The sequence below is a fragment of the Corythoichthys intestinalis genome, chromosome 13 (assembly GCF_030265065.1).
Source record: "Corythoichthys intestinalis isolate RoL2023-P3 chromosome 13, ASM3026506v1, whole genome shotgun sequence".
NCBI classification, from domain to species: Eukaryota; Metazoa; Chordata; class Actinopteri; order Syngnathiformes; family Syngnathidae; genus Corythoichthys; species Corythoichthys intestinalis.
The window spans coordinates 16,746,242-16,818,330 of NC_080407.1; the positions used below are offsets into that span (position 1 = coordinate 16,746,242).

The 72,089-nt window shown below is 41.8% G+C and overlaps 1 protein-coding gene across 1 annotated transcript; it reads right to left on the reverse strand.

Moving 5' to 3' along the window:
* Positions 1–6,967: 6,967 nt before the first annotated feature.
* LOC130928409 (leucine-rich repeat neuronal protein 3) lies at positions 6,968–57,402 on the reverse strand. Its single transcript, XM_057854991.1, has 2 exons — positions 57,147–57,402; positions 6,968–23,936 (listed from the first exon to the last, which is right to left on the reverse strand). The coding sequence occupies exon 2, from the start codon at positions 23,580–23,582 to the stop codon at positions 21,456–21,458; it is 2,127 nt and encodes a 708-aa protein (XP_057710974.1). The 5' UTR covers positions 23,583–23,936; positions 57,147–57,402; the 3' UTR covers positions 6,968–21,455.
* Between the last annotated feature and the right edge of the window lie 14,687 nt (positions 57,403–72,089).

Sequence of the window (72,089 nt, forward strand, 5' to 3'; positions counted from 1 at the left end):
TGTTTTTAAAAGGGGGACAAGAAGCCAAAGAATTAGGGCTATAGTTGGCTGTGGACGGTGATGTCGGTAAGTGAACAACAGCCGCTAACACTGAACATTTACATTCGCGATCTCCGTGACCAAAGCCTGATTTGAGTCAGTCACCGGCCGCTTGAGCTGCGGTATGACGAGACATGCTGTTCGCATTGAGCCGAGGAGAGCGGTGATGGGAGATCAGGGATATATGCTAGTCTGTTGGGAGCTGGTGTGCGAGGCTGAACAGACTCTGGTCCGGCGGCTGGATTTCTTTTGGGTTAACAACCTAGCCGTGCCCTCCATTTAGAGTGAGCTTGCTCAAAAATTTCACTGATTATATAAATGACTTTGCTGTCAAAAAATCTTAGGCACATCACTGTTTGAGGGCTTGATAACCCCAGGGATGTGGAGGGGGCAGGCACAGGATGTTTGTTTATACTGTTTTGTTGTTTAGCAGGCAGGCATAGCACTCTTAGTTGTATTGTATTGTAGCCTACATGGGACAATAGATGAAAATTGTTTATATTGTGTCACATCACATTACGGTCTGTCAAATTTAACTGTCCCTCTCAAATTAAATAATTTTAAAGCGTTAAAGGTATGCGTATGTTGTCGTGACAAGCCGGTGGCAGGGGTAGGGTGGGGAAGCCCTATGTTGACAGCCCTGGGTAGTTATTTTGAGATGTATGGGTGTTTAAAGGGTTAATTCTGATTCACGCGATTCAATTCTGGCTTCCATTCACAGGATAAAAAAATGCAGTCTGGCTCATTTCCACTTCTCCATTTAGCATCAGATGCACACTGATGCTCCAATTCCCTAATGGGCAAAAAAGCTGTTTCGGTTGAATTTAGTTGAGTAACTTCTATAACCTTGGAGCATTTTTGTGCTTCCGTGCCACCGAGTTAAGTTGAAATTTAAAGCAATTACGACCTTCTGTGTTGAAAGAACCCCCCCCTCTGTTTTTTTTACTCAGTTCTATTTTGACAGACAGACTAATTTCTGCCCACGGTGATCAATATTTCTGACACTTCAATGGCAGCATAAATTTAGAACGCATGTCCCTTTGTTGTGCTAGGGGAGCGCGCACATCTCAGAGCATCAACAAAAATCACTCGCATCCCTTCGCTTGTTCAGTCAGTCGATGAGACCGTCGACGGTCCCTCCGGAGTCTGTCTGCCTTCAATATCACGCAGCATGAACATCACCCACTTTGGATTGTTCGACTATGAAAAAACACTGCGGCAGCTGGGTGACAAAAGAAAAAAAGAAAAAACAGCTGTTGAAGTGATGAGGAAAAGCACAACAATTGAACTGTATGATGGCGTTTAGAAAGGGAAAAAAAGTTCCTTGCAATGCGGGCGAAGGAAAATATCACGGGTAAGAAGACAGTTCAGTTGAGACATTCGGTCTTGACTACAGCGAACAGAAGGTCTCTTTGTTCGGAGAGCGATCTCGTTTCTTTGATTGACTCTCCCTCATTACCTCCCAAGATTCTTTGATACCAACTGGTCTTGGAAAACATCTCCCATTGGCTCACCTTGTTAATCCCACTACGTGGCTCTTGACAGCCGGTGTTTGAACTACTTTCCTCACTTTCCGATGAGAGCTCCGCTCGTATTTTCGGATCAAAATCTACTAATGACCCTCAGTCCTTGACATACAGATACCAAGTCCTCGTTATCACCCATGTTCTTTTCCGCGCACTTTAGAAGACGGACGACGAATGTCTCATTTGACACAAGTGGATACAAATAGTGGGGCTCTCAGACAGAATACATGAATGAAAGGTTTCCGCGTGTAATTACGGGCAGCTTTCTCAGTGAGCTTTCACCAAACTAAATGGCAGCTTTTGTTTTCCATACGTGCCTTCGAGAGGGAACCATTAGTTATTGGGACAGTAATGAACATGGCGGTATTCAACAGCTACGATTAACATGATGCAGTTTATTTCTTTTTGTTCACTTAAGCAGCGTTAAGCCAGAAAATTCATCTCAGGCAGTTACATTATGAATAGCCACCCCGCTGTCTTCATTTCCCATGTAAATATGCCCATGTCATTATTTACGGTGAATTCAATTATCATCAGTGTGAAGAGAGGACGAGACTGTACAGAGAGGGGGGAAAAAAGTAAATCAGCCATATACAGTACAGCGGTATGAAAAAGTATCTGAACCTTTTGGAATTTCTCACATTTCTGCATAAAATCAAATGTTATCTAATCTTTGTCAAAATCACACAGATGAAAAAAGTGTATGCTTTAACTAAAACCACCCAAACATTTATAGGTTTTCATATTTTAATGAGAATAGCATGCAAACTAGGGGTGTGATAAATTATCGAAATGGTGATATATCCTGATACTTTGTATCCCAAAAGGTTATCGATATGCTCCTGCCATGAATCGATATATCGTTTTTAAAAGTTGACAATGTCTTTAAAAAAACAAAAAATCAAGTTGTTACCAAAATCTTCCACCATAATAGTGTTTCAGTTAACACTAAGGCTGCATTGATGGTGCTCGGCGCCCAATCCATTTAGACTGGGAACGTTCGTTCATTCAAAACCAGAGCATTCACAGCATTCTGTCTGATTTTCAGGGCATTTACAGGTCACTTGCTGTTCATTTTAGGGCATTTATAGGTCATTTCCTTTTGAGTTTGAGTCACTGCCTATTCATTTGGGTGATTCCCAGGTCACTTCCTGTTCTGTAACTCAAAATAAACAGGAAGTGACCCATAAAATACCCCCAAATCAACAGGAAGTAACTGAAAATCAATAGGTAAATGACCTTAAATGGCCCAAAATTACCTCATTGCCTGGCGTTGGCTGCCACTGACGGCCATAGACGTCCAATCTGTTTAAACTGGGAGGGATGGCAGCGAATGAACTAATGTCTACTAGTGATACGCATTCCAATTCGCAGCAGAAGCTTGTTTTTCTGTTTGAGTTGTTTGTGGAATATCCTTGAATGATTTCCTGAGCAATGTATCGATAATCGTTGTATCGCCATATTGTCACACCGAGCTTTGTATCGCAAATCGTATCGTATCGCGACGTACCAAGAGGTTCACACTCCTAATTCAAACCATGAAAGAATGAGGGAAAATAAGTGAACTCTCTGCTTAAGGAGACTTGATAAGCAATTGAAACCAATTTTTACCAAACAATTTAAGTTAGGTGTGTTCCTAATCACTGATGCGCGGTTTAAAGCTGCCCTGCCCACTATATAACACACACCTGGTAAGAATTGTCCTGATGAGAAGCATTGTCTGACGTACATCATGACTCGGTCAAAAGAGCTGTCTGAAGACCTGCGATCAAGGATTGTTGATTTGTATAAAGCTGGGAAAGGATACAAAACCATTTCTAAAAGTCTGGGTGTTCATCAATGGACAGTCAGAGAAGTTGTCTACACATGGAGAGAGTTTGGCACCGTTGCTTCTCTCCCAAGGAGTGCCCCCCCCCCCCCCCAAAGATGACGCCAAGAGTTCAGCGCAGAATACTCAGAGAGGTGAAAAAGAACTCTAGAGTGTCTCCTAAAGACTCACAGAAATCACTGGCACAGTCCAATATCTCTGTGCACACATCAACTATATGTAAAATCTTGGCCAAGAATGGTGTTCATAGAAGGACTCCACGGAGGAAACAACTGCTGTCTAAAAAAAAAAAAAAACATTGTTGCTCGTTTAATGTTCGCAAAAGGGAACTTGGTCACTCCACAGAAGTTATGGCAAAATATTTTGTGGACTGATGAAACCAAAGTTCAATTGTTTGGGAGTAACACACAACGTCATGTGTGGAGAAAAATGGAACATATGACCAACATCAACACCTCATCCCCACTGTGAAGCATGGTGGAGGGAGCATCATGATTTGGAGCTGTTTTGCTGCCTCAGGGCCTGGACAACTTGCAATCATTAATTGAAGAATTAATTCAAAAGTTTATCAGGAAAGCTTGAGGCCGTCTGTCAGTTGAAGCTAAAAAGAGGATGGATGCTACGACAAGACAATGATCCAAAACACAGAATTAAAGCAACTTCACAATGGCTTCAGAAGAACCGAATACACGTTCTGGAGTGGCCAAGTCAAAGTCCAACCTTGAACTCCATTGAGATTCTATGGCATGACCTAAAGACAGCGATTCATGCCAGACATCCCAGGAATCTGACTGAACTACAGCACTTTTATAGAGAAGAATGGGCCAAGATTAGTCCTGATCGATGTGCCAGACTGATCTGCAGCTACAGGAAGCGTCTGGTTAAAGTTAATGCTGCCAAAGATGGGGCACAAAATATTAAATGTGATGGTTCACTTATCCCCCCCTGTCATTGTTTGCATATTATCCTCATTAAAATATGAAAACCTAAAAATGTTTGGGTGGTTTCAGTCATCAGTTTTTTCATCTGTGTGATTTTGACAAAGATCAGATCACATTTGATAGTGTTTTTATGCAGAAATGCGAGAAATTCCAGGAGGTTCAGATACTTTTTCATACCACTATAAAGGGATAGAAACAGAAGGTATCTCTCAAAACTATAATGAAGATCAAAAGCGAGATGGTAGTTATAGTTTGCAGGGAAGCGTGTAATGAACTGAAGGCGTGTTTAGTCGCGGCCCTGCGCAAGCTGCGCGCTGTGTGAACTCGTACAGCTACCTTTCAAAGCCACCGGTGGGCCGTGAGGATGATTGATGGCAGACTGCCGCCATTTGTGTTCATTTGCCGTGTTCGACCAAGTTTAAAATATCGCTGTAAACAATCTTGACAGAAAGTGGCGAGATGCCTACCGCGGATATTTCTTCCTGATTGCTGCGTGTGGAGAAAACGTAAAATGGCATTGCTAGTTTTTTCACTAAGCTAGGATGTCTAAATTTTTATTCCCAGCACAAACGCTTTCCTTGTTTCATCTACGCTACATGATTGATGTGTTTCATAGTTCTCGTAACTGTAACATTTTTTTCCCCCCTGCAATAACACAAAGATTATTGTGAACAGAACAATTATCCTGGGCATAATTAGCTTGAGGCACTGGGACTAAGACACAATAGTGATGCTTATCCGTGCTATGAATGCACATCTGACTACTTCAATCCATTGTAGCGAGCGCAGATTGTGACTGGTGGTGCTGCAGGAGTTCGACCCTGAGTGTCTTCTTCCAATATTCTCCATTCGTACTTCAACAATGGAGTGCTGCTTTTATTGTCCTCAAGAAAAAGCCCACCTGTCATGATTAAGAAAAGATTTTGTAGCAACTAGACAGATTTTTGTCGATTAGCGCCATGCTAAAATGCATTGGGGACTAATTTTGTTAGTTTTTTTATTTATTTATTTATTTTTTTATGACTGTTGTCAAGCTCGCCTCTTCCCTAAAAGCAGAGTTAACGCATAGCGCTAATGCTAATGCTAACCCCTCTCGCTCTTTGCTGACTTAATTGCTGCATGAATTCCAATTTGGGGGACTTGGCAGTTTAGACCGCAGCCACATTCTGGAAAATTGTGGCTGAAACTTGGGGAGTCGATACCATGTGCAGAACTACTAAAAGTCTCTTGCACCCATATTCCAAACCCAACAGGAAATCGGGTATTTTGGATTGAATGTGAAAAAATATGCAATTTTAGTCGATAAACAGCATACACGTTTGAAATCATGGCGCCTAGGCAGTTTATTGGATCTTCCTCAAAATTGGTGAGACCGTTCATGAGACATATGAGATCTTAAGTGACCAAAATGATGAGTTTTCATTCACGGGCCTGACATGGGCGGGATGCCAAAGTCTGCCATTTTTTGGGCAACACACCAAATTCAGTAAATGAGTAATAACTCCCTGATACAATGTTCAATCTTTTCATATGTATATAATTCATGTATTTTGGGTATCCCAGCCTGAACATGACTGCATTTAAATATTACCCATTAGGCCTTACGCCCCCTAGTGGGGATAGGAAACATCCTTTTTTACTAGACAGGCTCCTCCTCCATGGAAAAAAAAAATCAATTGACTTCAAACCTGTATCAGGGGAGCCTTAGTACATGTGTTCAGGTGCCTGATGAAAAGTATTGAGGTTTCGTTGGAGCAGAGGGCTCCAAACAGGAAAGTGAAAATGACCAACGCCGTTTTGTCTCGCCACAAATTTTGAACAGTCATAACTTCCCGTGCTTGATGAGTCGTACCCTGAAGGGTCCTGTAGGGATTATTTGCATCGACTATGCAGCGCCACCGAGTGACAACAGAAAATCACTCGTTTTACCTCTTTTTGTCTTAGGTGTGTAAATGTAAAATTACTACTATTACACTACTATTCCTACTTTTTTTTTGCCAAAAAACGGGCATTTGGCCGAAAATTACCTGATCATTTGAATGTGAAGTTACGCTACTGTGTATGAATACAACATGGCGGCCATCACAAAACAGAGCTTTTTAAGTTGAAAATTATTGTAAATAAATGCGTACATCCCGGAATTTCTATAGGTATTAACATAGAACAGTCTAGATTCTTGGTTAAAAGCAAAAAACCGGGCAGTTATCATTCATTTTACATAAATATTTCAAGGTAAAATTACGCTACTGTGTATATACTGTATAATAATTACCTTGATTCCACGACCAAATCACTCTTGAGACACTCCTGCCTGCTTGTATGCACTAAAATTTTGGTCCTGCTTCCACCTAAATCCGGTCCGAGAAAACAGCGAATATTAGAGTTCAGCGCAGTGAAAGTGGCTGGCCCGGACCCCTAAGGGAAGCTCTATCGCAATGTCTGTAGAGGCTGTCCTCTACAGACAAAAAAATAAAGGACTAACAATGACGTGTCCTTAATTTAAAAAAAAAAACATTTTTTAATTCCAGAGAGTTGGCAACCCTGTGAACAAGCCATTAGATAGTAGCATTTTCCAGCTAATATCTGTGAATGGTCATCTGTATTTTTCAGATAGTTTCTCTTTTTTTTTGGGGGGGGGGGGGGGCAGAAGAAAAAACACAAACAACAACAAAAAATACATTGAACGCCAACACTAACTCGGAATATGTTGGTGCTATCGTCAGCTAGTTGTATTTCCGGTTGACACCATGTGGGGGGCCTATTGACCAGGGAAAGAAAGTGGGTGAGTCTATAAGATAAGTGATTGAAAGGGGTGGAATGTTTACACAAATCAGCTGTGTGATCTAAAAACCAGTAATCGTGTGAATCCCTTTTGAGTGTAAGCCCGTCGGCAACCGACCCTACGCTGCTCAGATAATTTCTCAATGTTTCTATGAAAAAATCTAGGTTGCGAAATTTGAAGTGAACGTTTCTTAGGTGGGAGTTTAGCCCAAATTAAGGACAAAAATTTGCTTATACTTCTGACTCCATATCCAGTGTTGCATAAACCTCTCCGCATAAGGTATAAATAGAGGTACTTGCTGTCACTGGTTTTACTGCTGATTCACAACAAGACTTTAATATTCACTGATGATGAATATCAGCCTCCTCGGCGCTAATGAGGCCGACGCAAGCCGCCACAGCGCAACCTACAGCGAGGAGCACATCCATATATTTGACGCCAAGTTAGGAGCAACAATTTCCGCCCCTCCTCATCTTTAGACCTAATCCTCATTAATCATGATTTGAGCACGCTCATGAGCATTGCTCATTAGTCGCCACATTGATCCGACCCAGAGTCGGGCTCGGCGCGCCCACGTCACGGAGGACATCGCATGTGAAACAAAGGCAGGCGGTAATCTATTAAAAGCCAGGCACAGCCATCGTGTGTTCAAGAACGGAGCTTCCAATTAGTGGAAAAGCCCTCCGCGGAGTAATATCATCGCTACATTCAATCTTGTTTTTCCTTTTTTTCTATCTTTACCCTCTATGGTTCCATCAATATGTTCACCTACTTCGAGAAACCTCTTATTTGCATTGGCTTTGAATCACCGCCTGTCGCAGGCACGTGTCTATCTCGGGTTAAAAATGGATCTGTGGGTTAGTGTGCTAATGGCGAATATGCGCGCGGATGCTGAGTGTGTGACAGCCAAGTGGAGGTGGCTAAAAGGCGTTGTCATTTTCATCTGCATGTTGACAGGTTGCGAGTAATATTTATGCAAAGGTAGACACTTAAGAGGACCGAGCTAACAGAGACGCGCATAGCCCCCAGTGGATTTTTGATGAGCTGTGACAAATCTGCCGCGACAGCCTGTCTCTACTTTTCTGGATATACACTGCATTGTATGTTTGCAATCAAAGTGCAGTGAGCACATTTGCGGGAGGGTCGGATTTACATAAGGTTTGTGTATGCAAACTGATGTGGAAGCTGATTTAGTGACTGCAAAGCAGTTTTGCGATATATTACCGAGGAATGTATGCAAATACATACATCTTGCGCAACTTCTGTGATTTATAAAACCTGAAACCAACTTGCCTGCCCAGACTGGTTTGGAGACCACATTTTGAAGGTCTTTGTCCCGTCTCAACGCGTCAACATTTTTGAAGTGCCTTCAAAAATGACCGCGACGTAACCGAGTCAGCAAAAGCAATTTTGGGGCTTTTGAATGATCTAAGGGCTGACGTGGAGCCAATTACTGATGAGAAAACTGCCTTCTACTCTGAATTTCCTTGCATCTCGGTCATATCTGCACACTGGCGCTAGCTTTTCCAAGAGCTATTTTTAGCGTGCTGTCCCAAGTTTCCCCAAATTTATCAGCGTGATAGATTTTCTGCCACTTCATAATATTTTTCTGTTCCGTTATCACTTTCAATTCCATCACTTTGAACTTAATTGTTGTATTACGTTAGGGTGACCATGTTTTGATTTCCAAAAAAGAGGACACTCGGCCCGGCCACAAGATACTTAAATTTTACTTGAAGTTTACTCAAAGATGTGCTTCCTCTGTCTGGATAGAAAAAAATCAGTTTATAAAAAATATTAGCTATATAACTAGGGATGGGAATTGATACGATTTTTACCATTCCGATTCCATTATTGATACTGCTTAACCGATTCGCTTATCAATTCTAATTTTGGAAAAAGAACAAATATTTTGATTGGCATCTAGTTTGTTTAATCAGAAGTCACAACCTTAAAAACTCACAACGAGGTCAAAAGAAGCCCAAAGCCTCGATGTTAACTGTGGCAATATGTAACTGTGGCAAATAGACAAGAATGTGTAACATTTTACTGAAACATTTTTCTCATAGAAATAAAAAAATCCTCCTTTTTAAAAGGACATCAGGACAGCAGGGGCAGAGTATCTCTTTTGTTGTCCCAAATATTAACACTAGAAAACCCAGCAGAGGCCGACTTGGCCTTTCCCAAGACAAACACTCCTAATATTCCCTAGCAATGGCCGATTTGGCCTCTCCTTCGTGACTCGTGATAGTTTTTGTCAGTTAAGTCAAGCTACATTTATTTAATTATTTATTTAGGAAATTTGACATATTTTACACATTTTTTAATTCACTTCTCCTGTACTCCACACATAACGACAGAAAGAATGGCCCATTGTTTTGAAGAAGAAAAAAAAGTGTTTTAGAACTGCAATTTGAGTGTAAAGCAGGAATTGTGTCGATAGTTTAGAAGGACTGAATCAGAGGCATGGAGAATGGATTGTGGTCATTGTGTCTGAAGTTAATGTATGTCTAGTGGTTGCATTTCCCTATGAACGGCTGTTGTCTGTCCGACAACGATTTGTCAATTCAAAAACACTTGGGTCATTTTTGGCACCTTTGGGTTTTCCGGGGGAGAGGCCATATCGGCCATTGTTTGGGACTAGTACGAGTACCAGAATTCTCTGGGACTTCTTTAACAAATGTATAACTAGGTTGGTGTAATTACATAAGGACAGTTGGGTCTCATACAATATAAGAGGAATTTTAGCACAATCCTCCATTAACTTGGATTTTTTCCTAGACATAGTTGGGGTACTCTAAGCAAAGACCTTTTGATACTGAGTCGAATAAAAGTGGTTTGGGACCAATGGGACCATCCTGTCTTCAATTACAGGCGAAAATACGCCGATTGGCTGGAGTCGTCAGGTGCATTTAGGGAAGTAATTTGGAATATGCATTTCCGGTAGTCGTAGCAACACAAAAACACCACCGTCGGATGCAGAGGTATATACTTTTGCGGGAAATCAGTAGTCACATTGGCCCTGCGACCCAGCAAATTCAAATGATTCCGAAAAAAACATTGATTGGTGGCCTACCAACCGAAATGAGTGTTAAAATTGCTAATAAAATAATTTAGGATTATTTTAGATGCATATATGTTGTATTATAGAGTGTTCGACGAGGAATACGATAGAACCATTAATAGACTTTTGTGGAAAAATCACCATTTCTCTATGTAGTCTCATGAATAATGACCTGGCCTTTGTAAACTAATGCTAATTCAATTGGCGATAGTTTTCCAGAATGTATTTGGTGAGGGGACCCTCTTTATATGATCATGTAGTCTTAATTGCTGACTCGAGTGAGTGTAACATGCATAAATTACATATATTAATTCGTGCTGCTTAGAATCTATAAGAGAATCGTTGGATAAACTGCCTTTCGATTCCATGGCATTGAAATGCGCGGAACCGGGTTTCTATAGGAACCGGTTCTTGATTCCCATCCCTATACATAACCAAAGACACAAATTCAAATTCACAGAGGTTACCAAACAGGGTTTGTTATTCCTAAAATAATGCAAATAAAAAACACTTGCTTAAATATTGATTAAAAAATGCCTCTTTTGTATTGGCAAATCCTTGAATCCTTGAACAAAAAGTATAGCTGTCTTTTCAAGTCTTACTGTGCAAGTAATCTGAAACAATGTTCTCATAATACCTCTTCTGTAGAAAATCCAGCTTTAACAAAAAGCTAATTTCTCATTCGAGTGAAATAATGTAAATTAAACCGTAGCTTCAAGACTCAAGCAGCACTTCAAAACTGCATTATCCCACAATGCCTATCGCGGCTTACCTCACTGACAGCTAGCACCGGTGGCCAAGGTAAAAATCAAACATTGCTATGAAAGTTAACAATCGTCGGCAGCGTAACGATGCGACACCAAACGGGATTTTACACATCACAACAGTACAAAGCTCCGACAAAAGTCAACAGTTGCCGAAATGTAAGTTTAGCAAGTGTACTTACCGATAGCCTGTGAGCTCCTGTCGTCACGACTCACAAAGGTTTGTTTGTGAATGAGAATTGACAGTTGACGCCATGATAAAGCCAGTCTGTGACTGCGCACACATGCGCAAATTTGTATCTAAAGTAGAATAAAGGTATTTTTGACTTAAGTTCACTTTTAGGTACATGAGCATTTGATTATATACGCACTGAACACAAGTCTTAACAACTGGGCAGGCTCTTTGGGAACATGTCACATGCAGCACAGTACAGTAGTATTCTGTGCAAATTGTCAGTCAAAAAAAGAAAAATTTTCATAAATTTATAAAACCCCGCCAGACGCACCGGACAGGATGTAAAAAGTGGACATGTCCGGGCAAAAGAGTATGTTTGGTCACCCAATATTTCATGCTAACCAGTGTTGTTTTCGTCAACGATAATGATAACGAACATATTTCGTCAACGAACAATTTTTAATGACGCGCTGAAAACTTGTCTTGGGAGACTAAATCATAACGAGATGGATGCCAGTTGTGGTCTGACGACGTGAGAACGAGATGCAAGTTCGCCATAGTTTCCATCATAAATTAACAATGTGTGATATTTTCTTATTGTATGTGTAGTAAGAACGCACTTAGCAGTATTTGGTCGTGTCACTCATGTGACGTGAACATCACACACTAAACTAACATGAAGTGTTAGCATAGCGTTAGTATTAGCATTTAGGGCGGGGACTCTGTGTCTTCCTAAACTCTTCGAAAACATTTTACATACCGTTCGTGGCATCCAGGTGAGTTTAATTAATTGCAAATATTTTGCTGTTTTCCTGCTGAGAGTACATTATCATCATGTGATATCCTTGTAAACTCAAGTCATGTGCTCGTCTGTCATGTTCCAAATTGTTGGATACCTTTATTTATTCCTGGACTAAAACTTTTGAAGTTTATAGATGAAAACATTTATAAATTTCTCGACTACAACTAGTTTTCGTTGACTAAAGCGCGACGAAGACGAACACATTTTGAAATGACTAAAATATGACTAAGACTAATAAGCATTTTCGTCCAAAAGACTAAGACAAAAATTAATATGGCTGCCAAAAACAACACTGATGCTAACATCAACGCTATGCTAATGCTACAAGTTACATTTAGCGTGTGCACAGACATTTAAAGGCTAAAGCAACATGGCATATCTAGCTAAGACAAGAAAACACTTACCAAGCAGCACCTGACATGTGTTCGAAAAAAGGCAAGTCTAGAGCCTGGAGAGGACACCGGTGAGTAAGTGTGTGTGTGTGGATCGGGGGGTGGTTCAGTATCTCACATGAGTGACCAAACACTGCTACGATGCAACTGCTCTGACGGAAACTATGGCGCATTTTCATGTCGTTCTCGTCTCGTCAGACGAAAACAGGCATTCATCTCGTGATGTTTTAGTCTCCCAAAACATATTTTTAGCTCGTCATCGTCATGAAAAATTGTTGGTCGACAAAATCTTTTTGTTATTGTCATCGTTGACGGAAACAATACTGGCGCACACGAAGAACAGCACGTTTGTTCCAAGGAAGAAGTCGGCCAGCCGAGTGAGAGGGAGGGGAAAACCTGCAAGCCTGTGCGCACATTTCTTGCTTGCGAAGCATCCACGAAGGGAACACCTGTATATAACACCTTTTGTACTGTTTCTTGTAGGTGTTTCAATAGCGTACCGCACCAATGCTATTTTTAGACCGTGACATCGCCATAGTAATCGGAAGTGGGACATCATAGACACGCCCTTGCATACAATCCATGTTATTTCTGCTCTTTTTCTCCGGTAATCTTTCAAAAAAGAACATGCCGATCAAATACTGCTGCTATGGAACTTGTAGAAACGCCTCTAGACATTACGACATATGGAGGATGTTTTCTTCATACGTTTCCCGAAACCAAAAACTCTGAGGGGGAAAAAATGTGAAGAATGGATACCCTTGCCCGGACGTCCAAAAGACTAGTTTAACGCCAGCAAGGTGAAGCCATTCACATTTCATATGCAGTAAACATTTTGTTGGAGGCCATGGTCCTCCAGAGGACAAAGAAGTAAGCCATTTTGATATTTTTGCCTACAGTATTTTTTAGCGTGGCGTTTTGCCATGCTGCTTCTGTCCGACAATGAATGACCTGAAAAAAAAAAAAAATGGTATCTGACTGCCACTATTACCTTTTCTGTTGTAAAGAAAACATTTTTAGTAAGGGGGAAGTGTAAATAAATTATAGAATTAAGATTTGATATAAATAAAAAAAATGAAAAGTGTTCGTTGGCTGTCACTGAGTAGCATTCCGATTGCCACACAAAAATAGCAATGTAAATTGCCCCGTAGAACGATCAGAGATGTAAGACAACCAGAGGATATAATATATAAGAAAGAAAGGGTATATGGTGGTAAATGATATATCATTGAAACAGGAGAATGTCATTGTCAGTGGCGTAAGGCAATAAAAAAGGATCTTTTTTAGCCCTCGACACTCAAGCCATCTCTTTAACTGAACATTTGTATGTTCTTCCACATCTTTACCAATGAATTTGGCACCAGGGACATCATTTTCGGATATAATTGTTAGGTTTACCTCAGTAAACATCTCGTTCGTACGCTATTTACATTAATTTACTATTAGTGACAAAAGGCAGGTTGACCCACCTAGCAACAATTGCTAAAGTCATGAATATTAATCAGCAAAAGTAACGTGTTGCTTGCGGTACGCCATTTAGGTTGAGTTTATGTGATTGTTTATGACGATGTGCGAACACTAACTGATACATGCTAATCCTTTCTGTAGATTGTTATTGCTGGTGTTATTGAAGATAAAACAGATTTCATTTTTATTTTAGTTCTGCAAGTGTTGATTTCACGAGCAGCTGAATAAAGTCGGCAAACCACACGGACGTCTGTCATCGTCATATCGGAGCTTACCTCGCTGTCTTGCTAGGACTTTGCTCCAGCGTCTTGGAGAAGATGGTACAGTGACATATAATACATGTTTTTGGATAGTTATTTTCAGGTTTGGGGGTATTTAAGGGTACCTAAAGGGTTACATATTGGTGGCGCAGCACCAGAAGCAAAATGGGGTTCAGTATCTTGCTCAAGGATACTTAGACGAGGTCATCAAGGCGGAGAATCGAACCCACAACCTCTAGGTTGCCGCCCCATTTTATTTTACCCTCCTTTTTTGAGGTGGAGTTTGCCCGCAAATGCCCCCCAACCCATGGCAATAACACTCCTGATACTTGTAACAGTTTCACCTATTAATTTATGTACAGCATTTGCTTTCAACAGCAGTTGTTTTCCAAAGTGCTTTTCAATTAATTTTATGCTTCTGTTGCTCTTCCAAATGCTTCATTGTAAAAACCACGAATGCTACGTAAAGCACTTTCTACATCTGTTGCCAATTGCACGTGCAATTTGTTAGCGAACACCCAATTTAGCACACGCTATTGAGGGTCTTAGTAAATCAGCGCCATCGCGCTCCTGCCAAAGGTTTACTTTAATCAATATCAGATTGTGTTGATGTGTAAATATACTGTACATGTTTAAAAGTATATGGCTCCATGAGGCCAATCCATTTTTACTATGCCGTTAAAAGCAATCGGCGCTTTGTTATTGGGATTCATAGGTCATCTGTTTGTTCCTCTGCCCATAAAGGCCTCTTACAAGCCAGCAATGGTGAGAGCAGCAGGACTGCAAATGCGTGTTGACATTTCACTTCTCGTCGGAACGTGGGCGCCCGTAGCTACGCCAGCTGACCTACGAGGAATTTTGTTACTTGAATAATCTTATAATTCAAACGTAGAAAAGTGCCCGCAGCTGCCTCCGACGCCGTTTGCGTCTTGCGCAGCGCTATCAGATTTTAAGCAAGCGGTGCTTGAAAAGACATTAATCTAGGAAATTAGGCCGTTTGAATAAAACAATTTCATAGACGAGCTATTTGATATAGAGATAGAGCCCTCCCGCAGACATTTAAATGTATTTCTTGCGGATCACAAACCACTGAAATCAGCAAGTCGTTCGTCGATCAATTTTTGCGGTGGAGTTGTACCCGTTCGCAGGCCTTCTGACAAGCGTATGTGTAAAATTGAAATAAATCTTTTGCTGTCACATTAATATCAGCCTCAGTGCAGATTTGTTTTTAAAAATAACACTGTTTAAAATAACTAGAGATGCAGAAAGAAGCATCATTTTTCCCGTCCTGGCAGCGGATTAAATGTTGACTGCTCTCTGGTTCTTTTCATGTAGGATTTAAGTCTAATCCAGAGAGGTTTTTTTTTTAATTTTTTTTTTTTAATTATTATTATAGGTTGCAATGACTGTAAATATTGGAAGGAGATAAAACAACCGCCAGTGATTATGTGCCTGCCAATGTCGGGAGTGTGTCGAGGAATGCCCGAATGTGACGATTTGCGTGAGATTCGGAGCGACAGGAAGATAAATGAGATTCAGACGACACGCAGTTTACTTACGGAAAGACTGCCTCGATTATTTGAGGACTTGTTTGTTTGAAACGATCATCTCGCAAGTCGAGCTTGCTGTGTTTGTGCTTGACCGTAATCCAATGAAATTTTACCTGAGGAGTCGGCCGTCTCATATTTTAACTCCCTTTGTCTTTGACAGACGACTCGCCTCTAAAAGCCTTTGTCCGTGCCGCCGAAGGCTGGGGCTGACGTACGAGCGCCGAGCCCAGTTTGATAAATCCACAACGTCACTCTGAGCCTGACAGCCATTCATCATGCTTGACTTTCTCGTACGAAACGCTCCGGATAATTCAGTGGGCCCGTTCAAATGCGAGTCCTGGTGCTTTTTAGACTTCAGGAACGTTTTGTCCCTGACTAAGCACGGCGCTTTCTGCTTTTACGGTCAGCTTCGAAAGATAGACATTCGCATAACGCTTCATTGTGTACTGCAAAAGATCTTAAAGTGCCTGTGACATGTCACGGCAGCCCAATGCGCTGCAGGCTTTTGTTGCTACACCTGGGAGAGTGGTATGAGGCTTTTCAGATTTCCAAAAGATACTGAAGAATGGGCAAAACAACTCCGACAATCTACAGACCATTGGACGGATGACAAAGTGAACAAGCTACGTGTTTTATGTAATGTAAAATACTGGGACTTAATAAGGAGGTGGCTTGCATTTTGTGGGTGACAATGCTCCCTGTCCAGCCACCCTGACCGGTGGCTTGTCGCACACCATAGTCCCCGGCGGATAAAGGCGTGCCCGCCTATTTAGCGCTATCCTTGGCTTAGGCCCGGGAAGCCCCCCGCTCTTGTGTCCAGGTTCTCCATTGTGTCGAGACTTCCAACTAGGCCTGAACGATATTGGAAAAAACTATTGCTGCGATTTTTGGGGGGGTTTGCGATATATTGCGATATTATATTGCGATATTAACTCATTTGCTCCCAGAAACGTATAAATATGTTCTATTTTTCAATGCTTTGTTGTCCCAAAAACGTATACGTCTTTTGCGTTTTTTTGTTTGTTTTTTTTTATACAAGAAGAATCTATATCTTGTGATCTATCTGAGAAACAAAAAACAAGGCTCCAAACCCATTTTAAAGCAATAAAACTGGCCACTGGAGGGCAGTAGCGCATTTTGTAAAGACCCGCCACCCGATTCAACAGCAATGAAAGCCCGGGCAGCACGGTCAGAGCGCTGGCAGCAGTATGCCAGGCGGCAGACGACTGGACAAAACAACCGAGAGTACGCCTGGACGACCGAGCAAAACGACTGAGACCACCGCGCAGCGAGCTCGCCAAGCAGACCCCGCAGAGATTCAAAAATAATTAGGGGTGCACGATAATCATTTTTTGAAACCGATATCGATAACTTCCTGCTCCTCAAGGCCGATACCGATACGATAAACGATAATATATATATAATTTTTCAATGTGTATTCACCTGAGTTTTTGAAGACCTGTAGGTCAAAAATACTAGTGGTTGATTCTGCTTAGATTTGCCTTTGACCGAACCAGAATTTTCATGATGACATGAACATTATTATAATGAACAAACAAAGACAGTAACAAAACTTTGGATACTGGAAAAACAGGAGTGGAAACAAACGCACAAATCCCATTCCGACACCGTGCCAAAAATATTATTAATAGGGCTGATAATATATTATGTAACCGGATTTGTTGGGATGACGTCATAATTCCTATTATCGGACCGATAATTATCGTCCACCTCTAAAAATAATCCATCTTTGTGAGACAGACAACGATGAGGGAATAGTTTACACGGCAGACACGCCGACAACGGCATTATCTGGGTGACAACAGGCGTCATCTCTCAGTAGTCATGTGTAAACAAATTGTTACTTTGCTATCAAAAGCTCTATTTGTCTTATTATATTTTGTAAAAGGAAAACATTATTGAGATGTTTGGGATGTAACTAATGCAAAAAATAGCTGTGTTAAAATTATGTTTGAAATGTATGCGTTTACAAAAAGCTCATTTTCTCCGTTTTTTCATCAGAAATCGGAAAATTGCTCAAACTAAGCTATTTTCTAATGCTGATTTCGAAAGAATGGAAAAAGTTTTTTTTTCTGCTGAAAGAAGAGAGTCTAATCTTTCTTTTGGTGGGTTCTATGTTTATATAGCAATAGAACAGAATTTTCTGTGGGCCTTGCAAAATCAGTCAAAATCCAGAAAAACGGCCGGGAGCGAAGGTGCTCTGGTTGAAAATGGCTGGGAGTGAATGAGTTAAAAAAAAAAAAAATTATAAGAGATACATATGACATGTTTTTTCTCACTTTTTTCCCCCAAAGTATGATTTTTACAAATGTGTATATATATGTATATATATTAATAAATGCTTTTTGAGCACTTCAAATGTAATAATTATGATAAGAATAGAGAAGAATTAAGTACTGTAGCAGAAAAAGGCTTGGCTTTGTTAAATGCATCTGTTTACCAAACATGGCTGTGACTCTTGGAGTGACATGTAGAAATTACAAACTCCTCATAATCACTTATGGCGTTTATTTTATATGTCTCGAACGTCTCCACATCACCCCCCTTCCCCCCACAGACACACACATTCATTCTAGCCCGCGCTTCCTTGCAGAAACTGTTAAATGATGATTGACAGATTGCCCGTGTGAAGTCAGCTTCTTTGGCCAGATCAAAGCCATCGTTAACTTTAATAAGCAAGTGCCGCAGTGACTTAGAGCTGGGAGAGGGATGAGGGAGGCTGTGCGAGCGAATGAAGCAGAACAAAGGTTTGTGGATTGGAATTTTTTTTTTTTTTTTTTTTAAACTATCGCACGTCCTTGCAATGGGACTATCGCGCATGCGCACATCGTGATGGCGATGTTTAAACGATATATCGTTCAGGCTTACTTCCAACCCCTGCGTCCTCTTCACGTGTCCGCTTAGAGAGCGCTATACTCTGCTTGGGCTTGGGAAGCCACGCGGTCTGACCTTGTCCAGTTTGTCCACCGAGAATGCGCCATTTTCGGCCTTCATTCCCCTCTGCATCCCCAGCGATGAGCACTGCCTGCCTGCCGGGGCCACAGCAGAACAGCGAGCCGAAACTTGCTCGCTGCTAGGGACTAGGGTGAAGACCATTACTCCCGCCGCCGTGTGTGACATGAGTCGGGGTAGTATTGTATGATTTTTAGTTTTCCAAAGGCGAGAAAAAGACTTTGAAGAGCTGCTCTGCTCGAGTTAGCACACAGTTGTCAAACCGGTCCTCAAAGGGCCACAGTGGGGACTGGATTTCATTCCGACCAAACAAGATGAATTATTTTTTACCAATCTGGTGTCTTACAAGTGTAATTGGTTGATTACAGTCAGGTGCTACTTATTTTAGCAGAAAACTCATTGGTTGAACTGTCTGTGCTGGATCTGTTGGAGCAAAGTCCAGGACCCACTGCTGCCCTTTGTGGAATCAGTTTGACACCCATGGGTTAACATGTCGACTGGCTCTCACGCCACCTGCTTTGTTTACACTCCTCAGTCTCCGACGCCAGGGCAGGGAAATGACAAAAGCCGGACTAACTCCGGTGGCATAGAATACCGTATGGGAGGTTTAAGAAATCGGCTGTGTTGACCATTATGCAGTACTGTAGCCCTGTCGTACTGAATATATTAGGGCTGTCAAAATTATCGCGTTAACCGGCGTTAACTAATTTTTTAAATTAATCACGTTAAAATATTTGACGCATTTAACGCACATGCCCTGCTCAAACATTTAAAATGACAGCAAAGTGTCATTTCCACTTGTTACTTGTGTTTTTTGGTGTTTTGCCGCCCTCTGCTGGCGCTTGGGTGCGGCTGATTTTATGGGTTTCAGCACCATAATTATTATTGACATCAACAATGGCGAGCTACTAATTTATTTTTTGATTGAACATTTTACAAACTTTATTAAGACGAAAACATTAAGAGGGGTTTTAATATAAAATTTATATAACTTGTACTAACATTTATCTCTTAAGAAGTACAAGTCTTTCTATCCATGGATTGCTTTAACAGAATGTTAATAATGTTAATGCAATCTTGTTGATTTATTGTTATAATAAACAAATATAGTACTTATGTACCGTATGTTGAATGTATATATCCGTCTTGTGTCTTTCCATTCCAACTATAATTTACAGAAAAATATTGCATATTTCATAGATGGCTTGAATTGCGATTTATTACGATTAATGAATTTTTAAGCTGTAATTAAGTCGATTAAAAATTTTAATCGTTTGACAGCCCTAGAATATATATTTTTAATATCATTTAGCACAAGACTTTTTTTTTTTTTTTTTTGTCATGACCATACAATTTATTAAGCAATTGGGGAAAATACTGTATAATATCATGTAAAAAATAATGGAGTAGAGAGATAAATACGATGATGTTTTGTTGCTGTCTGTCGCATTTTCCGGGTTCTGAATCTTCCTCCTCCATTGGGCTGAATTGGAAATCAGCTGAAATCATTACTCTGCCGACATCCTCACCCTGATGGCGGCGCCAGAGCACCATAATGACGGGTAGTCTAATTGTCTTAAAATATGATTTTAATTCTCATAATAATGCTATTTAAGATTTGTTTTATGGTGTCACAGACACTTTAAATGCACCCTTCAAAAAGCAGTTGATAGGATTCTGACAGCTAGTGGCAAAAAAAGCAAACATTCGCAGTTGTCTGTAAAAGAAACAATTACATTTATTATTTTTTTTCTTAGCACTTTGCTTAATTAGTCTGTTGTGCCCGTAGATCACATATAGAACAGTTATAATATAAAAATGGCTTTTAACTTTACACCCAAAGCAACAACGAAATATTTTTAAAATATGTTTGCTAAAAATACTGACAGGGTATTCTTCACATCTGCAATGATAACATAGTCATGTGGTTTTTTTTGTCTTTTTTTTTTTTTTTTTTTTTGCTGCAATTGACAAATTCCTTTTATTTTCCCAACCGTATGTAGTTCTTTTAGGCACTTACCAGGGCATACCAAATGACTTTTTTTTTTTTCTTTTTTTTTTTAAGCCACAGGACAGCAACCACCTTAGCTTTGTACTTGTTGTATCCACGTTTCCCCCCAATCATCGTAAGAAAGGAGAACGATGCAGAATTTCCTCTCAAGATAGCCATTTTGTAGCAGGATTCCATTAAGCATAACATAATGTTGTAATCAAAGTCTGCCGCTTGCCTTCATTTAAAGCCAATTATTTAAACTGCTGTGATACAGAGGATTTGTGGTGACGTTAACATAATAGAATATATAACAATATTTCCATGAAAAATCGAGGATTCCGTTTAAATAGAAAAAAGGGGGAGGGGGATGGTTCATCAAAAGGCTTTACACCGTAGTTCACTGTTATTCGTCTACTCTACTAAATCTCCTTCCTCTGTATAGACAGGTGTTAATACTGTTTCGCTAACTCGTCTATGGATGTTTGACAAAGCACAGACGGTATTGCTTGGGACCACACAGACATTTCCACAACTCAGGACAAATTGAACAGTCAGTTACAAGAGAGCGGGCCCTCCTTGTCTTGATTTTCCTCCCCATCGAATATTAACTCTCATTCCAGCGCCTGTTTCTGCACGAACCAAACTAAAATGTATCTTCTGGCAGAAAGTGCCCCATCTGGTCGATGTACGCTTTGTTTGAAGTCGCAGTTACAAAGCCACCCCATCAGCTGGGGTTGAAACTGGGAAAGCAGCAATTGGGAGTTGGCACTGTTCTATCCCAGTCCGGTAATGGTCTTGCCAGAGTATCTGATCCGAAGCTCAACAATGGGTTTAGCTTTAAAACAGTATAGCATTGTTGTCCACCCCTGCCTGTAGTCGTGTCCAATTAGTGTAGCTTCTTAAAAAGCATTGTCCGACACGTTTATGACTGTGGCTTTCACTTCCACGCCACTCGGAAGCGGCCTCCCTGAAAAGCACAGCTTGGTAAAAGAAGGGCGATCACCGGTAGCTTCCACTGGTAACAGCAAGGCTTTGGAGTCGCATTTCCTTAAATCCCCATTAAGTTGGTGGATCCGCAGAGACGCATATATAAGCAGACAGCCCACTGAAATCCCAGCTAGGAGCACACCAAAGGATGTGATTAGTGCCGTGTCCCATTTTTCTGTGTCCTTGGCTGTGAGCTCTAATCCCTTGGTGGTGACATTGACACATTTGGTGTCGTGCTTGTAGTGGATACTGCGGACATCCACGCAAACTATATACTGAGTGGCAGGGCTTAGATGAGTAAGGTTGTAGATTTGGACGTCAGAGGGCACCCTGGTGGAAAATGAAGCGGCGGGATGGTTCGCGCTTGACAGGGTGTACCACTTAATACTGGGAGCTAGAGTGCCCGGGCTCGCCTTCCACCAAAGCAGGATGGCATTCGTCTTCACTGACTTGACCTTGACATCGAGAGAACCGTTTGTAGGTTGTGGGAAATAACCGTTGACCTCGATCGAAACTGATTTCAGATCCGCTCCAACCAGGTTGTGGGCTACACAAGTGTAAGGACCGGCTTCTTTTTCAGTGACGTCGTAGATGTCGAACGTTCCCTCTGGGTGCATGTAGAACTTGTCGGATACGGTGTTGGGCATCACTTTATTCCCAGACGGAGTGATCCAGTAGATCTCCGGCTCTGGTTCGGCAAAGGCCCGGCAATGGAGCGACACGGAGCTCCTGCTGCGTACTTTGATATGGCCGGGCATGCTTTCCGGTGATATGAGTGGCAGACAAATCTCCATCATCTCCCTGAAGTGCACCTGTCGGACATGTTGGCCCTCGTACTCCGGAGGCTCGACGCAGTACAGCGAGTCGGGCTCCATGAAGCGAATGTTGGTCTTGTTCATGTTCATCCAGCGTACCACGCAGTCACAGCGAATGGGGTTGCTGTGCATGCTAACTTCTCTGAGGTTCGGGAGCGATTCGATGGTAATTCTGTGGAGGGCACTCAGTGCGTTGCCGTTTAGCATTAGTGTTTCCAGCCGTGGCAGTTTGTAGAAAGCATTAGGGTGAATGTAGGAGAGTTTCGGGTTGTTGGTAGCTTCTATTTTAGTCAGCTCGGGCAGATTATTGAGGGCAAAGCTGTCGATAGAAACGAGCTCTGGCATGCTATTAATCCCTAGCTCTTTTAAATGGAGCATGTCCACGAAATCCCCTCGCTGTATTCTGGCAATTGGGTTTTTATTCAGATCTAAAAACTTAAGGTTTTTTGCATTTTTCAGGGCAGAGTGTGGCACCTCAGGGAACGTATTATCATAGAAGGAGATGCTTTCGAGGTTATCGAGGCCGACCAAAGCGTTGTCAGGGAGCTGAGACAGGTTCATTCTGGTGAGAACAAGACTGCGGAGACTGCTGAGAGGTTTGAAATTCATTTCGTCGATGGACAGCACGGGATTCTCACCAATCATTAGAATCTCCAGGCTTGGCATAGGGTCGAACCACTCTCTGTGAATGACTTTCAGCTTGTTTGAATTGAGATGGAGCCGAAGAAGCTTGCCGAGACCCTGGAAAGCAGCTTTGGAAATTGAAGAAATGAGGTTGTGATTTAGATAGAGCTCTTGGAGATTTGCCACCTCCGCCAGACATCGGTCGGGCAGCTCTTGTATTCGGTTCTCTTCCATATGTAGGGACAGGAGCTGAGGCAGAATCCCCAAATTGACGTCGCTCGTGGATGAGATGTTATTTTGCGATAAATCAATCTCTGTGATGTTGGCCAGGTAATCCAAAGGTCTGTCTATTTTTGCAACGTTGTTTGTTTGCAGCAACAGTACTTGTGTGCCCACGGGTAGTTTCTCTGGCAGGTTAAATAGTCCCAAATCATTACAGTCAACAGTCTGTGCCTCCATGTATACGGAACTGGGAGAGAACCAGGGTCGATTCTCGCATACGCAGAGTTTGGGGCAGTCTGGCCTTTTGTCAGCGGCCACAACAAAAGAGGCCATGGCCAAGCCGACAAAGAGACGATCCACAAATGACACGTCCTTCATATTGGTCTCCAGTTGGAAATTGGTCCTCGTAAATAATGTATTCTTAGCTGTTCACGAGTGATGAATAATTTGTTGCATCTGCTGAGGTGAATGACTCACCAGCCCTGCCACCTCCACATTCCACTGCTGCTCCAAACTCCCAAGAGTCTCGCTTTGTTGTTGTTGTTGTCTTGCTTTGCAATTGCCCTTGGAGGCGATTAGTAATCACTCAAATTCAGGGTGCAGGGCCAAGGCTCCAGTCGGGTAGACCAAAGAATTGGAATGGATGTAGTGACTTTGACTTTAGAACATTCACAGGCATCCGTAAAATCTTTCCTCCTCTTTAGAAAGACAGACGTCCTCGTCCATTCCCACCTATAAGAAACAAACAAGCCATGAATCATGGTGCCCATTATGTAGTATGTAACGGCAAAGCATTTGGTCATGTTGACATTTATTATAACCCAGTGATAAATGTTGACATTTATTCACACTTACTTTACACACAGCCGCGGTTTTTAAAATGCTTGACCTTCTGGCCACTGGCTTTCTCAGAATGGCATTTGTTCTGATGCCGGTCAATTGTTAGTTAAAACTGAGATTTTATTCGGATTCCTAACTGGCAGATATCCTGTTGCTTTATTAGCCACATAGCAAGCTGCTTCAGAACTCTGGAATATGTCAGTCACCATAGCAACAAGTCGACAGGCAGCGAATGAGGCTGCGAGCTTGACCCAGGTGCCGTTTTTAAGTGGCTGTTTGAAGACCTAAACGGAAACAATGCACATTCTGTAATGAGCATAATTTATCTTTGCAATCATCACGCTGTGCAACAAATAGGATTTTACAGTTATGAATAAATATATGCTTTTCATCTTTGTGTAGAAATGGAACCCTGTAAACTAAGGTGGCTGAACATAAATATTTACTGTGATTGTGGGCGTATTTTAAAGCAACGGTCGGTAACTTTCAACCTTGATCAAATATTTTCGTAACATTTGTGATATGTCGACTGACAAGTGGTTGAATGACACCTCCGAGAACTGGTTTGACAATACGGCTGTAGAATGTCTCCGATCTCGAGAGTCCTCCTCCGATCTCCGTTCGCCAGTCTTGAAAAGTTAAGGTGACGTTTATTATTGTGGTAACATAACCAAAAAGTTGTCAGATTTTTAATCATGTATTTTAGAACTTGTGCAACACAACACGCCTACTGTCCACTGCAGTTGACGCCAACAACAAAACATGGTAACACTTTATAATAACTACCCGTTTTACTAGTTAATAGAGCATTAGTAAACTGTTGATAAATGATTTATTGTTGATTTGTGAAGTATTTGTTAACAGTTTGTTAAGCATTTACAGGGTGTTCCAATATGGTTGACCCCATTCTAAATGCCCATGCTAGTTGATGGATCTTAATAAAACTATATACACTTTATGTTGAAGGTCATAAGTTTTATTTGTTAAATATGCAAAGAAAAGTACAAATATTTGTTGGTTCTATGGCAGATTTTCATAGATGTGCAACATAAGCGCTGCCTGCAAAATGCCTTATCAAAATGCCTTTTCTTTTGAAGTGAACGGCATTTCTTAACCTGAAAAGATAGAAATTCCTAACGTTACACACAAAAACTTCAAATGTTTCTACACAAACTGTGTTTCAGGTTAGCAACACCCTGTAAATGCTGAACAAACTGTTAACACATACTTCAAAAATCAACAATAAATCATGTATCAACAGTTTACTAATGATCTATTAACTAGTAAAACGGATAGTTATTATAAAGTGTTACCCAAAACATTAAAAGAGAAAGTAAAAGCTCTACCGCACCTGTCTCACTGTCACGTCAACCACGCAGTGCTGCACAGGAATTATTATCATCATACTGTATTATTCTGATTTTTATTTAAATCTTATTTGTTTTACTATGTGTACCGTAATTTTCGCACGATAAGACGCACCTGACTATAAGCCACCACCCACCAAATTTGACACGAAAACAGCATTTGTTCATAGAAAAGCCGCACTGAACTATAAGCCACAGCTGTATGATGGGATATATACATCAAAAGATACAGACAACTTCTGCTGCCACCTGCTTTCAACACTGTTGTTGTCCAACATGCCACCTAGCGTGCATTGCAGCGCTGCAGATGTAAATAACAATAAAAATTCATGTTCTGTTCTAATTATTTCTTCAGTTACTGTTCCAGTTGTTTCATTAGTAGCTAATTATGGTATCTGGTAACCCTTTATTTGACAGCGGCATCATAAGACTGTCATCCGTGAAGCTTTGAAACAATTGGCTGCAAAGCTTCATTGCTTCAAGAAGCTTCATTTGGCCATCACTGTTCTCATGGGGCAGACAGTCAACCTCTACTGCCACCTGCTGTCAAGACTGTTGTCGTCCAACATGCTCCTAGCTTGCATTGCAGCGCTACAGATGTAAATAACGAATCATAATTCATGTTATGTGCTAATAATTGCTTCAGTTACTGTTCTAGTTGTTTCATTAATTAATAGTTATGGGGAATTTGGTAACACTTTATTTGACAGCGGCGTCATAAGACTGTCATAATTGTGACATGACACTGCCATGAGCATTAATGAATGCTTATGACCGATGTCATTGTGTGTCATCTGGCAAATTATCTTACTTTTAAATGGGTGTAAGAGATCCAAGTTGGATATAAATGTAGTTAGTGACATAATTTGCCGGATGACACTTCATGACATCGGTCATAAGCATTCATTAAGGCCAATGTTAAGGTCCTAACATAATTATGACAGTCTTCTGACGCCGTTGTCAAATAGTGTTACCTATTAACCCAAATAAATCAACAAATAAGCCGCAGGATTCAAAATGAGGGGAAAAAACAAGCTGGCTTATAGTCTGAAAATTACGGTAATTGCCATGTTTAATAGTACCAGCAGTATTTATTATGAATTTAGGTTTTTGGGCTGTGGAACGAATTAATGGAATTATAATGTATTCTTATGGGAAAATACTGCTCGACCATTTCGAATCACAAACAAGGTCCTGGAACGAATTAACTTCGTATGTAGTGGTACCACTGTACTATAAAATGGCTGCTTTTAAAAACAATGACCAACAGTGAATGAGTTAGCCACCGTGTATAAAACCGAAATTCCATTTCGGAATACGGATTTCTGTCACGCGTCTCTGTGCCTATAACATTACGACCTCGGCTCGGTCCTGAATTTGTACCGTGACATTTGTAAATGCCTCTTAATGAAGAGATGGCTTTTGATGGTGCTTGTGATATTTCGGGCCTGCGAGAGCAGAGAAAATGAGGATGAAGTGTGACGATGGCTGGAAAGCGAGAACAAGAAAAGAGAAATGGTTTCATTTCATCACAATCGCCGTTTCCACCTCAGTGGCCACGAGGGAGACGCGGGGAATAAAATACAGCGCAATGAAAATATATTAAAAAATGCCCACGAATGATGCCGTTTGCTCTGAAAAACCACGCCTGAGGTTCATTTCTCGACCGTCGCTCTGGCATAGACTTGAGACGGGGCTAAGAAGTGGGAGAGATTGGGAATGTAGAGCCAGAAGTAGTGTTTTTCTAAAGCGGCCGGGCACTTTAATAGGCTACAACACCCAAAGCATTTTGATAAAACGGCTGAGCTTCGTTGTGGACACAAACTACTTAATGATCCTCAACCAAGACACTCCGGCCAGTGAGAGCAACGCCTCACTTGTATTTTGTGACTGTTTGAAAAAGGGAATCATTGCCCCCTTTTTTTTTTTCTTTTTTGTTTAACGTTCAGCGTTATCTCACTCGCATTGATTAAATGTAGAGTGGGATTAGGACGGCTTAACTAACAATTTACAAGCTGGTGTGGCTTGAAAACACAATTCCTCAGCAATAAATGAGAATTCGTTTCTGCTAATGATAATCGACAGCATGTTAGGATCTGGACATAACGGATAGTGCCAGGCATTCTTTCCAGACAAATCTCAAAAAGCATTACTCTTTTATTTCCCGGACCAAATTGAATACAATTTTAACTCTGAGCAAATCTTTCGACAACACAAATACAGTGGTAGCTCTACTTACGAATGTCTCGACATAGAATTTTAAGGTTAAGACACGTCTCAACTGGAAAATATCCCCTCTTGTTACGAAATTTCAGAATACAAAAGGCAAAAATACACTATGGCTAGTACTCACTGCTCCCAGAGTTTACTGAACGTCACATTGGTAAATGGTGTTATACTTATATAGCGCTTTTCCACCTTTTCAAGGCGCTCAAAGCGCTTTACACTATCTCGCCATCCACCTACTGGTGACGCAGCACCAGGAGCAACGTGGGGTTCAGTATCTTGCTCAAGGACACTTAGGCGAGTTCATCAGGGCGGAGAATTGAACCCACAACCTCTGGGTTGGGGGACAACTACTCTACCACTGAGCCACGCCACATTACGTATAGTTGCTCTGCCATTGGCTATTGCCTAGCATTTCTGGCATCCAATTGGCTAAGAGGGGTCTCTTCTGTATGTGTATTTGCAGTGTTGGGAATAACGCCGTTATAAATAACGCCGTTACATAACGGCGTTATTTTTTTCAGTAACGGGGTAATCTAACTACCGTAATTTCCCGAATGTAACGCGCATTTTTTTCCCCCAAAATCAACTTGTAAAATCATGGTGCGCATTATAAATGGGTACAGGGATGGAGACAATAATATAAAGACCGTGTTGGCCATGTTGTGTTGAAGAAACGTACGCGGCGATTCGTTGCCGACCATTACTGTACGTGACGTCACCATTTTGTTTCGGTCGTGGCGAGCTAGGGAAGGAGTCGGAGGCGGAGTATCAAACAACGGAGCTAATCTGCATTGCTTTATTGACATGTAGGCTGCAACAAAATACGGTAGCAATGTGTCTCACATGCAACCCGCAGAATATCTTTCCGGCTGTTCCCTCAACAAAACACCTCCCCCCGGGAACTATACAATGTGCCAACATAAGTTCCACCCGTGAATTCTGTTATAACTCGTTATACGGTAATACTTCACTCTGATTGGTCGAATGATTTCGTCCGTATTAAATCCTGCTTTTTTCACTCTTCATAAAGCAGAGAATTTGGTTTCTTGAACTCATTTGAGTCAACGTTTATTGCAGCTCCGCAACTCGGACCGTAACAAATGTAACACAACACACAGACTTTCTGTGTCCGTGAACTATATCTGTCCCTCGGGAAACTCAAACCCAAATAACAATAGTTCCACTTGTTAGTTGAAGGGAATAGGTACCGTTCTTACACATACCATATAATTGTTTGCATTAGTGTAACACATTCATCTAACTATAGTTTAGGCAGACTTCACTCCGTGCCCTTGAACACAGTAAAGTGAATCACCTTATCGGCGCTCATGAGGGGGAAAAGGAAAAATGGTACCGTTTCTCGTAGGCACCGTCGAACTGTTTGCATTACTTGAACACACGTAATATAATGAATCAGGGAATAGTATCATTTCTCATATTTACTGTAGGACTGCACTACTCTAACACACCTAATATAAAATAAATAGCACACCATAGTTTAAAGAAGCCGAATAGATACACAACGCCATCTTATCACAGAAGCCCAACATGTGCGTCACGAGCAAGATTGACGCACCCTCTGGCAATCAGGACAAAGACCAGCGCGCTTTGTCCCAAAACAAGTAGCGCCAGCCCGGATAACAAAGTTGATAGCGGGCGCTTGGGACGTCAAGGCCAGCGTCGGTCGCTGTGGCAACGAAGTCCAATCCGCGCACAAACCTAAACCACCCAAAACTGGCCACAGAGGGAAGGTCCCAAAAGCAACGCCTGGACACACCTTCGGCCCGGCCTACTCCACTACGGACTTAAAAAACACTGGACACTGAGATAAGACAGATTTTGCTGCTCGGAAACATTTTCTATGTAGCCTTGTTTTGGATCCAGAATTGTCCCTGCGTCGTCTGTTTTTGCCTTGTTTTTTGACCATTGTCGACGAATAAATTGTCGACCTGCTTTCGGTGAGTCTTCTTCAAACATTTGGAACATGGAGTCAGTACAACACAGGGAGTGAACGCGCGGAATTTGAAGGCTGAGCTCGAGCTGTGCAGTCGCACAAGTCAGCTCATGCTGCTTGTGCGACCTTGGTGGCAGGGGGACGGGTCCCGATAAGCTTCTGCTTTTTCCGTCTCCTTTGTCATGTCTGTTGATGATGATGATGATGACAATGACAATAAATTCAAATTCAAATTTCCGTCTTACCGGTTGGCATGCTCCCGCGTGCGGCTTGGCCGGGGGGGGCGAATTCCAACATAATCAACAGCGATGCGAGCTTTCGGTTTTCCGACTTTTAGCCCTCACTTGTATTTTACCATGGAAGAAACATTTATTCATCATGATGAAACGAGCAAGTTATACAGCAGCCTTTAAAAGAAAAGCCACATCCGTTTTGTTTTCTCCTGGATTCTGGTAAGTTGGAGAAGTTGTCAAATCATATTATTATCGTACATATTGTCAGTTTACAGTAATGTTTTGAGCTACCAATGTGCTATGCTTGTGCTGTGTTTCACCAGTCAGTAAATTGATATTTCTGTATCTGTACACGAGCTCGGTTTTCTTGTATTCTTCTATTGGTGCTAAATTAGGGTGCGCGTTATACACGGGTACAGTAATTTTCCCTAGATTTTATAAGTATATTTGCGGTGCGCGTTATACACGGGTGCGCCTTATATTGGGGAAATTACGGTAATTATTTTTTCCGCCGTTACAAGGCCGTTAACGTTACTGATGGTCAAAAGTGGTGCGTTACTTACTTTGAATAAATTGAAGAAACTACCAGCCCTAGCGAGTCTACTCTGCTCTGTTTGTCATCCAAGACTTGGGGTGCGTTCGGGTTCATGGCAATGAAAATAGTAAACGCACATAGCCTACCTTAGCAAGAATGATGGGAGTTGCCGTTTGATACGGTCATAATGTGCAGGTCCTGCACCAATCCGTAGCAAAACTGTTCGTAGCTTTGTAGCGATTTGTAATTTCGGAATCGGTGATGAGTTTAGTAACATACACCAATCAATAAATACAGCAGAATGTCCATTTCGCGTAATTGTGGAAGCCCGTCGACATCTTTACTCCATTTGTCTTCGGCTTGCTCGTAAGGGTCAACATTGTTCACATCCTTAAGCTTGATCACATATCTGTTCTTCGCCTTAGTAACGAGTTTGTCTTTTTATCGAACTGGCAAGTTCAAGTTTAATGCCCTGCGAGCCAGACCTGCTTCCAATAGAATCAGAATCAGAATAATTTATTGTCATTGTTCCAACACAGAAACAACGAAATTAAAAAAAAAAAAAAAAAAAAAAAATAGCAGCTCTCATGGACCAAAAACAAGGAAATAAATAAAATAAAATAACAGTACTTAAAAGACTATACACTCTATGAGGTGGGGGATATATACACGGGCAAGGATGATTATGAAAAAAAAATTTATATGCATTTCACTGTACATGTGCACATTGATCCAAAACCACATTCAGTGTGAGGCGTTCAGAGCAGCGACGGCTCTCGGATAAAAGCTGTTTTTTAGTCGATTAGTTCTGGCCTTTATTGCCCTGAAACACCTCCCAGAGGGTAATAGTTGGAACAGGTGGTGGCCAGGGTGTGAGGAGTCTCTGGTGATGCTGTGAGCCCTCCTGAGGCAGCGGGTCTTATAGACTGACTCCAGGGATGGAAGAGGGCAGCCAATCAGTCTCTGGGCGGTGTTGATGACCCTCTGGAGCTGGTTCCGCTCTGCTGCGGTGCAGCTGGAGAACCACAGCGAGATGCTGTAGCTCAGCACCGACTCCACTGAGCAGCGGTAGAAGACCAACAAGAGCTCAGTTTTAATGTTGTTCTTCCTGAGAACCCTCAGGAAGTAGAGTCTCTGTTGGGCCTTCTTCAGGATCTTAATATGGCTGTGTTGTTGTCAAATCTCACGTGATCGCCCATTCTGTGACGTAAACGCTAGTAGCGCACGTACTCCAGAGCCAGTGTTTTCACACACAAACCGGAACAGCGCGTGTGGCAAACACACACGCAAAACAGATGCAGAGGGATATGATGGCAGAGCATTCAGAGAAAAAATTGTCCTTTACGAGGTGGAGGTATAAACACTATTTCAAGTTGGTCGAAGTTAAAGAACGTGCATGTAAAGTGAATGTAAAGTGTAATTTATGTCCTGGGGCAAAGCTTTTGTCGACATCGGTGGTAAGCAATTCAAATCTGTTTTTTTGTTGCACTTCAAATGTAGGATAAATCGGTTGCTGGTGAGGTGCAATAAATATTACAAGGTTCTATAACACAACTACCTGTCTGTTGTTCTCTGTTCAACTGACTCGAATACTGCTCAGAAAATTTCAAATTCTTTGACATACAACAACTTCTTTTTAAAGGGTATGTAGTGCCCTGGGATAATTTTAATATTCCATCATTTATCCATAAACGCATGCCTTTTGTATTCATATCATGCCAATTCGTGTAATTACACACAACAAAATGAGAGAAATTTGGCTCGATTGTCAAGCTAAAATGACCGGCGCCTGAGATCTGGCAGATTGTGTGCGTGACGTCACGACAAGTGAAGAGAGTGCCACCGGCCAATAGGGGGGCAGCGCCTGTCTGCATCAATATAATTCCTTCTAGTGAGGGGAGAATTAGGGGTGTTTTGAGCTGTTTATGCTGATGCATTGTGTTCGTTCTGCACATATTCCAGGTTCCCTCATGAAGAAACACCCCTCGTTGTCAATAAAAGAGAATTCAGAATTGGCAGTGAGGGGTGTTTCTTCAACAAGAAAAAGGCTCAGTGCTTTAATACTGAATGGCGGCGATGATGGCAGACAATTTCGTTTCTAGTTTCAGCGACGAATCCGACTTAGAAGGACGTAACGAATGTTCATCTAATGGTGACGAGGAGAGTTACGAAGCTTTAATCGGTGTTTTAGGTTACCAATTTGAGCCCAAATGAACGCCAATGCAGCGTAATGAAACGGTCATTGAGGGGAGCAATGACACTGATGAAACATCGGCAGCAGATCGTGTGGGAAACACCTATGATTTGTTTTGCATTTCTTTTTGTGAAGCTGATACACCGTTACTGCAAAATAAAGGAATGCATAGAATAATTATCATTTATTGCGCTATCATAGCTTTTCGCTCTGCCAACAGACACAAATATGAATGGGATCAGAGGATTTGTTCTATATATTTTACGAACGATAATTTATACATGTGTCCAGTCCTGTATCCAATGCGTGACATTTTTTATTATAAAAGAGTACTCACTCTGGCCATTTCGAGCTTGGCTGCTCCCCTCCTTTGCTTAGCTTTAGCCTCCTTTACCAGTCATCGTCCTCTTTCTTGATATCTCGGGACATTTAGGTGGCTGCGCCTGTATGGTCGGCACAGCATCTCCTTTGAGCACCAATCTTTTAGCAAAACACGATTTCTCTTGTCCATAGTTCGAGAAGCTTTCAGGTGGAAAATGCGCACCACAGAAAAGCGTGCCGGAGGCTGTGTCTAGAAAATTAGCCCTCTTTGCACGGACGAACTTTACCCATTGTCTGTGTAGTCCGTTTTTTTTTTTCGCGTTCAGGAACTCATGGATACTATATTCCAATAAACAACAATTGTACACCACATAGCACAACAGTTTTGAACCATTTTTGTGATGTTTTGTTCAAAGAAACCCCAACGCTACTCTCTCGTCGTTAAAAAACAATGGCACCTGGCTCCGCCTCGACTGTCAATCACTTGTCGTGACGTCTCCGCCCCATTCGGCTGTTTCCGGAACACTTTCGGAAATATTCGTCATTTTCGATCTATTTTCGATAATTGCTCATTAATGTGATTGATTTTTATGTTAACTTTATCAATATTTGTTATCTTGGCACATAACGGTTCTATTGATGTCTCACACCCCCTTTGCCGCTACATACCCTTTAAAGGAACGGAAATAGTTACTTTCCCTGGTAACTAGTTACTTTTACTATAGAGTAATTCAACTACTTACTCAGTTACATTTTGGAAGAAGTAGTGAGTAACTATAACTAACTACTTTTTTAAAGTAAAGTGCCCAACACTGTGTATTTGTGTATTCCAGTCAAGGGCGTTGGTTTGCATAGAGACAGTAAGGACATAACACAACCAACTTTTCAGGGTGCTCAAATTGTCCCCACCAACCTTTAAGATACCTTATATGCATTATAAAATGAGTTCAGTTATGCAGGTGATTTAGATTGCCTTCCCATATGTTGTAAGGATAGAACTGACCCTACCATATGTCGACAACATAGCGCCTCCTCCACCCCCTTTGAAAAGGAGGGATAGTAGATGTTTTTTGGGGGGGCCAGCAGCAGCAACTGTAAGTAATTTAGTAAGACGCCAATGTTGCGGAGGTGGGAAAACACTACTAATTTTGCCCCAGAAAGTCCAATCTTTATCAGAGTTAGCGTAACATTAAACTGTGTGAACTTGCTAACCTGCAAAACTCGAGCAGGAAGCTGCTTAGAGAGAAATGTCTTTCTGTTTGTGTCGTTAACGTTAATGAAACTGTGAGAAATGTAGTGAACTCTGCTGGAAACTATAGAAGCAGAAAAACGTGAGCAAGAAGCTGCTTAGAGAGAGACGGGTGCCGCATAACCTCTTAGGTTGCTCACACAACGCAACATACACACGTAATCATAATTAACTATGTTTCGGATGCTGCGAGCTACCCACATTAGCATTGCGATCGACTGGTCGATCGTGATCGACCTAATGAGCACCCCTGGTTTAGCATGTCAATTAATTAGGTTCCTATACGTGATAAATGTATCCTTGACCCCTGTTCACCCAATCTAGAGGGTCTTGTTAATGTCCCATCCCGGGCAAAAAGTGTACATGCGGGTTATGCTGTTATACCGTCCCTCCCAATGTTGAGCCCAAACCTACGCCCCTGATTCCAGCGTCCTCTTCATTCGGCCCTCGTGTTCCGACAGCTTTACATGAATGTATTTTATTCTTTACTCTATTCTTGGTTTTTTACATGATGCACAACTGATTTTATGTTTATTGTGCAATAATCTAATAGTAACATATATTTGATACATGTTTTGATGCATTTTTATGCAGGACCAGGGGTTCGATGAGTAAGCCTCAGGGGTTCTTTGAAGGTAAAGAAACGCAGAGCCCTATTTTGTACAATGACTAAATCTAGGCAAAGTAGCGTTTTAGAAAAGGTTTTGGACTGCTTTGCCCACATTTTAGAGGTTTTATTCCAAATTAAATCATATTTATTTCTATAGCCCCTTACAAAAACCCGAAAGGTCCTCAAAGTGCTTAAAGTGATCCTCTACCTTAAATACATGTAGGCTCTAATAAACCACAATTGTTCTCTTGTATTAAAATATGTTGTTAGAAACACATAAAATGTTAAATCAATGGCAATATTTTATAATATTTACTCCATATTTTGACCGTTAGTTGGCGCCATAGTTTGCGGGCTCGCAGTGATGACGTCATTGTGGTCTTTCCAAATGTGTAGCGTGTTCAACAATTGCTAATTGCTGCCTAAACTCTCGAAGTAAAATGCCACGATGTGCTGCTTTTGGATGGAATTTCCAGTCTTAATGGAAACAAGGGAAGTGAAGTGAGTGGTCAAGGTGGAATTATTATTTTTAGTAAATGCATGTGTATAAGTGGAAGCTTCTCCCCATTTTTGGTCCCTGTATGCACGTATCCTACCCACCACGCGTTACAACTGGCGCCCAAACATTTTTCCTGGATTCTCAGTCAAGTAAGGGATCCGTCTATTTTCTGGATCCGACGGTCCCACCGCGTCTGCAATATTGGTTTCGGATCTTTTTTTTTTTTTTTATTCGTCGGTCCCACAGCGGCTTTTCGGATCTGTCTATTTTGTGGAATCGACGGCCTGATCGCGGCTGCAACATAGCCATGGGATCGGTCTAATTCCTGGATCTTCGAGTCAGTAAAAAACGCAGATTTGGATGACTATTGCTATCTTTTTTTTGACTATTCTTCGTGGGAGTTTTCCCCAAATCATACCAAATAATCAAAGCACTATGGCCCGCTACAGTGATGACAGTGACTCTGACATGGACCTTACAACAATGTTGGAGTTCGCCAGGGAATGCGTGTTTGCGTACTGCTGAGCTCCCGAGTGAAGAGTGGTCAAGGTGGAAATATTTTTTGTGAATAAAATTTGCATAGGTGGAAGTTTCTCCCCTTTTTGGTACTTTTATACACGTATCCTACCTACCACGTGTTACAATGTACAAGACATGGATTACACAAGGTGTGCTCTTTGGCCTGTACTGTATGTAAAGCACACGACAGCTCTGGATGCTAACAATCTACATAATTATATTGGGATAAGTTTGAAAACGCAATATGCTTACCTTGAATATCTGCTAATAAAACCGGAGTTCCCAACAGCATACACTCTCGCTCCCAACCGGAGTTCCCAACAGCATACGCTCGCTTGCTCTGTTGTCATTGAGACTTTTGCCCAACTTTTGTCTTATCAGGTATTTGCTGCACGCATTTTTCCCTGAAGCACATCTTATGAACGACCGGCAGTGCTGTCCTGCTCCTTACTTTTCAGATCTGGTTCAAATAGGAAGGGTAGAACTGACGACATGTTGGGAAAGCTAACGAGTGACACGCTGGAATTTCGGCAACGGGCCCGGTGACGTCACGCACTGCGACGTAACAAGAATGGCGACCTATCACTTAAAATAATTTTACAAACTTTATTAAAACAAAAACATTAAGAGGGGTTTTAATATCAAATTATTATAACTCATACTAACATTTATCTTTTAAGAATTACTTGTCTTAATTATAGAGGATCCCTTTAACAACGACGAACATAGTTCATGATAAATATAAGGTAGAAAAGTGCTATACAATGACAGTAGGGAAAACAAAACAACGCATCACGACAAAAGTCAAAACAGTAAATAAAACAAAACAGATAAAATCCAATAACATTAAAACCCTCAAGAAATTAAAAAAAAGAACAGGCTACCTTAGTAAAATCTCTGATAAATAAGAAGGAGCTTGGCGATTAATAGAATTAAAAACAAACAGTGAAAGTTTGAAATCAATTCAAAAATGAACTGGAAGCCAGTGGAGCGATGATAGCACGGGGGGTAACATGGTCACATCTGGGTGTAACGGTTAAAAATGGAGCAGCAGCATTTTGAACAAGTTGCAGACTGGGAATAGAGGTCTTGGGAAGACCGACATAATGCATTGCAGTAGTCCAGCCTTGTTCATAAAAGCGTGAATTGCTTTTTCAAGGTCGTGGCGACTAAGAAAACGCTTCATTTTGACCAAGAGACGGAGCTGGAAAAAAAGCATCGTCAGGATTTTTGGGCTACGGCATAAGGTCCAATCAGGGTACGCCGTCAACGGCATCGCCTTGATGCAGAAGCATAACAGCCCCTTAAAGGAATCCACGGATAGAAAGGCTGGTAGTTCTTGAAATATAGACGTTATTATGAGTTGAAATAATTTGATATTAAAACCACTCTTGATGTTTTCGTTTTTATCCAATTTGTAAAATTAGTTCAATTAATAGGTCGCCATTGTTGTTGGCGTTTCAAGGCAGTGACGTCACTGGGTTACGATGCCGGGCTTCCAGAGTATGACATAAACAAGTCAACTGTTCAATCTTCTCAATATGAACATGAAAGGAATGTTAATGAGAATGACAGCACAGTCAATAATATTTAATAAAACCAGCAGCAAAAGCAAATTGAACAGGAAAGACAGGATGAGACGAGATGACAGTTGGTCAAAATTCTGTTAAATTGAGCTACACCAGCAAAATGTTTGTTTTTGCATTATGTGTTTCTAATACCATTTTGGTAAAAGAGATCAATTTTAGCTTATTGGAACCTACAAGTACTGAAATCCTAGTTCCTTTAAATACTTATATGAAAAATACTTCGTTTTTTCCTTGTTTTTTTTTTTTTTTTTAATAAAAAATTGAAAAAGGTAAATGAATAAAATGATGAGAATGACTAAATTGATCAATTCAATTAAAAACGGAATGTTTAAAAACACAATGACATATGATAGAATCTAAAACTCCTTGTGATTGTGCAGAGTACAAGATTTATTTTTCTCTATAACATCCAAATTAGTGCCGCAACAATTCATCGATTAACTAGAGTAATTCGATGAGGAAAAAAAGCTTTGAATCAAATTTTGCTGCTTCGAGTATTCGTTTAGAGTTGCGTTGTCATGGTTTGTTTTGAACGTGTTTGCATTTAGTTTGATTGATTTAGGTGGATACACTGCGCTCTAGTGGCAAGAGTAAATATGACAAAACTCATTTAACATGGCTGAATTCAGCTGCTCCCTGTTAAGACCAACGTAAGAAGTTTTTGTTTGAGCTAATGTTTTTTGATGCATTCATAATTGACAACGAGACGAGAGTATGACAAAACCTGTGTTCTAGGTCGCCGTTGTTGACGTCACTGGGTACGCTACCAGGCTTCCAGAGTATGACTGTTCAACCCTTTCAATTTGAACCCAAGAACATTAAGTATGACAGCACTGTCGATATTTCACAAAACAAGCAGCAAAAGCAAAATGAACAGGAAAGACGGGATGAGGCGAAAGTATAACAAAATGACAAAACCGGTGTTCTGCCAAATGTGCTACACTGGCAAAACTTCCTACAAGAGGCGAATTTGACACCCAAAGTACTACCGTGCGCTTTTAGCTTGTTTTATTTTGATGCATCCAGGCAGAATATACTAAAATTAGGGTTGGGAATCTCTGGCATGAAGCCGATTCGATATGTATCTAGATACACAGGTTACGATTCGATTAAAAAACGATACATTCTTAAGGCCGAGCGATTCGATACAGTTTAAGAACGATACGGTTCGATACAGAGTGAAAACGATATGATAATAAACATTTGTTGTGTGTGTTCATACAGTATTTTAAACATATAAAAAAAAGACCACATTTCTAATAGCAAAATTAAACAACAAAATGTCATACCAATGTTATGTTTTATTTTTTTATGGAGAAAAAGAAAAAAAAGAAAAAAAGGCTTACTATATGACCGTCATTTTGTTGGATGGGATTGATAATAAAATAAAACTCCAGTGACAGAACAATAAAGTGCAGTAATTTAATTAATGTATTTCCTGGTGTTTTCCTGGTAGACTGCGTTTCGTGGAAACAATATGCCGCCCTTTCCACCATTATAGTGGATTATTTTTCAGGGTTAAAAACTCACGATCTCTGTACCGCTTCACACTTCACAGTAGCTCTGTCCCATACAAACAGATCTGGCTGCCTTCGTCACATCAAAGTCCGACTTTTGTTTTCCTGGGTGCGTTGAAAATCAGTCGCTGCACGTTGCTGGCGTGGTGCGCAAACTGTCCATTGTTTTAGCATTTTGCTGCATTGCCACTACTAGTTACGTTTTGGGCTGTGAAGAAAACGCTACGGAGCGTGCGTTACAGTGGTTTTGTTAGCTCTCGCGTTGTTATGACACGCCCGTGACGATCGGGTAATGACAGCAACTACTAGCGGTTCTGCCGAAATGAATGGGAAGTTAAGGCAACCACGACGGCGGTCACAATCTAAGTGCGCTGTGTGGTGAATGATTCAAGCGCAGCATGTGAGGTAAAAGCTAAATTATTATCATATTAAGCAATGCATTGAACTAGGCATTAGAAGCCGATTCTTGTGCTCGTGATAGCCGAATTTTATCTCTACTATCGGTTCATTGAATATTTAATGGCTAATTACTATCGAATGGTAACTTTACTATCGATACAGCTGTATCTCTCACCTGTAAAACCGGATATCCGGTCGTATCGGTTTATCGTTCTCAAGCTTAATAAAGATGCCTTAAGAAAATACTTAAATGTAGTAATATCAAATAAGGGTGGTTTAAATACGCTACCTGACTAATGTGATCAACAGATCAACAATCAATAACACTATGCTTAAAAGTATGAGAGGGAAACACATGCAAGAAGTATTTAGAGGCAATGAAAAGGTAATAAAAGACTCGATAAAAACACAAAAAGTAAGTACTTGCTGCTTTTAACCGAAGTGCGCATGTGATGGACGTATCGCTGTTTAGGAAGGGATTGCAGAACACCGGTAGTGTTCGTCTAGTTAGTGACAAACTACGTCATCATCCCGAGCGTCCACAGCGTCTCCGTAGGTCAAATCATGTACTAAATATTAGATTTTTAAATCAGTGGCAATATTTTATGTCTGTCTAATAACATGTTTTAGGAAAAGAGAACAATTGTGGCTTATTAGATCCTACAAGTCTTTAAGTCCGAGGCTTCCCTCTCGAGGTTAAAGCACTAAACTTAAATTACGCAGTTGCATCATGTGATAGAGGCCTCACAGCTATTAGTAAGAGTTCCAGTTAAGCGACCCTGCGGCAGCCAGCCCTCCCTCAACGCTAATTTCCCGCAAAGCTCTGCTCGCTGGCAGTTTTAATTGGCAGAGAACGAGGGGAGAGAGTCAAGATCTGGAGAGAGGCCAAAAAGAGCAGTTTGACATGACGTCGGTGATGTTTTGTTGACCGCTGTGAACTCGAGACAATGCAGTTAGTGGGGGAAAACGTGGATTTTAATGCAAGGGAAGTGGTTGTTGTTTGAATGGAGCTCAAGGGGGAAAAGCCAGCTTCGGCTGGTGTTAGACTTGCGAAGAAGTGTTAATAATAGAGGGGCGAATACACGATCGATATGTGTAAACTGTTTCAGGCAAGTCCCTGCAAACTGGAGCAGAGATTTACATTAGCAGCTGGTAGCTATTGACGAAAAGGCTTGACGCTACTCGAAACGCGTTAGGCTTTGACGTTTGTACTGGAGCCAATAGAGGTCCTTTATAGGTCAGTCTGAGGTGTTCAGTCATGGAGCTAACACGAGCTCCCTAGTGTCAAAAGATGAAGAGGAAAGGAATCATTCGCGCGGCATGTTTCAGAGTCCCTGCGGTGGTGGGGGCTATGTGTTCTGTTTTTTTAAGCATTGCTCAGGCAGATGTTTTATTTGGGGATTGGCTTTCTTGACATATGTGCCCCGGCGCACGCAATTTGTCGATTATTTGCACTCCCATTTGCAGTTCTGTCAGGCTAATCGTGATCTACCTGAATTTGGATGAGTTTTCCCTCACAGTTCAAGGTGAAAAGCTTTTTTCATTCAGAGCTTGGCAGCGTCTCGCTCTTCCTCGCCCATTGGGGCACCTCCATTATGCGCTGAGGCTGTTCTGGACAGTAATGGCACAAATACAGTTTGATTGGAGACCAGTGAGATATGACCACTTTAAATTAATGAGTGTTCACACCAGGGGCACAAAGCGTCGGTCCGGGTGGCTCGGCGGCACTAATTCAGACCCGCCGCCTGACTCGAGTCGGCCATGTCGCCCAACGACCGGGCAGAACTGTTTGTTTTATGCTGTTTGTTGAAAAGGGGTATAAATCTTCCCTCTGGCTTTCATGGGGCTTGGATGGGATTTAGTGGAGCAAGGACATAAAGATGATTGCTTTGCCGCAGGTTGGGTATTCATCTGTGCCCCATGTGGTTACAGGGTGACCTACAGTTCCTAGAAAAAATAAATGACTTACTATACAAAATAGGTATGGGCTGTAGAGGGAAATTTGACTTCAGATTTGGAAGCGCTCCATGTGTCTTCTTTCGTAGTGGGTTTACAGGCCCAAATCAAGGAGATTACCGTAATTTCTGGACTATAAAGTCACCTGATTAGAAGCTGGACCGGCCAAATTTCACAAAATTTGAGAAATAAATCCAGATATATGCCGTACTTTACTATAAGCCACAGGTGACCATATCCATGGACTTCATAAAGTATTGACGGGGCGCGAGGCCGATAAATAGGGGGCCGGAGTTGTTGGCGAGGCCGTCAAAGCTGACCGAGTGGAATCACAGACAAAGAGCTTCTTTTGTTGAAAATTCTTGTGAATAAATGCCTCAATCTCTAAATTCTTAATATATATATATATGGATGTAAAACGGTCTTGATTCTTAGTTTAAAGCAAAAAAAAAAAAAAAAAAAACGTGCAGTTAGCATTTATTTTACGTCAATATGTCGAAGTACAATGCTAGTCTGTTAGTAAATGTAGCTAGCGGCCGCCTGATGTAAATGGAGCTTTTCCGGTGAAAATTCTTGTGAATAAATGCTTAAATCCCCGAATTCTTTATGGATATGGACGTAAAACGGTCTCAATTCTTGGTTAAAATAAAAAAAAAAGTGCAATTATAATTTATTTTGCATAAATATATCAAAGTACAATGCTAGTCTGTTAGTAAATGTACCTGGCTGTGGAATAAGTTGGATGAGCGGCTCAAGCAATGTCCAAGCATGACCCAGTTTAGGAAGTGGTACAAACACATGGTTTTCACAGGGTATAGGGAAGAGGAAGGGTTTTAATATAGGGGGTTTTCACATATCTGTTATTGGCTGGTACTTTTTATTTCATTTTATTTTTATTTTGTCTTGCATCTTATGTATATGGTTGCATTATTTCTTTGTTGATATGAGGCCTAATTAAATAAGGCGGACTGATATTATTGAGGAATAGAAAAGGGGGGTAGGTTTAAATAGGCAAATGCTTCATCCTACTCCTTTTTGGACACAATAAATTCTAATATTTATTCATTCATTCATTTTCCATGCCGCTTATTCCTCACGAGGGTCGCGGAGGTGCTGGAGCCTATCCCAGCTAACTTCGGGCAGTAGGCAGGGGACACCCTGAATTGGTTGCCAGCCAATCGCAGGGCACAAGGAGACACACAACCATTCACGCACACACTCACACCTATGGACAATTTAGAGTGTTCAATCAGCCTACCATGCATGTTTTTGGGATGTGGGAGGAAACCGGAGTTCCCGGAGGAAACCCACGCAGGCACGGGGAGAACATGCAAACTCCACACAGGAAGGCCGAAGCCCGGGAGTGAATAAATGCCTAAATCCCAGAGTTCTTTATCGGTAGGGAAGGGACAGAGAACAGTCTTGATTATTGGTTAAAATTAAAAAAAATAAAAAATAATAAAAAAAGAACTTGCAGTTAGCAGTTATTTTACTTCAGTATGTCGAAGTACAATGCTAGTCTGTTAGTAAATGTAGCTAGCAGTCGCCCTATGTAAACAAGAGCTTTTCCAGTGAAAATTCTTGTGAATAAATTCTTAAATCCCCAAGTTCTTTATAGATATGGACATAAAACAGGGTCAATTCTTGGTTAACAGCAAAAAAAACGGTGCCTTTAGCATTTATTTTACGTAACTATGTCAAAGTACAATGCTAGTGTGTGTGTGGGCGGCCCCCTACTTGAATGCGAGGCGCAGTGCATGACCGATCTGACCTGTCAATACATTATGAAGTCTATGCCATATCTTAACATCACCACATCATCTTAACACCAAATCGTGTTGTCTGAATGCTTCAAAAAAACTTTTTAAAAATGGTCATATATTATCCACTTTACCTAAACTTGAAGTGGATGAAATTCTGTTAAAAACGGTGAACAGCTAGCGCTAGCCCTTAGATAGAAACTTTGTTCTAGCATACTGTGGCAATAAAGTGCTCCGAGTGCCAGTTGAAAACGGCTAATCAATGCATTCTCTTGTCATAGCAAATAGTGGATGTGCAACCATTTAAAACTGTTCTTTTGTAGTGAAGGAGATAGTACCTTTTCTCGTAGGCACTATCTAACTGTTTGCATTATTCTAACACACTATTCCCGTATTGATTATCTTTTCCCATATTTACCGATCGACTGTTTGTACTACTCTAGCACACCCAATATAAAATGAATAGCACTTATACCATAGTTTAAGGAAAACAAGACGAATATAGGGCATAAGAGATACAGTACATGACGGCTTATCACGGAAGCCCAACGTGTGCGTCATGCAACTGACTGAGCAAGATTGACGCTGACAAGCCCACGTCTGCACCACCAAGTCTCACAATTAGTTCTCCTGGACGGTCCAGAACAAATGACTGGACGCTCTGTCCCAACACAAGGAACACCGGAGAACCCCCGATATCCAACTGATAACACGATTGCTAAGACTCCAAGAGCCCCTTTTACGCTGAAGTGGCAAAATCCACAACTCTCGTTGCCCTGACAACAGTAACTCCCCTATACTCCTGTCCAATCCGCAAACAGACAATAATCCCAAACACACCCTTCTTCCTGCCCACGGCCCACCCCGCGAGAGCCTTTAAAAGAATGAATGTTTAACTAAGCGTTGTCATTTTTCTTGGGAACCTTTTGTTGACGTGTGATATGGTGGCCTTGGAGCGGGTCTTGCCTCCCCGCCTGAGTCTGTTTCTGTTTCGCCTTGCTGTTTGATCGCTGTCAACCTGAATAAATTGTTTTCGGTGAGCCTTCTTTAAACCTTCAAAATGGAGTCAGTACAAAGGGTCAAGACTAAGGTGAACGCGCTGAGTTTGGCCTTTTGGGCGGGATGTTGGCTTCCCGCCGGCTCGGGTCGTTGGAGCTGCGCCAGCGGGGGTCTGGCGTTTTGGCTCACGCGATTCCTGCAGTCTGGCTAAAAGGTCAGATTCCTTCAGTGGCAGCATACAGTATTTATTGAGCCATATTCAACTATAAAATCCTGAGAGTTTGAGTAACTCTGACGAGCTTCTGACAAGATTTATCGGTGCTAGTGTAGCGACTTTGAGCTATGTCATGGCAAAATTTGGAAAGCCATTCTTATAAAATATATGGAGAAGAAATTATTAAATTTAAGCAATCTGGTGTACACCAGAAACTATCTGGTAAACATTAGCGTTATATAGCATTTAAGCTAGTGGAAATTTTCTATGCAAGTCAGCCAATTTCTGTAAACAATAGCATTAAAAAGTATTTAAGCTAGCGGAATTTTTCCCATGCAAGTTAGCCAATTGCTGTCAACATTAGCATCATATAGCATTTAAGCTAGCGGACTTTTGCTATGCAAGTCAGCTAATAGCGTACCGCATGCAGGCTATTTTAAGACCGTGACGTTGCATCGTAAAGCAGAAGTAGGACATTATATACACGCCTTCACATGCAAACCATTATATTTTGGCCTTCTTTCTCCGGTAATCTTTTAAAAACTGACATGCCGATTATTCACTGATACTATGGAACTTGTAGAAACGACTCTAGACATTACGACATATAAAGGATGTTTTCTTCATACTCTCCCGGAAACAAAAAATGTGAAGAATGGAGCGAACATCTATAAGACCAGTTTAATGCCAGCAAAGTCAAGCCGTTCAGATTTCATATGCAGTAAACATTTTGTTTGGGCCAAGAGGTAAGCCATTTTGATATTTTATTTTTTTAGCGTGGCGTTTTTTGTACTGCTTCTGTCTGACAATGAATGACCTGGAAAAAAATTTTTAAGTGGTATCTCACTGCCATCGTTAAGAAACAACTTTAGTAAGGGGGAAGTGTAAATAAATACAATTAAGATTTGTTAATCGTGAAAAAAAATGAAGTGTTCGTTGGCTGTCAATGACTAGCATTTGCGATCGCTTCACAAAACAGCAATGTCCCCCAAAAGAACGGTCAGAGACGTAAGAAAACCAGGGGATATCATATATATAAGAAAGATGGGGTTCATGGTGGTTAAGGATAGATTGTTGAAACAGGAGAATGTCATTGTCAGTGGCGTAGGAAAAAGGTGTCGATAAAAAAAGCTAAGGGAAGCTTAGGTCGGCTCTTTTTTTCAGTCTTTTTCAGCCGTCGACACTCAAGTCATCTCTTTAACTGAATATTTGTATGCTCATCCACATCTTCACCAGCGAATTTGGCACCAGGGGACATCATTTTCGGACAGAATTGGTAGGTTTAGGTCTGTAAACATCTCTGTCGTACACTATTCCCATTCATTTCCTATCAGGGACAAACAAGAGATTGTCCACCCTTAGCTAACAGCAGAGCCACAGAAGCTAACGTCATAAATATTAATGAGCGGAAGTGACATGTAGCGTGCGGTACCCCATTGCTGTAAACATTAGCATTATACAGCATTTAAGCTAGCGGACTTTTGCTATGCAAGTTAGCTCGCTACAACAATGCAACAATTGGCAACAATTTGACCAGATAGTTTTTATTTCTGCTGATGTCTCTATATGGGCTCCGTAAAAATGTTGAATTATCCTTTTTTTCTTTTAAAATTATTTTTAACAAGAAAATATGAAGCTCATTTGTAAAAAAAAAAATAAATACAAATCCTTATAAAAGGGTAAAAACGGCAAAAAATTAAGGTACAAAGCTAGTATGGTCTAAGTGAATCTAAGTGTTAGGTTAAAAAAAAAAAACAGACGACATAAAGGTCAGATGTATGCGGAAAGTAGGGCACAGTCATCTACTTCGACTTTAGTTCAATCTGTTTTCATACTGGAACAATAATAGAACTAGCTGTTTTGTTGATTTTCCTTCCCAAGTAAGCATCAGTTCTACTTTGCTAATTTATATCTGCAAAGTTTCATGTCGTAATTGTTGGAGTGGTGTTGCTTTCTGCTTGCTTGTGCACATTTCTAAGTGCAAAGACTCGAACACTACACAGGTCAGGCTCTTTTCGCTCCCTCTGGATTTGTTTTAAGGCTGACCTCCTCTCAAGTGCACTGACTGTAAATAGAAAAGACGGCGAGTACAGGGAGGCATGGATCAAGAGGTAGAAGGGGCCATCTCGTAATTGGTAGTTTGATGTCCCCAAGACGCGATGGAGATGTGTCCTTGAGGGAAAACAATTATCCTTAAAAAGCTCCTGCTTGAGCAGCGCTATAGCGGCTACTTCGCGTGACAGCCTGTGTGGGTGAATGCATGAATATGAACTTGCTGTAAAGTGCTTCCTGTCGTTGGTAGCCTGGAAGTGCACTTTATTATTTGCAATGCATTTTCATTTAAGAAGTAAGAAAATGCGTAATGACGTGGGCAGCAGTAGAGTGCGGACTCGTGTCGGTACTGCTTTCAGCAAGGGATATCGGAATCCCTGTGTGCAGGGGCTAGCCTAGCCACGCTAACCCAAACGGTTGCAAACAGTCATATGCTATTGTTTAGCCACAACTGGATTCATGACCTCATTACTTTTCATCCTTCACAAAGCCGCTAGAAACAGAAATGTTTAATCCATCTGCAGGCGACCATCATGATTTTACGACACGATGCAGTTGTGCTCTGGTCCTCATGGGAAACGCATTCTTCCATAAGGCAAAACACTACTGTTTTTGTCCACCGGTGTCGTGAAAATAGACTAAAACTGAAAAGTTAGAAAGTGTAGCTTTAAGCGCAATTGAATTTTTTTTTATCAAAATGCAAAATGATTTAGATGACGGTAAATTAGAACGCATTGTGTTAAACGTCTTCGTTTTTGTATTAAATCGACCGAAGGCCTTTGAATCGAATCTTTGCAGACTATAGTACCATTGTTGAAAGAATACCATCAAGAAATATTTGCTACCCTCAAAAAGTTCCTGCCAACCTCTCGCCACCGCATAAAAACTTTAAATTTCGGATTATAAGGTACCTGACTATAAGCTGCCAACCATCAAATTTGACACGAAAATGACGTTTGTTCATAGATAAGCCGCACTGGACTATAAGCCTCAGCTGTCCTCATTGAATTCTGGGATATTTACACCAAAAGATATGAACCGATGAAGGAATCTGACCATCTAGCCCAGGGGTCCTTTTTTGCACTACGGACCGGTGTTATTTGGGTCTTTTCTTCACAGACCGGTGTTCTGACAAATTTTGCAACCCATCAAAAATTGCAACGATGCGGTTCTGCGCATGCGCGTAACGTTAAACATAGCCGCAAAATGCGCAAATGCAGCGATTCCAAAGTAAACACTACAAACTTTCTTGAAAGAAAGGAATATTACGTTTGATCATGGAAGGACTTGTAGAAAAGTTCTCCTCAGATACATCTTGCCATGCTAGCTGCACACAACAACTGCACACCGCTCTCACCATGAACGACTTCGCCTTGTCGTTAAGCATTAAGAAGCCCGCTTCACAAAGATACGATGTTGGAAATTGCAGCAAGGTTTTCAATGCTCTCGTAGCGATGTAAGGATATTCCGGAATGCCTTTAATCCAGAACCTCGGTAGAGTTGTTGTCTCAAATATACGTTTAATAAGGTCGCCGTCATTTGCGATCTCTACATGTTGATCCTCCTGTTGCACAGACATGCTCGAATCACTCGGTTTATTCACAAACGGGTCACGAATCCACTCCTTTGCAGTTCGTGGGTCTTCGAGGTTGTAGGCTCGTCAGGTGCCCTTTTTGCCGTAAAAATATCTCCAAAGACGTTTGTTTTCCAGTCATCTTTGCTCGTGTGGGGGCTAATTATTTCCGGGAACAAACGTGCTGCGCCCGCGGCCTAGTAATACGTTATTATCGAGGATAAGCGCACATAGATATATTATATACACAAGATGTACTGCTAGCAGTCCAATCAATGGATTTCTATGACGACATTCTAAGCTATCCTGTAGTATTATATCTAGAGTAGACAGGGATATTGGTGTGTGAAGCAGGGGCACAGGGTTAATTCGGCCAGAATGCGGTCATTATTAAATTTATATTTCTGTGCGGCCCGGTAGCAAATGCGCCACGGACCGTTACCTGTCCGCGGCCCGGCAGATGGGGACCCCTGATCTAGCCAGACCGCCAGAATTGCGCCAGCCGAAACGCCAGACCCGCGCTGAAGCAGCTCCAACGACCGACCCGGGCCGGTCGGGCGGGATCTCGGCAATCCGGCCAGAAGGCCAAACTCGGTGCGTTCACCTTGGTCTTAACCCTTTGTACTGACTCAATTTTGAAAGGTTTAAAGACGGCTGACTGAAAACAAGTTGGTGATCAAGACGGCAGGGCGAAACAGAAACCCTCAGGCTGGGAGGCAAGCTCGTTGCAAGGTCATCATTTCAGAAGTCAGCAAAAGGTTCCCAAGAAAAATGACTACGCTTAGTTAAGCATTCAGTCTTTTGAAGGCTCTCGCGGGGCGGGCCGTGAGCAGGAGGAAGGGTGTGTTTGAAATTTTTGTGTGTTTGTGGATTGGACAGGAGGACTTGATAGTTACTGTTGTCCGGGCAACTGGGCTTGTGGATTTTGCCACCTCATTATCAAAGGGGCTCTTGGAGTCTTGTCAGTCGTGTTATCAGTTGGATATCGGGCATTCTCAGGTGCTCCTTGTGTTGGGACAGAGTGTCCTGCCATTTGTTCTGCACGGAGAACTGATTGCGAGACTTGGTGCATCAATCTTGCTCACGACGCACACGTTGGGCTTCCATGATAAGAGGGTGTCGTGTATCTTTTATGCACTATATTCATAAGACCAAATAAATCCCCATGAAGCTTTGAGCCGATTGGCTGCAAAGCTCCATTGCTTCAAGAAGCTTCATTTGGCCATCACAAAATCTAAATTCATGTTCTGTGCGACTTATTTCTTCAGTTACTGCTCCAGTTTTATCATTAATTGTGAGTTATGGTATTTTGGTAACACTTTATTTGACAGTGGCGCCATTAGAATGTCATAAGACCAAATGAACCACCATGAAGCTTTGAACCAATTGGCTGCATAGCTTCATTGCTTCAAAAAGCTTCATTTGGCCATCACTTCTCCCTTGTGGGAGACAGTCAACCTCTGCTGCCACCTGCTGTCAACACTGTTGTTGTCCAACATGCCTCCAGCATGTGTTGCAGTGCTACGTATTAGGATTGTTCCGATCATGTTTTTTTGCTACCGATCCGATCCCGATCGTTTTAGTTTGAGTATCTGCCGATCCCGATATTTCCCGATCCGATTGCTTTTTTTTTTTTGCTCCCGATTCAATTCCAATCATTCCCGATAATTTTTCCCGATCATATACAGTTTGGCAATGCATTAAGAAAAAAATAAAACGCGGACAAATATACATTCAACATACAGTACATAAGTACTGTATTTGTTTATTATGACAATAAATCCTCAAGATGGCATTTACATTATTAACATTCTTTCTGTGAGAGGGCTCCACGGATAGAAAGACTTGTAATTCATAAAGGATAAATGTGACTTTGTATATCGTGACTAAATATTGACATCTAGTGTATTTGTTGAGCTTTCAGTAAATGATACTGTAGCCATTTAACTGTTCTGCCCAAATGCATGATGAGAAGTGCAACCATGACTGTGCGGAGTGGCACCAATTGATATATCTTCTCTGCGTTGAGACATAACACAGGGTGTAAAGAAAAAATCAACTACTACCTTTCTTCCCCTCATTGCTTTCCCACGATATTTCTAATTGCCGAGAGAGGGATTTAAAGGCTTTAGCCAATCAAAGAAAGGCTCCAAAGACTGCCAAAGTTCACTTTACTCATTTTACACTGCCTTTTAGCTCTATATATAGGTAAATTGGCGCCATTATAGATTGAACGCGACAATGCATGAGTGGGTCGTGCAGCGCATGCGTTAATTGCGTTAAATATTTTAATGTGATTAATTAAAAACAAAATAATTACCGCCGTTAACGCGATAAATTTGATAGCCCTACTTTAAGCCAAAGCTAAAGACTCTAGGATGAGTGTAAGACATTTTGTCTGTAACGTTGAATACAATTAGAAAACGATTTAATTAAAATATATATATTTAAAAAAGGCATGTCCGATATTTTTTTGCCGATTCCGATACTTTGAAAATGACGTGATCGGACATCTTTACTACATATGTAAATAACAATCAAAATTCATGCTCTGTGCTAATGATTTTTTCAGTTACTGTTTTAGTTGTTTCATTTGCTTGTTATGGTATTCGGTAACACTTTATTCAACAGTGGCACCATAAGACCGTTATAAGACCGTCATAATTATGACATGACACTATCTTTTGCATTACTGAATGCTTGTAACAGATGTCATTAAGTGTCATCCGGCATATTATCTCACTTTTGAATGGATGTATAATTTTGACATAATTTGCCGGATGACGCCTCATGACATCTGTCATAAGCATTCAGTAATGCAAAGGAGAGAGTCTTATAATAGTCTTATGATGTTGCTGTCAAATAAATTGTTACTAATGAAGCCAAATAAAGCCACACCGGACTGTATGCCGCAGGATTCAAAATGAGGAGGAAAAAAGTAGCGGCTTGTAGTCTGAAAATTAGTTTTTTTATCGATCCGCCCCTGCCTGTGTTGATCTCAGGACAGTTCCACATTTTCGATGCTTGCTTTACTCTCCTGCAAGTACCAATGTTGGTCGAAAGAACATGATAGTGACAACCTGTAACGGATGCCGGAAATAGAAACATAAGGGTAAGCATCGCGAGCTTGACACGACCGAGCCACTTCCAATACTCCGGTTAAGCCCCCTCAATGGGGTGGGTACTGCCACAAGGCTTTACCGTCACTCCCTTTGCCCTTCACCTCATTGATTTACTATGATACTTTCACCTATGTAAGAAGACAGTCCATTAAAGAAAACCTCCTTTGCAGCATGTATGCATAATGAAGCAACTTGTACGCCACGTGTGTAGCTGGTGGACGCTTGTAACGCCATTGCTGAGTTGGTCGTTAATGTAAAAATCAATAATCCAAATTAACCAAAGGACCCCGTCTGTTTTGTTTAGCCGTTCCCTGGGCACAACTTGCCCTTGGGCTCCGAGTAGGTGAGCACACATGCAACACTATCGAGCGCTAGTACACCATGCTGCATTAATGACCGTGCACAGACCGGGAAAATAGCTGACGGTGTCTCCATGGCGTAAAACAAACGCACACACAAAGCGTATGCGTGGTTTCCTTTTAATTCACACGGAGCCGCATCTATTAAACTTAACCAAGGTATCCACGGATGAGGTCAAAGGCATCGCGAACAGTCCAACAATCATTTGTACGGCGGCATAATCGCGCTCACTCTTGACAGAAATCTGCATAATGTCCCGTGTATTGCTGCCGGCCAGAACGAAGGGAGGGAAGAAGAGGGCGGGAGGGAAATGGCGCCACTGGCATATCCCTCAAAGTCAGAGCCAAATTGAATCTGCAGGTGCAAATGTGGCATGTGTGCCGCCTCAGAAATGCGCAGCTATCTATATCCCTATAAATAAAACATGACCGGTCAAGAGGCCACGAGCCTATGGAGGGAAATTCCCGGAATCGTACGCCATGGAAATACAATTACGGCGAGCTTCGTGTGTCGACTTTTTTCGAAAAACTACAGCTATATCTCTCGATACAAGATGCAAAAGTAAATTGCAAATGCCACGCGGTACAAAATGTCATTGTGACCTTTCGATACGTTCTCACAAAAGCCACGCTGACAAATCCTTTTATATTTCCTTTGTTTGCGGGCTTTTTGATGCAGCCTGTCGACGATATCCACAACAGACAAGCGCGGAGGAAACCTCTCCACCCGCAAACCCTCTCCGTGTTCCCAATGCCCTCTGTTTGTTTTTATTCCATTTTAATGTGCATCTCTGACTGTTTGGGAACAGGATGCTATCAGTCGGCTGATCCCCCACGGCCGTATTGCGAATATGTTTACATGCATTTCGCCCGGCGACCCCCAGATCTTGCGGCATCCATCTCGTTACCACCGTCGCGCATTTGGTTTTCAGATAGACCCCTTCGCCTACACATTCATCCCCTTCCAGGGACCTGCTGCCCTCTACCTAAACAAAAATGTTGAACACCCACACTGTGAACAATGCTTTTTATGCTTTCAATGCCTCCACAAGGCCAATGCGGGCACAATATCACCCCCCAACACACCACCACTACCACCTTATTGCGTGGAAATCAATAGGCAATTCCCTAAACCACTCACGTTAAGCATATGACTTGTTGTGGACATGTAATATTGATTTGTTTTGGAGCAAATGTGCCCAAAATAATGAAGCCAGCCATTAGTGCTGCGCTTCCTTGTTTTGTTTTGTACTGCTGCCAAGGAGAAACAATGCATTTAATAATCATAAACTCCTTGTTTGACTTTACTGGTTGCCCAAAAGCACCGGTGCCCAACGCAAGACCCGGGGACAAGTCTGGCCCGCCGCATCGTTTCGCGTGGACTGCAATAGTTAATGTTCAACGACTACATGTTTTTAGCTAAAATCTATATTTTTGTAGTACTCAATGAAATATGGAGTACTGCAGAAATACTTTTTTTTTTCTCTTTAAATACTCAAATAAAATATACTTTAAATGGATCCACAGATAGAAAAAGTTCTTCTTAAAAGATAAACGTTATTACGAGTTAAAATAATTAGGGACCGAGCACCAACTGGCTCGAGAGTCCTATTGTAATGCAGAGGCTTATTATTATTCTTTTTTTCAGGGCAAATGAAAATGGCCAATTTGGAGGCATGAACATGCTCAAAACTCAACAAAATTTGCACATACATGCGGCTTTGTGTAAATGTTGATAATTTTGCATCGTTGCGAAAAAAACATAACAAATAGGCTCAGGAGCGCCCCATTGAATTTTTAAAAAAGGCCTCTCCATTTCGTTTTTTTCAACGTAGAGTGATGAAATTTGGGGAGTCGATACCTTGTGCAAAACTGCTCCAGAAAGTCTTTGCACCCATATTCCGAATCCAACAGATAGTTTGGATTGAATGTGAAATTTCTGTCGATTTACAGGGTGCACATTTGAGACCTTGGCGCCTAGGGAATTAGTTGGGTCCTTCTCAAAATTAGCGAGACTGTTCAGGAGACATATGAAATCTTAAGTTATAAAATGGTGTGTTTTCATTCACGGGCCTGACCTGGGCGGGGTGCCAAAGTTGTCCATTTTTTGGGCGAAATACCAAATTCAGAAAATGACTAAATGAAAATGACTCCCTCCTACCACGTTCAATCTATTTCTATTTCTCATGTATGTGAGGTACCGCAGCCTGAACATGATTAAAATTAATTAAAATATTACCCATTAGGCCTGGCGCCCCCTAGTAGGAACAGAAATTGCCCTTTTTTACGAGACGGGCTCCTCCTCTAAGGGAAAAAAAATTACTGACCTCAGACCTGCATCAGGGGAGCCTTAAGAAATGTGTTCAGGTGCCTGATGAAAAATATTGAAGGTTTCGTTGAAGCGGAGGGTTTTGAACAGTCATAACTTGGCAGATATACAAGATATCTGCGCCAAACTTCCCATGCTTGGTCAGAGTCTTACTCTGAAGAGTCCTGTAGTGGTCATTTACATCAACTCTGTAGCGCCAACCAGTGGCAGCAGAATTTGAGGCCTTTACATGCTCGAACACTCACCAAAATTTGCACATACATGCGGCTTCGTGAAAATTTAGATAATTTTGCAACGTTGCGAAAAACATAAAATGGCTTAGTGGCACCACCTTGAATTTTCCAAAAAGGCCTCTCCAATTAGGTTTGTTCAATGTAGAGTGTATACATTTTGGTTTTGAATAAGGGCATGGCTGCATAGCTCATTAGTGCCTCCCTTTTTTCTAGGACCCTCTTCAATAGGGTATTTTTTCTCCTAGGTGTGTGAATGAATTTTTAATCCCCCCCCAAAAAAGGTGTTTTGAGCAAGTTAGGTTCTCATGAGATGATGAGAGGGGGACGATATGCCACAACCCTGACCTGCGTGCCGTCAGTTTGCGTGATGTCTGAGTTCCGCCAAACTGCGAGGGCCAGTTCAGTCCTGCTTGCAGGCCTAGTTTGATTTTTGAAATCCGTTTTGATGTTTTCGTTTTTATACAATTTGTAAAATTAGTTAAACTAGTAGGTCGCCATTGTTGACGTCGCAGAGCAGTGACATGAAATGGTTACGCTGCCAGGCTTTCAGAGTATGACTCTAGCGACATAAACATGTGATCTGTTCAACACTTTCAATTTGAACCCCAGAGGAACATTAATGAGCATGACAGCACTGTCGATATTTTAACAAAAGGAGCAGCAAAAGCAAAATGAACAGGAAAGACGGGATGAGACGAGAGTAGGTCAAAATTGGTTCTGTTCAATTGTGCTACATCGGCGAAATGTTTGTGGTTGTATTATGTGTTTCTAATAACATATTTTAGTAAAAGAGATCAGTTGTTGCTTATTGGAGCCCACAACTCTTTAAGGCCGAGGTTCCCTTTAAATACTTAAATGAAAAATACTGTGTTTCCTTGTTTTTTTTTTTTTTTTGTTTTTTTTTTAAATAAAATAAATAAAATAAAATGATGAGTGACGAAATTGATCAATTTGATTAAAAATGCAATGTTCAGAAACACAATGACATATAGAATCAAGTAGAACTTGTCAATGTGCAGAGTTCATAACATTCAAATTAGTGCTGTAACAATTAATCGATTAACTCGATTAGAAAAGAAAACTCCAAATCAAATTTTGCTGCTTTGAGTTTTCCTTTAATTACTTATTAGTTGTAATGGTTTGTTTTGAAAGTGTTTGCATTTAGTTTTATTGAATTAGGTGGATACACTGCCCTCTATTCGCAACAGTGAATATGACAAAGCTCATTTAACATGACTGAATCCAGCTGCTACCGGTTAAGACCAACATAAGATAAGTTTAGTTTTTATTTAAGTGGATACACAGCCTTCTAGGGGCAACAGTGAATATGACAAAGCTCATTTAACAGGGCTGCTCCCTAGCTGCTCCCTGTTAAGACCAACATAAGTTTTTGTTTGAGCTAATTTTTTTCAGGGGCAGGAGCAGGGGTCGGCAGTGTCCACCTATGGACACGCTCTGCCCAACCAAAGAAAACTGGATTTAGCAGGTGCAGTAGCCCTACGCTGGATTTCGACCCGCTTGAGCGTTGTAGCTTTTGCTTTTTTTTTTTGTTTTTTTTTGTTTTTTTTTTGCCCCCCACCCAAAAGGGAAGACTAAAGGTAATAAACCTCACCTGACATCCTGGTAAAACCACTGGGCAATAGCAACTAAATTCAGTGTATTTATTGGTTTAAAGACACGAACGCGTCATGTCCTTCAGCAGCATGCTCAGGTCTGAAGGGGTTAAAGCAAGGGTCCCCAAACTACGGCCCACCTCCACATTTGGACATGAAGAACCCAGGGAGGGTTATTTGGTTATTATGTATTTAATTAATAGTGTTATTCTATTCTATTCTATTCTATTCTATTCTATTCTATTCTATTCTATTCTATTCTATTCTATTATTATTTCATTCACTTTTGTTCCGTGAAGAATCCAGAAAGGGTTATTTGATTGTGGCTTTCTGAAAAACAATAAATGTTTACGTTTAGGCACTCCTGCTATCGTCACACCTTTTCTGTTACAAACTGACCCCGGCCCCTCATCAGAGAAGGGAAAAGTTATATGGCCCTCACAGGAAAAACTTTGGGGACCCCTGGGTTAAAGGGATATTTACGGGGGGTTATTATACAAATATGCATAGAGTTGATTAATAAAACAAAATGACTAAAAATGATCAATTAAAAACTTTAAATGAGAACGTAAATTGACTCTGTACAGTAACAGTTTTCCCTTTTTTTTTTACTTTAATTTAATGAAAATGTAAATAAAAAGAAAGAAAGAAAAAAACAAGTATTTACAATTAAGAGGCCCAAAAAAATGGTCCGTTTCTGGGTTGCAAGAAAACAAACTATCAAAATATTTGTTCATTCAGTAAATAACTATTTAATTGTCGATTAATCATGGCCCTCCAAAGGAAACCATAACAACGAGGCCCTTGACAAAGATGACCCCTTCAAGCGTCATTCCGATCAAGAACTTATATCCTTCCAAAACCATGTGAAGATTTCTCCATCATTTGAGTTAGGCACGTGATAACCTGTCCTTTCCCCTGGCTTTGTTTCCAACACCTGCTCTTGAAATGTGCACCAGCACATCTGCCGGATGCCTTACATTTTGGACCAAGAAGGGCTAGATAAACGCCCTATTGCTTTGGAGATGAGCTCTAGCTCTCTCTCCTGCCTGGTGTGTGGGTGTGCACGAACGCGCACATGCAGCGATGATGCCGAGGGAGCTCAAAGATGCCTCACAGTGGCTGCTTTAATTACGCGTCGGATGCACGGTGCCGATGCAGCCGGGATACAAAGGCAGACGAATCAGTTCAGCCTGTATAGGAGGCGTACGTGTATTTCCCAAGGAAGGGGGTGTACAAAAAAAAAACAAAAAAAGCTGACAATATGTAATGCACTTCCATAGCACGGCTCCACTTGTGTATTGGCAGCCGAGAAGCAAAGAGGAGGGGGTGGCCACCATTCTGTGGATTTCTTCGAGACGTGTCTGGAGTGCGCTCAGTACTAAGCACGACCCGGGGACATGCAAGTGCAAATGCGCGCCCCTCACTTCCACTCTTTGCGCCATCCGGCAACCCTCCCGAATGTTAACGCGTCAGGATCGCGCATGACGCACGTTCTGCATAGTTGCGCAAAATCATCCGCACATTTTTTGGGGAGAAGCCGCTTTTTTTTTTTTTTTTAACTAATCCTGAGCTTAAGAGATGAGGGAAAGCGCATGAATCATTGAATGAAGTCCTTTTTAATTAACTTGGTATAAACATCCGATACTAAAATACTGGGTTATATCTTAAACTTACCATTTTTACCATTATAGCCATTGAAGCAGCGACTATATTCCGGTCAAGTGCGCCACTCCGGTGACGAGGCGCCAGTTAATGTCTTCTCTGCTCCTCACACGCATGGGGGGGTGATGTGGAAAAGTCCAAGTGGGAGAAAACACAAAGAAGGCTCACGCGTGTCCTTCCATCGGCGTCCTCAGAGAGGCTGACGGAGGCAGCATCCTCTCTCCCCGTCGACTGAGTGTCAGGCGGACCAGGTCGACGCGCAGCCGCCTCCTCACCAGTCATTAGTGTATGAGTCTTAGTCCCCGCCTTCCCGGGAGTCGGCCAATAGCGGTAAAGGACCTCACTGCATCCATTCTCTAACTGGATGAGGTGAGCTGTCAGTCATGCCCGACAGACGCTGGTTCTCATCTGTTGGAGGGTAAGAACACTGCAAAAAGTGGTCGGCAAACTTCCGGACTGGAAAATGATTCCCACAAAAAAACACTAGAAAGAACTAGTCTCACATTGCAAAATTAATAAATGCTTAACAGATAAATGATACAGTGAAAAAAATATCTAGTGTTGAAACAACCATTCAAAATATTTGGTTTCCATGGAACACAACTGCAATGCTGTTGAAATCCATGCTCTTTAAAGTGCGTACGACAGGAGAAAAAAAGTCTTAAATAGGATTAATATGTGAATTTGAAACATATTTTGAGACGATTCGACTATATACAACAATTTAGCAAAGCGCAGATGATGAGAAATTAGTCTTTTAATCTACCGGTTAGCCACGCCTACCATTAAAGGGCTCTAGCGTCCCCAACAGGTGGATGACGTCAGCGGAGTCACGATTTCATCTCATTTAGTATACAGCCCATTGAGGGGGAATTATTCAAAACGAGCAAAAACGCGATGAAGACAGCCGCAAAATGTCATTGTTTCAGTCTCTCTCCTCCAATATTTTTACAGGATATTCTTTTTATCCAAGTATTTTCCCCAATAGCTAAATAAATAGCTTGAGAAGAACCACTCAGCCCGTTAAGGGGGAATTATTCACAACAAGCAAAACGCGACGAAGACAGCCGCAAAATGTCATTGTTTCAGTCTCTCCAATATTTTTACAGGATATTTTTTTAATCCAAATATTTTTCCCCAATAGCTAAATAAATGGCATTATCATGACAAACAACAGTCTTGTGCTAACTGGAATATGAAGTTATAAAAATGCATATATTCAAGACGACATGGCAAAATTACTCCATAATGGTCAAAACTGTCGACTTCACCTTTACTGTCGCATCTCCCGAACGATGTTTTATGCCACCTTAATCAAGCTTTTGTCATTTCGCCTCCCCAGCTTCGGAGAATGTAAAAAAATCAAGAGGCGTGACAGCAAGCCGGCATGCTAACCTGAACTGAGTGATGTTTCAAAGTCTTCGAAGCGGAAAATCACCCATAACTAGCCCGGATCATTTCGCATGGCTGGGTTGTCGATTGTCTTCGTCGACGGGCAAACCGCCCGGCGGAGAGCAATTTACGGCTCGTTCCTCTGCTACTATGGACAGGAGAGCTTGTCGGGGAAGCAGCTGGACAACCGCCGAACAAACCGGCCTACATCGGAGGAGCATGTAGTTGCCAATTGGTCAACACGAATATGGCAAAATAATGATTTACTACATGACAAAGTCATAAACAGCCAGAGAGAGTCATAGGCTGCCGTTGTTGTGCAGCTAACATGTATGAGGAGAGCTTTTTATACGCCCATTCATGATCAAACGTTAGTAGTCCTTTATTTTAAAAAAAAGTTTGTCGTGTTTACTTTGTAATCGCTGTATTCGCGGCTATTTTTAAGTCAAAGTTGCAATTTCTGATCGATCGGAAAATTTGACAGAACATTGGGCACAGGAAGAGGGGAATAAGCCGAGTATACTGCTCTCCCGACGGGGGGATGTGCGACAAGCCGCCAGTCGTCGGCTGAGGGGGCAAGGAGCATGTCAGCAACAAAACGCAAGCCACCTACATATTAAAATGATCCCAGTGTTTGACATAATACAAAACACGATGTTTACTCACTTCCTGGTAAGTCCCATGGTCCCACAGTATTAGGTCTTGTTTTGGCCAATATCCACCAGTGAATGGGATCCTTTTGAAACCCCAAAAGGCGCACACGCCTCTCCCTCGTACAGCAAGATTTTTCTGCAGCCATTTGGCTGGCGTGATGCGAAAAAAAACGTATTAATCCGCAAAATCAGCTGAATCCTTAGTCCTTCTCATACAACAGTACGGCTGTATAGTGAAGAGGACTCCTTCCTCCGTACATGTCACAGCGCCCTCTTTCTCAACTCGAGACTGTTGCCGGAAGTCACCCATTTTCATGGCGCGGGATTCAAAAAGGCCCAGCCACGTCTCATCTTAAATGCCCTTGCTGATAGGAGATTTTCACTCAAAATCTCTCGATACATGGCCCCATTCATTCTTTCCTTTAAACAGATCAGTCGTCCTGGTCCCTTTGCAGAAAAAAAGCCCCAAAGCATGACGTTTCCACCCCCATGCTTCACAGTGGGTATGGCGTTCTTTGGATGCAATTCAGTATTCCTTCTCCTCCAAACATGAGAACCTGTGCTTCTACCAAAAAGTTCTATTTTGGTTTCATCTGACCATTACACATTCTCCCAGTCCTCTTCTGGAACATCCAAATGCTCTCTAGCAAACCGCAGATGGGCCTGGACGTGTACTTTCTTCAGCAGGGGGACACGTCTAGCAGTGCAGGATTTGAGTCCTTGGCGGCGCATTGTGTTACTGTGGTCCCAGCTCTCTGTCGGTCATTCACTAGGTCCCCCCGTGTGGTTCTGGGATTTTTGCTCACCGTTCTTGTTATCATTTTGACGCCACAGGGTGAGATCTTGCATGGAGCCCCAGATCGAGAGAGATTATCAGTGGTCTTGTATGTCTTCCATTTTTAATAATTGCTCCCACGGTTGATTTCTTTACACCAAGCGTTTTACCTATTGCAGATTCAGTCTTCCATGCCTGGTGCAGGTCTACAATTTTGTCTCTATTGTCCTTTGACAGCTCTTTGGTCTTGGCCATAGTGGAGTTTGGAGTGTGACTGACTGAGATTGTGGACAGCTGTCTTTTATACAGACGAGTTAAAACAGGTGCCATTAATTCAGGTAACGAGTGGAGCCTCGTTAGACCTCGTTAGAAGAAGTTAGACCTCTTTGACAGCCAGAAATCTTGCTAGTTTGTAGATGACCAAATACTTATTTTCCACTCTAATTTGGAAATCAATTCTTTAAAAATCAAACAATGTGATTTTCTGTTGTTTTTTTTTTTCCCCACATTCTGTGTCTCATGGTTGAGGTTTACCCATGTTGACAATCGCAGGCGTCTCTAATCTTTTCAAGTAGGAGAACTTGACTAATTTGCCCCACTGTAAAGTGCATTGGATTATAATCACGTGAGTGATACGACCAAGCACTGCTACGACACGTGCTAACTACACATACAATAAGAAAATGTCACACATTTTGAACAAATGACGGAAACAATGGTGAATTTTCATCTCGTTTTTGTCTCGTCATACATATTTTTAAGTAAATACAGTACAGTGGTGCAGTTAAATCTTTCACTCGGGAGATTAACATTACAGAAAACAGATTTGGACTGAGTTTATTTCGGTCAAGATTGAACTGCCTATGAGTACAAATACGACGCAAGTTAACACTTTTTGCAGCGTTCGGGAGAAGGAAGAGCAAGGGAAGAAAATGGATATCTGTACCTATTAGCTCCAGAGCTCCCCACTCAAATCCCAGGAGGCTTTCTAACACAATGTTCTACAAACTGATGATCCTGGAGGTCGGGCAGGGTTAGCCGCAGCCTTTCAGCCAGACAGAGACATTCCTCATCTGTCAGTTCACGGAGTTTGGATCCAAAACTAGTTCTGCTAGAGGCTGCCTTGTGTCTAATGCAGTCTATCCGAGTCATTAGGATGTCACAGTGCATCAAGTTTTTCGGTTTGACATTCCAAATGTAAAACCAAAGACCTTGGTTTCGAGTCATCCGCTGCGAAGTTCTAGCAGTTTAATGAGTGACCTTTCCCAGTTTTTTAATACAGTGTGATGAGTAGATAATTTACCGTGCAACCAGAGCAACAACTCTCTGTGAGTCTTATTATTGCTCAGGAGGTGAGGAAGCTCGCTAACGAGCTGACAGGCGACCTGACAGCATGACACATTTATTGTTTTCGGCTACTTATTTGTGTACGGGTTATAAATAGACTCTATTCAGTCTGCGGGAAGACTGGGTGGTTGATAACAATTGTCAGATTAACTAATAGGAATGATATTTATGAGGATGATTTATTGCCTTCAACATGAATGCGGTGTGATGTCATCTGATTTTTCTTCTCGACCGTCTTAGTTGTACATTTATTGAGCTTTATTATTTGAAATGTGATAAGAAATGGGGGAGTCGTCTTGTTTTCCTGATGGAAAATTTGCGCCACCACCCTTTTTGGCTCGGGTATTACATTAAGCAGCTCTAATATGGTGAAAGTTGCTTATACAACGACAGGCAACTTTGAAAAGGATTTCTATTTTTCAAAACATATTAGCAAATTGAAACTTGGATATAACGTAAAATAAATGCAGTCTTTAGGTGAGCTCAAAGCCACAGCTCAACATTATTACTATCAGAACAAAAATTATAATTATAAAAATTATAATAATTATTTTCCATAAAAAGCACGTGTGTATGACTCGTATCATGTTTACATTATACACACTTTCCCAACACAGTTGCCAGAAACAAATAAAACACGTTTTACCACTGCTAGACACACTAAACACGCTGGAGTTAACTCTCGTAACTAGTGGGAAGATAACTTTATTAATTCCTCATTGGGTAAATTCAGCCATTGCAGCAGTTCAGACAGTGTACAATCAAATGAATACTGTAATTTCCCGAATATAAGGTGCACCTGTGTATAACGCGCACCCCAAATTTACTTGTAAAATCTCGGCAAAATTATTGTACCCGTGTATAACGCGCACCCTAATTTTAGCACCAATAAATAGGAGACTACAAGAAAACTCGTGTACAGATACAGAAATGTCATTTTCCTGACTGGTGAAAAACAGCACAAGCATAGGACATTGGTAGTTCAAAACATGACCGTAAACTGACAATATGCACGGTAATAATATGATCTGACAACTTCTCCAACTTACTAAAATCCAGGAGAAAACAAAACAGATGTGACTTTTCTTTCAAAGGCTGCTGTATACCTTGATCGTTTCATCATGATGAATGAATATTTCTTCCATGGATTAATACAGTAAAATAAAAGTGAGAATCAAAATCGGAAATCAGAACAAGCACATCGCTACTGTAACAAGAGGAACTATTGTTATTTGGGTTTGAGTTTCCCGAGGGACAGATATACCGTAATTTCTGGACTATTGGGCGCCCCTGATTACAAGCTTCACCCAGTACATTTTTAAAGGAAAAACCATTTTGTGCATACATAAGCCTCTCCTGGCTATAAGCCGCATGTGCCCACTTAGCAACATGAGAAATACACACAGTTTTCAAAATTTTAATAACACACCTTTTCGTTCCAAACAGCGCCAGCAAACACGGAAGTTACATAGCATCAGCATGGTGGTACAGCACAAATTGGGCTGGTTATTAAAAACATATGTCTTTGTTAGCAATCTTCATCTTCCTCCTGTGCACTCAAACCATGGAAGTCTTCACCCTCAGTGTCGGATATGAAGACGCTCAGATACACTTAGCCACACACCTACTCAGCCTCCCCTTCGCCATCGCCTTCAATGTCTCCCATAATGATGCAAATGCACTCCTGAGCCCGTACTGTCCTCTTCGGCACCCAGCAGAAAGGCCCCTCGAAACCCGTTGGTGATGGCGGACTTCTTTCACACTGCTTCACGCTGCCAGGCTCCCCCGGCATACCTGCGCAATAGCTGCTCTTCACATGAGGCGAGTCTTGGCAAACGATCTCTCGCCGCGAGTCGTCAAAACTTCCCATAAAACTCTGATGGCCAATTTAATTTTTTCTAGCGTCCTCCATGATGCAGATCTGCCAATTCTACTCATGCACAAAGACGAGGGTCCGCCACCTCTATTCATGCACAACGTACATAGTTAAACCAGCGGTCATATAGCAAACAAGCGTCTTCCTCGACACTTATATTCCACGTGTCTTACTCCCACATTCCATGCTCAAGCGCCCCGGGCGGCCGTCAGAAAAATGCACAAATTGGCCGCATCATTCCACACGCCGCAGGATCCAAAATTAGGGGAAAAAAGTAGCGGCTTGTAGTCCGGAAATTACGGTAGTTGACGAACACAGGGAAGTCTGTGTTGTATTACGTTTTTATGATCCGAGTTGCCGAGTTGCAATAAACGTTCACTCAAATGAGTTCAAGAAACTAAATTCTGTGCCTTATGCAAAGTGGAAAAAGCAGAATTTAACACAGGCTAAATCATTCAACCAATCAGAGTGAAGTATTACCGAAACAAAATGGTGACGTCATGTCCCGTAATGGTCGTCAACGGATCGCTGCATACGTTTTCTTCAACACAACATGGCCGTGTCAATAAAAATCTAACATAACTGCAGGTCGGCACTATGTCAGAAACATACAAAAAACAAAAAAAAAAGTCCCTGTCATTGTTCTTGTAATTAATGTACATTTAATCGCGATCACAGACTTCTGCTGTTATTTAGTCTGATGGCCGTGGGCACAAAAGAACACTTATACCGCTCCATTCTGCATCTAGGTGGTATAAAACGCTAACTAAAAGAGCTGCCCATCTGCCACAGCTTATCATGGTGAGGGTGAGAGGGGTTATCCAAGATAGCTTTGAATTTAATCATCATCTTCCTCTCAGCCACAGTCTCCGGACTTCCCTACTTGAGCCCTACCACAGAGTGGGCCTTCTTTCCCAGTTTATTGAGTCTGCCCACCTCACCTGCCTTAACACCGCTCCCCCAAGACACTACAAGTGAAAAACAAAGCACTAGCCACCAAAGACTAGTAAAAACTTTTCAATATCCTATGTTATGTCCCACGGACGGCTTGCTAAGGGCGTAACATAAAACGAGTCACACTTATACAAGTGGAAACAATGTATTTACACAAGTCCAAATCACAAATGAGAATTGATACAGAATACTAACGAAGCTGGATTCAGGGTAAACCCAGGCAAAAATAACAAACCAAAAATAATCTACACTTAAACCCCACCCGCTAACTAAACCCTGATCGTAAAAAGGAAATAACAAAAAGACATCCACTACCCAGGCTTCCGACACGAAACAAATCTGGAGAAAACGGGTTGAACAGAAATGGCAGCTTACCCCTACTGCTTCAGTGCTCTCTAAGTACAGTCTGAACAAAAAAACGATCCAATAACGAAATAACACAAAAGATCTCACCGAAAAAGCGGGAGTGTAACAAAGTAGCGATCAAATACAAAAGCAAATGTATGGCGAGCAAACAGCTGTCGAGGAGGACCGCGGCAGGAATGCTGTCAATGCGACCTCACAGAGCGTTGACAGCGGTTGGTTTTTGAAGTTTTTGGCATCCATCAATGGCCAATCAGCGGCGGCCCCGACATCTGCCCATTCGATGTCGATCAGCACACATCACGCTGGGAGGGGAGGCAGCCAGCTGGCGGAGGTGACGATCAGTTGACAGGGGGCTTCTCAGAATAAAACATTTTAACGGCCAGGGCCGTCACATCCTAACACAGACGCTAAAAGATCTCAGTCTCCTGAGGAAGAACAGCCTTCTCTGCCCCTTCCTGAAAAGGGCGGTGGTGTTGCACGACTATTCCAGTTTATTATTAATGTGGACCCCAGGTACTGGTATGAGTCCACCCTCCGCACCACCTCCCCCTGGATGATTACTGGGGAAGGGGACTTCCCATTCCTCCTATAGTCCACCACCAGCTCCCTGGTCTTGCTGATGTTGAGTCTCAAATGGTTGCTGCTGCACCATATAATAAACTCATCCTTATTGTCATCCATTATACATCCAACAATGGAGGAGTCATCCGAGAACTTTTGGAGATGGAGTTGAACCGGAAGTCAGAGGTGTAACGGGTGAAGAGAAACGGTGCCAAAACCGTACCCTGAGGGACTCCAGTATTGCTTATTACTGTACCAGCGGTACAGCCATCCAGTCTGAGATATGGGTGCCGGCCAGTGAGGTTGTCCAAAATCCATGCTGCAATGTCAGGTTGCAGCTGCATCGCCAGTAAAAAAAAAACATCTCTCACAGTGCTTCCCAGCCTCTCTAGATGGGACAGCGCTTTATGTATAAGAAAGAAAGAAGAAAAATTAAGGCATCCTCCACACCAATGTTTGGCTGATATGCAACCTGTAGCGGGTCCAGGAACATAGTGATGTCCTCAGGTGTCGAAGAACCAACCTCTCATTTTTCGTCTCATTGTGCCCTGCGATTGGTTGGCAACCGATTCAGGGTCTTCCCTGCCTACTGCCCATTGTTAGCTGGGATTGGCTCCAGCACCCCGTCACCCTTGTGACAGTAAGCGGCTCAGAGAATTAAAAATAGCTAATACCTTAGGGACAGTATAACGGAAAATCTTGGCAGTTTTAAAACCTTGACATTTTCATACCACGGTATACAGTGGGGCATATAAGTATTTAGTCAACCATCAATTGTGCAAGTTATCCTACTTGAAAAGATTAGAGAGGCCTGTAATTGTCAACATGGGTAAACCTCAACCATGAGAGACCATCTCAATACTTTGTTATGTACCCTTTGTTGGCAATAAAGGAGACCAAACGTTTTTCTTCACTCTTCACAAGCTTTTCACACACTGTTGCTGGTATTTTGGCCAATTCCTCCATGCAGATCTCCTCTAGAGCAGTGATGTTTTGGGGCTGTCTTTGGGCAACACGGACTTTCAACTCCCTCCACAGATTTTCTATGGGGTTGAGACCTGGAGAAAGGCTAGGCCACTGCAGGACCTTGAAATGCTTCTCACGAAGTCACTCCTTTGTTGCCCTGGCTTTGTGTTTGGGATCATTGTCATGCTGAAAGACCCAGCCACCTCTCATCTTCAATGCCCTTGCTGATGGAAGGAGATTTTCACTCAAAATCTCTCGATACATGGCCCCATTCATTCTTTCCTTTACACAGATCAGTCGTCCTGGTCCCTTTGCAGAAAAACAGCCCCAAAGCATGATGTTTCCACCCCCATGCTTCACAGTGGGTATGGTGCAATTCAGTATTTTTTTTCCTTCAAACAAGAGAACCAAACACATTCTCCCAGTCCTCTTCTGGATCATCCAAATGCTCTCTAGCGAACCGCAGACAGGCCTGGACGTGTACTTTCTTCAGCAGGGGAACACGTCTGGCAGTGCAGGATTTGAGTCCCTGGCGGCGCATTGTGTTACTGATAGTAGCCTTTGTTACTGTTGTCCCAGCTCTCTGTAGGTCATTCACTAGGTCCCCCCGTGTGGTTCTGGGATTTTTGCTCCCCGTTCGTGTCATCATTTTGACGCCACGGGATGAGGAGAGAATTGAAAGTCCATGTTGCCCAACGATAGCCCCAAAACATCACTGCTCTAGAGGAGATCTGCATGGAGGAATGGACCAAAATACCAGCAACAGAGTGTGAAAAGCTTGTGAAGAGTTACAGAAAACATTTGGCCTCTGTTATTACCAACAAAGGGTACATAACAAAGTATTGATATGAACTTTTGGTATAGACCAAATACTTATTTTCCACCATGATTTGCAAATAAATTCTTTAAAAATCAAACAATGTGATTTTCTGGGTTTTTTTTTCCACATTCTGTCTCTCATGGTTGAGGTTTACCCATGTTGACAATTACAGGCCTCTCTAATATTTTCAAGTGGGAGAACTTGCACAATTAGTGGTTGACTAAATACTTATTTGCCCCACAGTACCTTGAAACCGGGAATCGGCACATGTCTAGGTGAGTTTATTCACAAATGTAAGAAAAAACTTTTGTAATATACCTCAAAAATAGTACTTAAAAGTATTCCCATATCAAATGATTAAGCACTGTTAATGCTTTTGAGACGGATAATTGCTTCGCATGAGTTCATAATGAGTTTTTTTAGCCTGATCCAAATGCACATTATCACATTTTTAAAGGACAAAGCACCTCTTCACCTGGAGAAGTCAAATTAATCTCCCACATCAGAGGAATTCCGTTTTAAATAGACTTGTGCTCTTCACAATGGCCATTTGATACAAGCCCTCAGTAATGATTAACTGTGAAATTAAAGCCAAAAGTTGTTTTCTAATGTAATAGTGTCATGAATTATCTTTATACAAGCATGCCTGAAGCTCCTGCTGAGCCATTTTGTTTCAATTATCTTGGCTTTCGGTTATTTGTGTGATTGTCTCATTATACGTATATTATTGTCCTTTTTTTCCACATATATACTGAAGACCCCAAATCTTTGCTCTCAATTCCATTATGAAGTTTATTCATGAAAGGACTTGTAGTGAGTGCTCAGATCCTGTTCAAATGCGTTAATATGTGCTACACTGGAAAGACTATTTTTAATTTCCCCAGATATTCGGTCTCCGGTGACTTGTGATGGTTCTCGCACTGTCATCTCGAGGGAATGACGGCATGATTGCACGTTCTATTTGTCTACATGCTGCCTTTGTCCTCCGATTCTTTTGATATGAGCGCGAACATGATGTATTGTCATTATTTGGAGGGTTATTTTTAGGGGAAAGCTGATAGCTTAGTAATTTTCGACTTTGAAGACTGGTTCAGTTTTTCTGTCAAAAACATAAATGTACAGATATGTCATGTTATACTCACTAAGATAATGTTTTACATGAGTTTAAAGTGCCTATGACCGCAAAAAGCGTGTTTATTTTATATTTCACGTGGTATTTTATGCTCGTGAATGAAATCGACCACTTGGATGTGTGTAGAGGCGATCGATTTACGTATTCAATTTATTGAGTCTCGCGCCATGAAAATTAGTGACTTCCTGGATTGAGGAGGAATGCGAATGTGACGTCACCCGAGTCAGCATCTCACAATACAGCATTGCTCTATAACATGCAGATGGACTGCGGATTCAGCTGATTCCGCAGATTAATTAGTTTATTTTTCGCATCACGCCAGCCAAATGTGCTGCTGGGTTTTGTTGCTGCACCAGGGAGAGGGGTTTGATCCTTTTTGTTTCAAAAAGTTCCCGTTCACCCTCCAAGAATGGCCAAAAAACAAGTCCTGTGTACTGTGGGACCGTTGGAATTACAAGGAAGTGAGTAAACATTGTGTTTTGAATTATGTCAAATACTGGGATCATGGTACACGTTTTAATACAGAGGTGGCTTGCATAATGTGGCTGACTATGCTTCTTGTCCACCGAGAATGCCACTCGACGACCGGCGGCTTGTCGCACCCCCCCCTCAGTCCTTCGCGTGCCCGCCGGTAGTACGCTATACTGTCTTATTGCTCTGTTGGTGTGCCCGGTGTTCTGTCAAATTTTCCACCCGATCAGAAATTGCTACTTTGTGTTAAAAGCTGCGAATACAGCGATTACAAAGTAAACACTACAAACTTTCTTTAAATAAAGGACTATTAAGTTTGATCATGGACAGATATGTAGAAAAGTTCTCCTCAGACACATCCTGCAATGTTAGCTGCACAACAACTGCACACCGCTCTCTCCCTGTTTACTTCTTTGCCAAGCATTAATTTACGCCATACTCGTGTTGACCATGTGGCAGCTATGAGCTCCTCCGACGTCGGCCGGTTTGTCCAGTGGTCATTTTGCAGCTCCTTCCCCAGCAAACGAGCTCTCCTGCCGGCAGCAGGGGAAAGACGAGCTGTAACTTGCTCGCCGCCAGGTGGGTTGCGTATCGGTGAAGACAATCGACAACCCCACCCCCGTGTGAAATGATCCGAGGTAGTTTTGTGTGATTTTTCTCTTCGAAGGGCGGGAATAACACTTTGAAACGCCGCTCGGTTTGAGTGAGCATGTCGGTTAGCTGTCACCCCTCCCTGTTTGTTTACGCTATCCGAAGCCAGGGCAAGGAAATGACAAAAGTTGGACTAACTCCGTTGGCGTAAAATACCGTCCAGGACAGGAACAAGTTGCCAGTTTTGACCATGACGCAGTAATTTTGCCCCGTCGTATTAAATTGGTTAAAAATCAACAGCTGCAGAATTTTGAACAATTCACGACAAATTAGTGCTGCAGCTATCGATTATTTTAGTCGTCGATTAATCAACAAGTTAGTTTGAATATTTGAGTAATCGGATTAGGAACTTTTAATGCGTTGCAGAATACATTTTAGAACTGGTTAAAACAAAGGCTTGCCAAGATTGCACTTTCAAAAGAGCATTGGATGAAAATACAAAATAAGATTCCCGAGTTTTTCTTCAAACTATTAAAATACTTGAGCTTAACCTCAACCGGTTTAAATAAAATAAATGACAACTAAAGAACAATTGACTAACTTACATGGCAAAAGTCCGCTAGCTTAAATGCTATAAAATGCTAGTTTTATTTATATTTTTACAATGCTCTTAACAAATAGCATATTTTCACACAAAAAATAAAATAACGGCTAGAAATACCGAACACTAAATTACAAAGGCATAAAAATTGACTCAAACAAAAACTTACCTTGTGTTGGTCTCAACAGGGAGCAGCTGGATTCAGCAATGTTAAATAAGTTGCCATGTTCACTTTTACCACCAGAGGGGGCAGTTTATCCACCCAAATCAATAAAACTAAATGCAAACCATTACAGTGCCACTAAAGGAATACTCCAAGCCGCAAAATTTAAATCAAAGCTGGAGTTAATTGATTAATCGTTGCAGTGCTACTAACAATAGTCACTTGTCTTATATGGGCTTACGATTTAATCTGATTATACATACTGGACAACACTTTGACCTTCTGTACAACACGGAAATAGGCTGCAAAAAAATTCAGCCTTTTAAAATTGTTAAAAAGCCCGCATACTAATCAGTGATTTATATACAAAGTATCCTACTGAGGCAAAATGGTTGATAAATGTGTCTATGTAGTGGCCCATACTGGAGAAATGGGGCAGTGACAGCTGATCCAGCATTTTTCTCCCTCGCTTATGCAGTACCTTAGACCTTATAAGTTGACCATGGAGACTTCACAGCTCATGAAGCAAGTCAAGGGTGCAGTCAACTCCCCATAAAACCACTCCAATACACCCCAAGTCACAGGGGGCGAAGCTAGATTGTTCCTGGACAAAAGCAGAAAATTGGCCTGCCGTGAAAAATATGCGTTAAATTTAATGCTATAAAACACTATTTCGAGGCAGGGGGCGAAAGAGGCTCGGCTGGAGCGCTTTCAAGAAGGCCCGAGGTGTTTACAGTCTAAATTATGTCTTCGCTAGCACTTGTTTATTGCCGAGTTTTGGGAATATTCCGAAGGCGTTTCATGGTGACATTTTGTGATGTGTTCCGCCGAGGGAGAAAAGGCCACGGAGGGCAGAGGAATTTATTGACTGAATTTCACACTTATAAATGGCTCTTTTACAAGTGACATAAAGAAAATGATATGTCCTCTGCTGAGGCCGCGCACATCCGCGAGCTTGTTTCGTGAACCGGCAGCAGTCACGGCACTTATCGTGAATAACGTCTCGCTCGATAGACTATAACTCTGCTTCTGATAAAGATTGCAGGGCGAATGGAAGATTACGGTGGAGTATTTTTAGTACCTGGCACACTGAAAGTAGCGCAAAGAAATATTCCACTTACGGAGTTCGCTTTCATTGTCTTAGACACTTTGCAGACTCCCAGTCGCCGCCCGCAGAATTAAAAATGATACTCATCTTGGAGAAAAGCCATTTACAAAAGAGGCCGCTATCTCCTCTTAACAGTACGTATGCCGGAAAAAATTATCCTGAGGCTTTCGTGACTTCTCTAAAATGGGAAGGGGAAGAGAATGGATTGAAGGGTTCTAAGTCTGGAAATACTTTTGTAAATAAACAGTATTTATAACCCTCTAAACGCGGTTGAGCAATGATTACACATTTTAATTACGATTAATTGCGCCATATAACTGACATCCATCACACTGTCATTGTTATGATACGGCAAGCCGTTAAGCATGGATCCAACACAGAGGTGGAAGTTTGTCGTATTTATTACAAAGCAAGAACTAAGGGAGCACGCCAGAACACGCGAGACAAAATACAAAATAAAAATGGCACGAACCTAGTCGGCGAGTAAACTAAGGAGAAGGCACAAGGGCCGGAAAAAGGCTAAACTAAATGATAGCAAAGTCCAACAAAAATACTAGCACAACAATGTGATAACAAAGAATACAACCGTAAATGGCAAGTAGAACTCGAGATGATGCACACAGCGGTAAGCAAGCAGGTTGGCATGTAATAGTCCGACACTTGCAGATGGTGACAGGCTTCCTTAAATATCAAGCTTTCCTAATGCAGCACAGGTGTGTCGCATTACCACGCCCATCTGGCTCAATCAGGTGCTGAATATAGGAAAAAGAACTGAGAACTCAAACAAATATGACAGAACCCCCCCCTCAACGGACGCCCCCTGGCGGACCACCTGGTTTCGTGGGATGGAGGGAGTGGAAATCCCGCAGAAGCGACGGATCGAGGATCCAGGAGCGGGGGACCCATTGGCGTTCCTCAGGGCCATAACCTTCCCAGTCGACCAGGTACTGCACACCCCTACCCCGCCTCCTAGAATCAAGTATGGTACGTACTGTATACACCGGCCCACCATCGACCACACGAGGAGCAGGAGGAGGCACTGGCGGAGGGTTCAGGGGACAGGTGGAGACTGGCTTGAGCAGAGACACGTGGAAGACTGGGTGAATCCTCATTGAATTAGGAAGCTTCAGCCTGACCGCGACGGGGTTCACCACCGAGTCCACAGCAAAAGGGCCCACG

Coding starts and splice junctions, on each gene's coding strand:
- LOC130928409 (XM_057854991.1), bottom strand. CDS start 23,582: ATGAAGGACGTGTCATTTGTGGATCGTCTCTTTGTCGGCTTGGCCATG.